Source organism: Bos mutus, chromosome 2 (genome assembly GCF_027580195.1).
Source record: "Bos mutus isolate GX-2022 chromosome 2, NWIPB_WYAK_1.1, whole genome shotgun sequence".
Taxonomy (NCBI): domain Eukaryota; kingdom Metazoa; phylum Chordata; class Mammalia; order Artiodactyla; family Bovidae; genus Bos; species Bos mutus.
In genome coordinates this window covers 9,462,461-9,533,147 of record NC_091618.1, presented here as the reverse complement: position 1 = coordinate 9,533,147, position 70,687 = coordinate 9,462,461, and the positions used below count along the sequence as shown (strand labels likewise).

Below are 70,687 nucleotides of genomic sequence, written 5' to 3'. Positions count from 1 at the left end.
ATGAACTGTTGAGCTGAGAGCCCAGTCTAGATCAACTGGCTTCAAATCTCAGTCTCTTCCCACTGTTCCCATCAGCAAATGTGGTTTGATTTTACACACAGGATTAGTAAAAGAAAAAATAACATAAAGGGAGATTTAGTGGTTTTAAGCAAACAGAACAGTTGGTTGGGTTTTAGTCCCTTATATTACGGATGAGAAACCTGAAGTCCAGAGAAGGAGGTGACTTACCCAAGGTCACACAGCTGGTAAATAACAGGATTGGGACAATAACTCGGCTTCAGTGTTTTTATGATTTCTCCCGGAGACACTTTTTCTCCAATTTCTTTCTATCATTTTACTCTGCCTTAAAGAGTTACTTAAGAAAAGAGTAAAGAAAGAGTAAGAAAAAAGATTGAAAAAACAATAGTCAAATGAGTGTTGCAAGCAACAAAAATAAAAAGAGGCAAGAGCAAGCTATGGGGCTCAAATGATTAAGAATGTTTTTCTGGAGGAGGCGGGCCTTGATGGAAACCTGGAAAGACAGCCATAGTGATACTTGTGAGCAAGAGAGTTTAATTACAGGGGAGAAGGTAGATTTCATGGGAATATGTTTACAAGGTACCCTGCTATCCCATTTAGAATGTTTTCCTCTGGAAACCTGCCAACCCCAAAATGTTATCTTTCACTGGAAACTTAATATTTTAGGTTGAGATCATATTCATGTTTCCAGGAGTCCTAGGTCAGGGAAACTCTCCAACACACTGAATGCAGAATTCAATCATGAGCTCTTCCATCACTTCATAACTGTGTCTACTGAGTGGGAGTGCAGAGTATGAAGAGGTGTGGTGTAAGGGGTATGACCCTGTGTGAGCTTCTCAGGTGCAAAAAGACAGATCCTGGGAGACTTGGAGGCTGTGGATGATGAGAATGGACCCTTTGTTGATCTCTTAGGGTAGTACTTGCTGGGGTAAGAAACAAACCCATGAACAATTTATTTTGGACTAATGTGAAGTCCAGAACAGGTGTCCCTGATTGACATGTGATCTTCTTCTAAACAGTGATTCATTAACCCAAGCTCTTTCCATCTCATAGCTCTGCCATCTCACCACATAAAGCCCAAAGTGACTATGTTTGTCAAACCACAGAATGGAGAAAGAGATGGGGAGGTCTTCTTGGGAGGATTTTGTGAACAGATAATATTGCCAATATCCACTGGATCATCGAAAAAGCAAGAGTTCCAGGAAAACATCTATTTCTGTTTTATTGACTATGCCAAAGCCTTTGACTGTGTGGATCACAATAAACTATGGAAAATTCTTCAGGAGATGAGAATACCAGACCACCTGACTTGCCTCTTGAGAAACCTATATGCAGGTCAAGAAGCAACAGTTAGAACGGGACATGGAACAACAGACTGGCTCCAAATAGGAAAAAGAGTACGTCAAGGCTGTATATTGTCACCCTGCTTATTTAACTTAAATGCAGAGTACATCATGAGAAACGCTGGGCTGGAAGAAGCACAAGCTAGAATCAAGATTGTCGGGAAAAATATCAATAACCTCAGATATGCAGATGACACCACCCTTATGGCAGAAAGTGAAGTGGAACTAAAAAGCCTCTTGATGAAAGTGAAAGAGGAGAGTGAAAAAGTTGGCTTAAAGCTCAACATTCAGAAAACGAAGATCATGGCATCTGGTCCCATCACTTCATGGCAAATAGATGGGGAAACAGTGTCAGACTTTGTTTTTTGGGCTCCAAAATCACTGCAGATGGTGACTGCAGCCATGAAATTAAAAGACGCTTACTCCTTGGAAGGAAAGCTATGACCAACCTAGATAGCATATTCAAAAGCAGAGACATTACTTTGCCAACAAAGGTCCGTCTAGTCAAGGCTATGGTTTTTCCAGTGGTCATGTATGGATGTGAGAGTTAGACTGTGAAGAAAGCTGAGCGCTGAAGAATTGATGCTTTTGAACTGTGGAGAAGACTCTTGAGAGTCCCTTGGACTGCAAGGAGATCCAACCAGTCCATTCTAAAGGAGATCAGCCCTGGGTGTTCTTTGGAAGGAATGATGCTGAAGCTGAAACTCCAATACTTTGGTTACCTCATGCGAAGAGTTGACTCATTGGAAAAACTCTGATGCTGGGAGGAATTGGGGGCAGGAGGAGAAGGGGACGACAGAGGATGAGATGGCTGGATGGTATCACCGACTCGATGGACGTGAGTTTGAGTGAACCCCAGGAGTTTGGTGATGGACAGGGAGGCCTGGCATGCTGTGATTCATGGTGTCACAAAGAGTCAGACACAACTGAGCGACTGAACTGAATGTGTGCTCACATCCCATTGGCTAGAACTCTGTCACATGGGCACATCTAATAGCAAGTGTAGTCTAGCTGTGTGCCCAGGAAGAAAAGGAAACAGAGTCAGAGGGGACACAGACAAAAGGGACCTTGCCCATGGTACGCAAATAAAATAACTACCACATTCAATGAATGTCTGCTTTAGTGCCAAACACGGTGCTGGGCACTTTACTTAACTCAGTCCTCTGAAACACTTGTGTAAAGTAGGTATATTATACAGACAATGATAGAGAAAAACACTGAGGTTCAGAAAGGTTAGATATTTTACCCAAAGTCATACAGATAGTTGGTGGTAGAGCCAAGTTTTCAAGCCTGGGTCTGTCTGATTCTAGAGCCCAGACTAGTTGTAAGAATGGGATCCCTTGGACTTGTGTTCCTTATTTTTATTGATATCTGATCATCTTTCTATAAACTACTAAAGAGCAAACAAATTATTCATGTATGCATCCTCCCAGTTCTTCCCAGTATTGGCTGTGATCGATAATTTTTTTTTTTTAATTCTTGGCTGCACTGAGTCTCTGTTGCCTTGTTCAGGCTTTCTCTAGTTGTGGCCCCCTGTTGCAGTGGCCCCTCTTGCTGCAGAGCATGGGCTCCAAAGTGTGCGGGCTTCAGCAATTGCAGCTCTTGGACACTAGAACATGGGCTCAGTAATCATGGTGCCCAGGCTCCGCAGCATGTGGATTTCATTTTGTTTTGTCCCTGAGCAGCATTCCATGGACTGAATGTGCCACAATTCCTTTAACCCATTCATCTGTTGATGGACATTTCCCCCCATTTTGGCTCATATGAATATTCATGTAGGAGCTTTGTGTGGACATATGTTTTTATTTCTCTTGGGTAAATAGAGTTGACCCACAGCATGTGGAATCTTCCCGGACCAGGGATTGAACCTGTGTCCCCTCCATTGGCAAGCAGGCTCTTAACCACTGGGCCAGCAGGGAAATCACAATAATGTTTTTTGATTAAATAATAATGCAAGTTTAAAGTCCCTTAAAAGTGTACAAAGCCCATTTGTGACTTAAAAAAAATCCTCATTAAAAAACTTAAGTAAGGACTTCCCTGGTGGCTCAGTAGTTAAGACTCCACATCCCCAGTGAAGAGGCACAGATTTGATCCCTTGTCTTGGGATGATCTGATGCTGCATGCCACTCCAAAAAAACCCCCAAACTCCAAAAACCTTAAGAAAAAACTAAACTGAGTTGTTCAGTGTCTTGCCTCAAATCACATGGTGAAAGCAAAATCGGAACAAAGTCTACCAATGCCAAGTCCAGTACTGATCCCAGGTTTACCACTTTCTAACAGGATGACCTTGGGTAGATAATTTAACATCAAAATAATTTAACCTCATACTCTTAAGTAAAATGAGTATAATCAAAGGTAAGTAAGTAAAGGCGGTAATTCTTATAAAGCACTTAGTACAGTGGGTAGCACCCATAAGCACTCAATATACATGAACTACTGATTAAAGGATTTAAGTTCTTTGATATTGCAGTTGTTTAAGTTCTCTGTCATTCCATTATCATGTGTGAAATAATAATCTCTCTTTAATGTGGTTTTTGATAATTAAATGAGCTAACCTGACTTGAAGAGCCAACTCATTGGAAAAGACCCTGATTCTGGGAAAGATTGAGGGAAGGAAGAGAAGGGGGCAACAGAGGATGAGATGGTTGGATGGTATCATTGATTCAATGGACATGAGTTTGAACAAACTACGGGAGATAGTCAAGGACAGGGAAGCCTGGCATGCTGCAGTCCATGGGGTCACAAAGAGTTGGACACGATTTAGCCACTGAACAGCAACAAAAAAAACAAGCATTTCAAGGCCCTGGTTAAGTGTTGAGCATGTGGTAAACGGGAGGAAAGAAGAGTGATTACCTTTTAACAAACACCAAACCAAAGTCATCATTTTTTCCTCCAAAAATTAGATGTTGGGTAGGTGCCCAGGAAATGTTTGTTGACTGACAAATGAGCTGATGCCAACATCACCGCGATGTATCGTGTAATAAATAAATTTCATCTGTCTAAACATGTTGCTTTTCAGGCAATCAAAACACTTGCCCATCCCTATTTAGGCTTTCTCAGTTTTAGCGCTGGGAATCAGTAAGTCATTCCTTTTTCCCATGGAGTCCCTGAGACCCTGGGGAGTAGTTAAGACTCTCCTTGATATCCAGAAGGCAGAAGGGTGGCTCCACAGGGCTCTGGTCAAGGGTGCAGCAGCTAATTCTGAATCTCTGCACTGGTTTCCTTCTTAGGACGTGTGCTTAGGGCTGGATTGGGTTCTGAAAACACACAGGCACGCATAAATTTTTTGTGTATGAGTTTGTGACTTTTCTTAAATCCATAGCTTCATCTTAAAAAGTTAGTCAAGTATTTTAAAAGCACAAAGAAGAATCATTGTTAACATTTTGTTGTCTGTCATTTTTGTTTTTTCTATACATATAACATTAAGAAGATAAATCTGTCTTGTACTTATACTTGCTTTTTTTTTTTTAATATTTATTTGGCTGTGCCAGGCCTGGAAACTCTTAGTTTCAGCACGTGTGATCTAGTTCCCTATCCAGGGATCCAATCCAGGCCCCTGCATTAGGAGCACAGAGTCTTAGCTACTGGACCACCAGGGTCAGGAAGTCTCCCCAGTTTTTTAAATGAAGCAAAAGTTTTGAACAGACCAAAGAATATGTAGGAATAACCGGTAAATACATGAAAAGATGTTCAGCATCAATAGTCATCAGATAAATGCAAATTAAAACCGCAGAGGGAAACCAATTCACACCCACTAGAATGACTAAAGTTAAAAAGACTAATAATACCAAAGATTGGCAAGGGTATGAAGCAAATGGAACTTTCATACATTGCTAGTCAGGGTGTAAAATGTCCTTTGGAAAACAGCTGAGTCATTTTTTAGTTAAACCTACACCTACCCTAGCATGGAGCAACGACACTTCTATATATTTACCCAAGAGAAATAAAAACGTATGTCCACACAAAGCTCCTATATGAATATTCATAGGAGCCAAAAAGGGAAAAAGTGTCCATAAGCAGATGAATGGGTTAAAGGAATTGTGGCACATTCAGTCCATGGAATGCTGTTCAGGGACAAAACGAAATGAGCTCCCGACACAGGCACCAACACGGACGAATCTTCGTAGATATTATGTTGAACAAAGGAAATCAGACATGAACGAGCACACTCTGTATGATTCCGTTTATACAAATTCTAGAAGACGCAACACTAATTTATGGGACAAAAATTAGAATGATGGCTGCCTCTGACCTTGGGGGAGATGGAGAAGGGACAGGAGGAAATTCTCTGGGTAATAAAAACGTTCTGTATCTTGTGAGCGGTATGGGATTCACAGGTGTACACATTTGTCAAAACTCATCTGATCGTATACATAAAATCCATGCACCTTGTTGACGGTGAATTAAACCTCACATAGTTGATCTAAATACACTTGTGGAATTGCTTCCTGGTCTGTCAGCTTGTGTTGGAGTTTAGGAGAGGAACCTGCCTCCCTGAGTCAGCTCAGAGTAGAATAGGGCCAGTCATAGTCAAGGATTTGCCCACCCCTGGCAGTTTGTCTGCACCCCCATAGGCTGTATCCACACCTCAGCTCCTGTGACCCCAAGGCGGGTTTTTTTTTTTTCCTTTTTTGGCTGTACTGTGTGACTTGTGGGATCTTAGTTCTCTGACCAGGAAAGGAACCTGGGCCCCAGCAGTGAAGGTATCTAACCACTGGGATGCCAGAGGATTCCCAACTTTTTATTACCATTAGTATTATTTATTTTTTTGGCTGCGTGTGGTGCTTTGGCTTTTCTTGTTGTAGAGCATGGGTTCTAGAGCCCACGGGCTTAGTTGTTGCGGCAAGGCATATGGGCTTAGCTGCCCCGAAGGGGATCGAACCTGCATCTCCTGCATTGGAAGGTGGATTCTTAACCACTAGACCACCAGGGAAGTCCCCCCAGCACCTTTCTTATGCAATGCTGATCCTGCTAGTCTTGGCTAACCAGAGGGAACTTAGGCAAGTCACAGGCCTGGGAGGGCAGGGGCCCTCTCCTGATACAAATGTGGCCAGCTTTGCAGTCAGAGATTTGGGGTTCCAATCCCAGCAGTAGGCTTCCTTCCATTCTCAGATGTCTGCACCTTGGCTAAATCACTTATCCGCCCTGAAGCCCAAAGCTCCAGACAGGCAAGGAGCATTGGTCTTAGCATCTTCAATGCATGTCTACTAAGTGCTGGGAGGAGAAGACTCTTCCGCATACTAGTCAAGTAAAAGTCTAATATCTGCTCCCCTGGACACAATTTTAGGGGATCCCAAACCCCTCTGAAAATCTGATGAAAACCCTGAACCTTCTCCCCCAGAAAACTACACAAGCATACACCCTTTTATATATCATTTCCTCGTTTCTGGGAAGCCCATGGAGCTCAAGTTAAGATCCCTGGTTCTGGAGGGTCTCTTTCAGCTCTGAATGTTCTATCAAGCATTCTTGCAACATAGCTACCATTTTTTCTGCACCTAATCTCTGCTAGAGCCTTCACTCTTATGATGCTCTGAGGATGGTTTACAAATGAGGAAAACGAAATTCAGAGAGGTCAAGTGACCTGCCCGAGGTCACACAGCTTGTGATGGCCGATGTTGAGATCTGACTTCACCCTCGTGCCTTCTGATTCTAACCCTCTACTCACTCCTCCAGGTGAGAATATTCAGTCCCCGTCAGTTGCTCCCTGATGCTCACACAAAGGGTCTAGGACCTGGAATCCTCTGTAATAACAGAAGGAATGACTGTGCCGACCCAGTCCTCTGGTAAGAAGATTCTGCAATGGGTGAGTGATGCCAGGCCCAGCCCAGGTGCAGACCTCAGACTTCACTCAAACATGTGTCATCTGCCCCTTGATTTCTCAATTTAGCCCACAGCCTGAGGAGTGGGTGTGGAGCGGAAGAAGGGAAGAGAAACAGAGGAAATTACTTATAAAAAGAAGTTTCAGATTGAGTCATACACATGAGTTATAACTCAGAGAGAGGCTCTGAGGTAGGAGAGGAAAAGACAGAGACAGCCGTTTTGAGAGGGTTCCTTCTCGTGGGACAAAGATGTTCAGATGAGTTGACTGGTAGTTCTGCTCTGGAGACGGAAAGACAGACAGGCAGAGACAGAGGAGTCTGTGCTCTGGGAGGAGAGAGTGGGTAGTAGTGTTATCAACACATGTTAAGCATTTCCTATGTGTCAGACCCTGTGCCACGTGCTTCTGAGGCGGTGCTTAGTTTTACCTTTTCCAGAGTGGCCACTACTATTAATTCCCATTTTAAAGAAGGGGAAATTGAGGCAGAGAGGCTAAATGACTTGCCCAAGGTCACACAGACAAGTGGTCAACATTGGATTCTAACCCAGAAATGCTCATACTTCAAGAAAAAAAGTAAACAATGTGCAGTCCTGCCCCAAGGCTACCGAGCAAGGCCTTGCAGCAAGGCTACAGAAGCAGCATCTAGGAACAAGGTCATCTTGGGAACTGACTGGGCTCCTTTGTAACCGCTGCCAGAAGCCCCCCTGATTATCACCAGCAGGCTTTCTGACCCCAGTTCAGTTCAGTTGCTCAGTCGTGTCTGGCTCTTTGCGACCCCATGGACAGCAGCACGGCAGGCTTCCCTGTCCTTCACCAGCTCCTGGAGCTTACTCAAACTCACGTCCATCCAACCATCTCATCCTCTGTTGCCCCCTTCTCCTCCTGCCTTCAATCTTTCTCAGCATCAGGGTCTTTTCCAATGAGTCAGTTCTTCGCGTCAGGTGGCCAAAGTATTGGAGTTTCAGCTGACCCCGTATTAGGCAAAAATGCCCACCTCAGTGCTCACCCTATAGTGCCCTAACTAGTCACCTAACTTCCCTGGTACCTCAGACGGTAAAGAATCTGCCTGCAACGCGGGAGACCTGGGTTTGATCCCTGGGTTCAGAAGATCCCCTGGAGAAGGGAACAGCTACCCACTCCCGGTATTCTTGCCTGGAGAATGCCCATGGACAGAGGATCCTGGTGGGCTACAGTCCATGGGGTCACAAAGAGTCGGACATGACTGAGCGATTTTCACTTCACAATGCCAACCTTCCAGCAGGAATTTTCTTTGTCTTGAGGCTATAAAAATTGGCTGTTAACCCACGAAAAGCATCAGTTCTCCCTTGAGTCAACCCCCTGTTCTAACAGCGTCTCAATCAACTCTCGCCGGCCTGTCAGGAAGTCAACCCCCTGTGCTCACCGCACCCTCATTATCTCTGCTCCCTGCTCTTAATAAACTCACTCCCTTCTAAAATGCTCTGTGTCTGGAAATTCTTCTCTAACCCGCGCTCAGACTGCCACGACAAACAAAAACCACGACAGCTCTGACTGGAGCCCGTGCTTAACCCCGGACTCCGGCTTTCTTCCTACATTCCTACGTTTGACATTTGCTTTTAACTGAGAGACTCTGTAGACACACCCTCTCCTTTAACACTCACATCAGCCCCGTTTGACGGTTGGGGAAACACCTCAGAGCAGTGAAATGACTCGCCCAAGGTCAAACAGCAGGTCAGCCTTGGGGCTGGGGTGTGACTGCAGATCCAGCTGTTCTCACCACCACCACCTGCCTTCAGGGATGAGTTGGGCTGGAGGGTCCACTGCACAGCCCTGGGAGGGCATGGCTCACAAGGCCCTCCTGCTCACCTCCACATCAGCACAAGCTTTGCCTGTGGCTGCAGCTGCTTCCCTGAGGATGGGGAGGGGGGGTGTCCTTTAGATTTCCCTCCTGTTACTGCTGAGTCATTTCTCCCTCGAGTCCTTGGAGTTAGTGGGAACCCCCTCAAGAAATGGAAGCTATGCAGAAGACCTCAGTTCAAAGCAGAGGAACCTTCCTGCCGTGAGGGGGACGGCCTTGTAATGTGGTGGGGGGGTCTCCGTAATAGCTGGCAGTATCTGAGTAGAAACGGGAGAACCATCTGTTGGAGATTCCTGTCGTGGGTGGAGACTGGGTTGAGGCCTTTAGAGCCCTTTTAACTGTGAAATTTTACAAGTCAGTGTGGGATGAAATGTAGGCTGTATAGCAAAGTGGCCTAGAATGAGCTCTGGGGCCAAATAGCATGCGTGCTTGCTTAGTCGCTTCCGTCGTGTACAACTCTTTGCAACCCCCTGGGCTATAGCCCGCTGGGTTCCTCTGTTCATGGGATTCTCCAGGCAAATACTGGAGTGGATTGCCATGCCTTCCTTCAGGGGATCTTCCCAACCCAGGATCGATCCCGTGTCTTCTGAGGCTCCTGCATTGCAGGCAGATTCGTTACTGCTGAGCCACCAGGGAAGCCCGGGGCCAAATAGACCTGGGCTCAAAACCTGGCTCAGTCAACCTCCTTGCTGGTGACCAGTGGGCAAGTATCCTCTCTTAGCTTCAGTTTCCTTGTTAAAAGATGGAAATGATCATACCCACCTCATGAGATTGCTTTGAGCATTAGGGGTGATGTATATATTGTGCTGAGTATAAAGCAGGAACTCAATCATGCCTACTATCATCGCCAATAAATGAATGGCCAGATCAAGGATTAAATCCATATGTTAATCAAAGTACCAAATGTTTGGATGCTTAACATTTAGGGGAAACCAGCCTTTTCTCTGAGGGTGCCTGTCCCAGAAATAACCATGAAAAACATAAAATGTAAGTGGGTGAAATACAAGAAACAATTAGGGACTTTGATGCCTGTGCCAACAGTTGAGAACTGGCATCTCTGACTCAGAGGGGATGTGTAAAATCATCTAAATAAGTCCCCACCTGGCAACAGGAATCTTCTCGAGGATCCTGACAGGTCTCATTAGTTCTCTGCTTGAGCCCAGGCTATGGGGAACTCACCACCTTCTGAGACTGTCCATAGGAAACTCCCCAAATTCCCTGAGATGTTTTCTGCCCTTTGCCCGCTGGGAAATACTACTTTCTAACGACATCTTCTAATTGAGACCAGACCCCAATACTATAGGTGCCTTTATGACCACATGGTTGCCTGAGGGGAAGACTGATAACAACCAGATAACTCTGTGGAGCATGGTAAGTAGATTTTGGGCTTCTTGGAAGCAGAGAGGTGGGGCAGTACCCTGTTAAGAGCAGTTTCAGAACCACACAGATCTCAGTTTGAGTTCTGCTCTTTCACTTAGCTGTATCCTTGGGCAAATCACTTAACCTCCGAGCCTCAACTTTCTCATGCTTGGAATGGAATTAATCATATCTCTGGGGACTTCCCCAGTGGTCCAGTGGTTAGACCTCTGTGCTTCCACTGCATGGGGCATGGGTTCGATACCTAGTTGGGGAACTAAGATCCTGCAAGCCATGTGGCACAGCCAGGAAAAAAAGAAAAAACAAAACTCCTTCACATGAGGATCAACTGAAATAAAGCCTGGGAAACACCTGGCATCCAGCGCCTCCACAGAGCAAGGATCTGTTTAATAGGCGCACGGGGATATTTCATGGAATGGGCATCCTGGCGGATGGGAGCTCAGGCACTGTTATTCGAGCCTTAATGGGAAGAGTGACTCTGGCACTTGGGAACATCTGAACTGACAATTCGATTCCTCAAGTCGGGTTATTTCTATAAGTGGCTTTTGCCCAGGGAGTCAGCACTCAGAGAGGAAAGTTCCTGGCTAAGATGCTGGTGATTGGGAAGTGTGCTTCTGAAATCCACTGAGTTCCTGAGGGCAGTGGCTGGGGTGGGGGTTCACCTTGTAAAAGTTAGAACAAGCTTAACTGTGTAAGCTACACTTTTTACCTTCCAAAACATGTGCAAACTCACTTGCTCATTTGATCTTTAGGTTAAGCTGTGAGATGAGCCCAGATTGTGATTCCCATTTAGCAAGTGAGGAACCTGAGGCTCAGAGAGGTGAAGTATATGAGTATCGGAGTTTAGCTGCTGAGAAAGCAGTTGCGGACTCTCACTCTACCCATCTTGGTTCTTGAATCCCCCCTCTGGTGCCTGGGGCAAGACACTAATTGCTTGGTGCGTCGGAGCATTGGCTTCTTTTCTTCCTCCTTAGATGCCTTTCCAGGCTCCTGCAACTCTGTGGGTGAAGTTTCTGTGCTTCCCCTTGCACCTCCAAGCCCACTGTTCCTGAGGTTCTCTCTCATTCACTCATTTAACAAACGCTAGCTGAGAACCAAAATATTGTGTGCCAGGCCTGGAGCTAGGTGCTTGGGATACAGAAATGAACAAAACACAGCCCATACCTTGGAGTTCACAGACTGGGTAGGGAGAAAATACATCATCAGCCAGTTCCAAATCTGTATAACATAGAGTGTCTGGGGATTCCAAAGGAGAACTGCCAAACTCTGTCTGGGATGTCCTAGCTGGCTTCCTGGAGGTGTCATTTGAATTTTCCTAAAGGATGAGTAGAAGTTAGTCAGGCAGAATCCAGTGCAGGCAGGAGCCTGGCAAGTTCAGGTCATGTGAGCAATCTGGGGACAAGTTATGAGAGCTGATGCTGGGGCTCAGGGGGGACCAGGTCCCACAGGACACTGACTGTCAGACTAGGACTGACTGTCTGGGCTCTCTCTGTGGACAGCAGGGAGCCACTCCAGGGCAGATGCTGGGTCAGAATTTGTGATTCTAAATGGAGGATGCTGGGGACACAAAAGACCGAAGGGAAGTAGTAGGCAGCGGCAAAGAACAACAACGACAACAACAACAAAAAACAAGATCAGGGACTTCCCCGGCAGTCCAGTGGTTGAGAATCTGCCTTCCAATGGGTGGGGTGGAGGTGCTGGTTCGGCCCCTGGTTAGCGAACTAAGATCCTACAGGCAGCAGGGCAGCTAAGCCCACGTGCCACAACTAGAGCGAAGCCTGTGAGCCACAACAAAGATTCCACGTGCTGCAGCTAAGACCCAATGCAGCCAATAAATAAATAATAAATATTAAAAACAAAAACAAGTAAGCAACAAAAAAGAGGCATACGGGGAGAAGGGAGAGAAGGGGGTGGATCCCCAAAGTATTTAGGGAACAATATTGATGGGACCAGAAGGCAGATTGGAGGTAGGAAGTGGGGGAAGGGGTCAGGGAGGAGCCTCAGGATTCCAGCAAGGATGATGGCATCCAGGGTGGACGACCTCGGGTGGTGGGTGGGACAGTAAATGTTGATTTCATTGCACAGAGATGGAACACACCCTGGTCAGGGGCTCAGGACTACGTGTGTGAGTGTGTGTTCACGAGAGCCCCTCGGCCTTTGGGGTTCCAGTGCAGCTTTTCCTGCTCCTGTAGGGAGACTGCTAGCTCAGAAACTGCAAGTCAAGGTCAGCTCAGAAGTTGAACTGCTAGTGTCAGAATCTGCTTCTATCATAATAAGACTTACTCATCTCTTGAGTCCTGGCTTTCTTATCTATAAAGTGAGAAGGTTGAGAAATAACAGAAGCAAAAGTGTCTGGTTCGTAAAGCTTTGGATTGAGCCAGACTGGAAGGTCCCCATTCACTGTTATCTCCTTTCCTTTGCTGGCTCTCCCTCATCCAGGTCATCTCCTCTAAATGCTAGTATGTGCTCACTCTCCATCAATCCCCTTCTCTGCTCTCAGTCCCTACAATTGTTATTATTGTTCAGTTGCTAAATTGTGTCTGATTCTTTGTGACCCTATGTACTGCAGCATGCCAGGCTTTCCTGTCCTTCACTATCTCCTCGAGTTTGCTCAAATTCATGTCCATTGAGCCAGTGATGCTAGCCAACCATCTCATGCTCTGTCATCCCCCACTCTTGCCCTCAGTCTTTCTCAGCATCAGGGTCTTTTCCAATGAGTCCCTCTTCCAATCAGGTGGTGAAAGTACTGGAGCTTCAGCTTCAGCATCAGTCCTTCCAATGAATGTTCAGAGTTGACTTCCTTTTAAGATAGACTGGTTTGATCTCCTTGCAGTCCAAGGGACTCTCAAGAGTCTTCTCCAACACCACAGTTCAAAAGCATCAATTCTTTGGTGCTCAGCCTTCCTTATGGTCCAACTCTCATATCTGTACATGATTACTAGAAAAACCATAGCTTTGACTATATGGACCTTTGTCAGAAAGAAATTTTTTAATATGCTGTCTAGGTTTGTCACAGCTTTCCTTCCAAGGAGCAAGTGTCTTTTAATTTCATGGCTGCATTCATTGTAGTGATTTTGGAGCCCAAGAAGAGAAAAATCTGTCACCGCTTCCACTTTTCCCCCATCTATTTGCCATGAAGTGATGGGACTGGATGCCATGATCTTAGTTTTTTGAACACTGAGTTTTAAGCCAGCCTTTTCACTCTTTTCCTTCACCCTCATCAAGAGGGTCTTTAGTTCCTCTTCACTTTCTGCCATTAGAGTGGTATCATCTGCATATCTGAGGTTGACATTTCTCCCAGAAATCTTGATTCCAGCTTGTGATTCATCCAGCCTGGCATTTCACATGGTATACTCTGCACATAAGTTAAATAAGCAGGGTGACAATAAATAGCCTTGACGTACTCCTTTCCCAATTTGGAACCAGTCCATTGTTCCATGTCTGGTTCTAACTGTTGCTTCTTGACCTGTATACAGGCTTCTCAGCAGACAGGTAAGATGATCTGGTATTCTCATTTCCAAGAATTTCCCACAGTTCGCTTTGATCCACACAGTCCAAAGCTTTAGAGCAGTCAGTGAAGCAGAAGTAGATGTGTTTCTGGTATTCCCTTACTTTCTCTATGATCCAACGAAAGTTGGCAATTTGATCTCTGATTCCTCTGCCTTTTCTAAACCCAGTTTGTACCTCTGGAAGTTCTTGGCTCACATACTGTTGAAGCCTAGCTTGAAGGATTTTGAGCATAACCTTACTGGTATGTGAAATGAATGCAATTGTATGGTAGTTTAAATATTCTTTGGCATTGCCCCTCTTTGGGATTGGAATGAAAACTGACCTTCTCCAGTCCTTTGGCCACCACTGAGTTTTCCAAGTTTGTTGACATATTGAGTGCAACACTTTAGCACCATCATCTTTTAGGATTTTGAATAGCTCTGCTGGAATTCCATTACCTCCACCAACCTTGTTTGTAGTAATGCTTTCTAAGGCTCACTTGACTTCACACTCCAGGATGTCTGGCTCTAAGTGAGTGACCACACCATCGTGGTTTTCTGGGTCATTAAGACCTTTTTTGTGTAGTTCTCCTGTGTATTCTTGCCACCTCTTCTTAATCTCTTCTGCTTCTGTTAGGTCCTTACCATTTCTGTCTTTATGGTGCCCATCTTGCACAAAATACTCCCTTGCTGTCTCCAATTTTCCCATTCTGTTGTTTTCCTTGATTTCTTTGCATTATTCATTTAAGAAGGCCTTCTTTTCTCTCCTTGCTATTCTCTGGAATTCTGCAATTCAATTTCTCCCTTGCCTTTCACTTCTCTTCTTTCCTCAGCTATTTGTGAAACCTCTTCAGACAACTACTTTGCCTCCTTGCATTTCTTTTTTTGGGGACGATTTTGGTCACTGCCTCCTGTACAGTGTTATGAACTTCCATCTATAGTTCTTCAAGCAATCTGTCTACTAGATCTAATCCCTTGGATCTATTCATTACCTCCACTGCGTAAATCATAAGGGATTTGATTTAGGTCACACTTGAACGGTCTAATGATTTTCTCTACTTTCTTCAATTTAAGCCTGAATTTTGCAATAAGGAGCTGATGATCTGAGCCACAGTCAGCTCCAAGCCTTGTTTTTGCTGAGTGTATAAAGTTTCTCTATCCTTGGCTGCAAAAAATACACTCAGTCTGATTTCAGTATTGACCATTAGGTGATGTCCATGTGTAGAGATGTCTCTTGTGTTGTTGGAAAAGGGTGTTTGGTATGAGCAGTCCCTATAATAGCATTTCTCAAACATTAATGTGCACACAAATCACATGTAGATCTCATTAGAATGTAGATTCTGATTGAGCAGTTCTGGGGATGGCCCTAAGTTTCTGCATTTCTAACAAGTTCCCAGGTGATGCTAATACTGCCGGTCCAGGGACCACGTTCTGAAAGTCCAACCTCCAGGCTCTACAAACTTTCTCTAAACTAATGGCTCCCAAATTTAGACTTCCAATCCAGACCTCTCTCCCGAACTGCCAATTCTAATTACAACTCTTAGCTGACACCTCTGTTTGGATATTTATAAGGCATCTCCTAAATTTCTCAAGGGCTTCCCTGGTGGCTCAGTGGTAAAGAATCTGCCTGCCACTGCAAGAGACACGGGTTCGATCCCTGATCTGGGAAGATCTCCTGGAGAAGGAAATGGCAACCCACTCCAGTATTCTTGCCTGGGAAATCCCATGGACAGAGGAGCCTGGCGGGCTACTATCCTTGGGGTCACAAAAGAGTTGGACATGACGTAGTGACTAAAGAACAACAGGGTTCTCACACCTACTCCTGCCAACGTCTCCCTCAGGACTCAAGGACTCAAGTCAAAACCTAGAAACTATCCACGAATAGCCTTTTTCTCAGTCTATATCCAAACTGATAGCAAGTGCTGTCTACTTTACCTCCACAGCTTATCAGGACCCTTTACTCCCTCTGCTCTCCATTCCCACCACCGTAGTCCAGGCGACCTCCTCGCTTGTGTGAGCTGCTACAGAAGCCACTGATCACTTTGCTTCCTGCCTGCCCTCTCCCCCTTCTCCCCCTATCCATTCTCTACACATTAGTTAGAGTGAGTTTTCTAAAATATAAATCAAATCACGTCACTTTCCTGCTTCATGAAATTCCTTTAGGAGCTTGCATCTCATCTAGAGTTGAATCCTAACTCCTTACCCTAGCCTATAAAACCCAGCATGTCTGGCCTCTGCCTTCCTTCTGAACCTCATCTCAGGTAAACCTCTGGCCCTGACACCACAGTCTTGCTGGCTTCTCTCCAGTCCCTGAGCACAGCCTATTTCCTCCTTGGCGCCTTTACTCTGACCCTGCCCTCTGTCTCCTGGTTCTGGCTGGGCCCTTCTCATCATTCAGATCTCAGCTTCTGGGTCACCTCCCCTGAGAGGCCTTCCCTGATCACCTTGTCTCTCACCCCGGTTTCACTCCGCATGTTTCACCAGTAGCTGACCTTTGTTTAATTGTCTGTTTCTCCACTAAGAAGTAAGTCCAGGAAAACAATGACCTTGTTTTCTACTTGGTTCACCGGCATCTGGAACAGGGCCAGAATAGGTACCCAGAGAAAATTTATTGTATGAAGAAATGTCAATTCCCTCCACCCCAAGCCTCAGTTTCCCCATCTACTAAACAGGGATAATAACATGATAATATCTTCCTCACAGAGTTAAGATTAAATGAGAAGGACTTGCCTAGAGGTCCAGTGGTTAAGAATCCGCCTGCCAATGCAAGGGACACAGGTTTGATCCCTCGTCTGGGAAGATTCTACACACCTCAGAGCAACTAAGCCTGTGCCCCACAACTACTCAGCCTGTGCTCTGGAGGTCAAAGGTCACCAAACTGGGCCACATAAAACAATTACTGAAGCCTGAATGGCTAGAGCCCATGCTCTGCAACAAGAGAAGCCCCTGCAGTGAGAAGCTTGTGCACTGCAAATTGAGAGTAGCCCCCACCCCCTATTGCTGCAACTAGAGAAAGCCCGAGCGCAGCAGTGAAGACCCAGCACAAACAAAAATAAAATAAATTAAAAAAAAGATCAAATGAGAAATACACGTAAGGCTCAGGCACAGTGCCTGGCACTTGCTCACAAGTGGCTAATAATCCCATTACAAAGCTCAGCAGTGGCCACAGGACTGGAAAAGGTCAGTTTTCATCCCAATCCCAAAGAAAGGCAATGCCAAAGAATGCTCAAACTACCGTACAATTGCACTCATCTCACACGCTAGTAAAGTAATGCTCAAAATTCTCCAAGCCAGGCTTCAGCAATATGTGAACTGTGAACTTCCACATGTTCAAGCTGGTTTTAGAAAAGGCAGAGGAACCAGAGATCAAATTGCCAACATCTGCTGGATCATCGAAAAAGCAAGAGAGTTCCAGAAAAACATCTATTTCTGCTTTATTGACTATGCCAAAGCCTTTGACTGTGTGGATCACAATCAACTGTGGAAAATTCTGAAAGAGATGGGAATACCAGACCACCTGACCTGCCTCTTGAGAAATTTGTATGCAGGTCAGGAAGCAACAGTTAGAACTGGACATGGAACAACAGACTGGTTCCAAATAGGAAAAAGAGTACGTCAAGGCTGTATATTTAACTTAAATGCAGAGTACATTTAACTTAAATGCAGAGTACATCATGAAAACGCTGGGCTGGAAGGAGCACAAGCTGGAATCAAGATTGCTGGGAGAAATATCAATAACCTCAGATATGCAGATGACACCACCCTTATGGCAGAAAGTGAAGAGGAACTAAAGAGCCTCTTGATGAAAGTGAAAGAGGAGAGTGAAAAAGTTGGCTTAAAGCTCAACATTCAGAACACGAAGATCATGGCATCTGGTCCCATCACTTCATGGCAAACAGATGGGGAAACAGTAGAAACAGTGTCAGACTTTATTTTTTGGGGCTCCAAAATCACTGCAGATGGTGACTGCAGCCATGAAATTAAAAGACGCTTACTCCTTGGAAGGAAAGCTATGACCAACCTAGATAGCATATTCAAAAGCAGAGATATTACTTTGCCAACAAAGGTCCGTCTAGTCAAGGCTATGGTTTTTCCAGTTGTCATGTATGGATGTGAGAGCTGGACTGTGAAGAAAGCTAAGCGCCCAAGAATTGATGCTTTTGAACTGTGGTGTTGGAGAAGACTCTTGAGAGTCCCTTGGACTGCAAGGAGATCCAACCAGTCCATCCTAAAGGAGATCAGTCCTGGGTGTTCATTGGAAGGACTGATGCTGAAGCTGAAATTCCAATACTTTGGCCACCTGATGTGAAGAGTTGACTCACTGGAAAAGATCCGATGCTGGGAGGGATTGGGGGCAGGAGGAGAAGGGGACGACAGAGGATGAGATGGCTGGATGGCATCACTGACTCGATGGACATGAGTTTGGGTGGACTCTGGGAGTTGGTGATGGACAGGAGGCCTGGCGTGCTGCGATTCATGGGGTCACAAAGAGTCGGACACGACTGAGCGACTGAACTGAACTGACTGATTATCAATACCATAATGGAATCCCTGGCAGAAATGGGGAGAGCCAGTGGGACTCCCACTGCTCCCCAATTGAGCTCCAAGCAGTGGGCTAACTGGCCCGGGCCCAGTACTGATCATGGCCGAAGTCCTCAACACCCAGCAGCAGAGGGCAGGCAAATCCAGGGATGACAAGCAGAGGCGAGCATGCTTCAATTCAACTGTAAGTTTATTAGAAAGGCCATGGACAGATGAACCCTGAGTTACCAGCTGAGGAAGAAATGAAAAAAGCTCCTGCCCCTCTTGGCCCGCCCCACAGGCCTCTCGTGAACTCTGTCCTGTGGCGGACTCCAACAGAAGTCAGCCAGAAAGTGCTTTCTCGATGCTCCTTCAGGGACTGCTCGACCTGTCTGCAGGGGACCCAGGGGTGGATGCTGGTGCCTGGAGCTGGGAGCCACAGGGCCTTTGTCCTCTCCTCTAGCAGAAAGTGGTTCCAGACCTCCCCACTGCAGCACAACAGAACAGAAAAGGAGCCAACCGGGATAGAGCAAGTTCTGCGAAACAGCCAAAGGCTCTGGGAGGGGACGCCGGACTGCCTCGGAGGGGTGCTGATGGCTATAGACAGCCAATTGTGGGGGTCCCTGGGGGAATCCTGAAGCTGCTCTAAGGGGTCTCAGCCACAGAGCGCCCTTGCGTGACTCAGCGCCCTCCTGGGGCTCCACTGGCTACTTCTGTTCCCAGAAAGGCAAATGGATCTTGTAGAAATCCATGGTGGTTGATGCCATTTTGTCCTTAAAAATAGATAAAGAGTTTGTACAGTGAATCGATTTCAACCAGCAGAGCCTGAGCCGAGAACAGTCCGTCCTGGGGAAGGAGAAGGCACTTCTCACACCCTCCCTGGGGTGATCTGGGCTGGCTGCTTCTTGGGCCCCTCGGGGCTCCACTCCCTCTGGCCCTGGGATTCAGGCCTGCTTCTTCTGGGAAGCACGCTGCCTCCATCCAGCTAGCACCGCCCTGCGGCCTGGATGCTCGGGCCCCTCACAGGGTGGTGGACGGCAGCTTCCTCACCCGCCGCTGGGCCAGGATAGACGACTCGATGGGCTTCAGCTGAGGGGTGGGCTTGGAGCTGTTGAGTGCTGAGTAGGTAGCTGCCATGGCTCCCTGGGAGACAAGGGGAACTCAGTTCACAAGGGTGGGAGGTACATGTGCTCCAAGGCCAAGCCAGCCCCTCCCAGGTTCTACAGCCCACCCGGTCCCCTGTTAATCCTGCCTTGGTCGTTCTTCATGGTCATCAGTCCTGCCTCCTCCCTCAGACTTCAGAGGGCAGGAGCTGTGCCCACCCCCAAAGACTGGGGGCCATGAGTGCAGTGTCAACACCCCGGCCTGTCAGACGGGGGCTCCCTGGGGAGAGACACACGTGGCATCTCCTGGCTCTACCACCCTGAGTCCTCGCCCACGGAACCCTGGCTTGGGCCCCTGCGGCCTGGCGGCCTAGGGTGGTGGTACCTTCACAAGCTGCAGGTCCTGATGTGACAGCTGGCTCTGCGGAAGCTTGTCTTTCTGGGTGATCCACGGGTGCTGCAGGACCTGCTTGGCTGTGAGGCGCTGGTGGGGGTCCACGTGCAGCATCTTGGACACCAGGTCCTGGGGGACAGCAGGCAAGGGGTTGGTGGGAGAGGCTAGCAGAGGAGCAGAGTGCTGGGCCTGGCTGATGGGGAATGGCTAAGGCAGCCGTTTCCTGCAATGTCCTGCCTGGACCCTTGCATTAGCCCCTGCAATCCATTCTCCACGCTGCTCCAGGGCCTGCTTGAGTGGCACATGCCCTTTTTGGGGATTTCTTCCTGGAAGGCCCTTTCTTTCCTCTTTCACCGTCTAGAAGCCACGTAGGAAGGTGGGAAGAACCGAAGGCTGGGCTGGGAAGGATCAAAACCTGACTCTGCTGCTCATCGACTGCATATCCAGGGCAAGTTACTTTGACTCTCTGAGCCTCAGCTTCCCCTCCGAGAAACAGGATAGCAAAAGTACCCAAATCATAAGGTCAATCGGAGAAGGCAATGGCACCCCACTCCAGTACTCTGACCTGAAAAATCCCATGGATGGAGGAGCCTGGTGGGCTGCAGTCCATGGGGTCGTGAAGAGTCGGACAAGACTGAGCGACTTCACTTTCACTTTTCACTTTCATGCATTGGAGAAGGAAATGGCAACCCACTCCAGTATTCTTGCCTGGAGAATCCCAGGGACGGGGGAGCCTGGTGAGCTGCTGTCTATGGGGTTGCACAGAGTCGGACACAACTGAAGCAACTTAGCAGCAGCAGCAGCAGCAGCATAAGGTCAATGCGAGGGGGTACTGTTCACTAAGGACTCAACCCAGCATCTGACACAGAGGTTCCCACGACTGGGACCTGTTGTTTAGTACTGAAAGCACAAATGTTCCCTCCTCTGAGAAGGCCTGTCTGCCTGTTGGCCCGTAGCTCTGCCTGGGTCTCCACTGCCTATACCTCTGACCAGGAGGACCTGCCTCTCTGTCCCCTTGTGTGCAAGCCTGTCTGACCCCTCACACTAAGTCCCCACGAGGTAGGGGCCGTGATGATGCAGCCCTCTGTCCTGCTTCAGGGCCCAGAACACAGGAAGGACCAGTGAACGATCACCAAGTTGTTCAAACAATACACAAGATAGAGGGCGGGGGAGGGGACAGCAGTCTGCCTGGGAATCTTCCACTTGGAGAAATACAGCAACAGAGGTTTGTGGGATGTTCCACTTGGAGAAATGAGGCTGCCAGTCACCTGTCCATGAAATGCCGAAAAGCCCTGGGATGGGACCCTGCCTCCCCAGCCTTGAGTGAGCAGGGTCCAGGCCTTACAGACTCACCTTGGCTGTGTCTGAAACTGTGTTCCAGTTTCCCCCACTGAGAGTAAACTTGCCACTGCCGATCCGGGTCAGGATTTCCTCTGGTGTGTCACTGGGTCCATTGGCAAATGGAGTGTATCTGGAGGAAAGTCCACCCGGTGTGGGTATAGCCTCTGGCCTCCATCCGGGCGGCTGGGGTGGCGAGGGGGCACTGTGTCTCCCCCTTTGGAGTGGGTGCCCCCAAAGGTGGCACTTTCTCCCCAAGGTGGAGCTCCCAAAGGCAGCACCACGCCCCTGTCTCCAGCCCTTCCTGAAGCAGGGATGAGTCTTTCCCATCAGACAAGCACCACCCCAGCCTGTACACTAGGGCTGGAGGAAGGGGCAGGGGGCAGACGGGGTGCAGGCCAGAGGGGCACTCACCCCGCCAGCATGGTGTACAGCAGAATGCCCAGGCTCCAAATGTCGCAGCCTTCATCATAGCCCTGGCGCTTCAGGACCTGGCAGGAAGGTGGGCAGGGGAGAGTGGTCGGGCTGAGGGGCATATGCCTGCCTGCTACTCCCCAAAACGCAGGACAAGGGTCCCAGGCGTGGGCTGATCCTGCCTTGGTCCCTGGACCAAGGCCACACAGACCGGAGTCCTGGACAGCGTGGGGCCTCTGGAAGGGACACAAGGCCCCCGTGCCAGCCCCCCTCACTCTCGTAGCTGAGGAGGCCGGGCCACTCACCTCGGGTGCCACGAAGTTGGCGGTGTAGCAAGGTGTCATGAGGAGCCCGTTCTCAGCCCGCAGCTGCTTGGCAAAGCCAAAGTCACAGATGCGCAGGCACTCGGGGTTCCCAGACTCGTCCACGTACAGGATGTTGCTGGGCTTGAGGTCCCTGTGCACGACCTGGGGGCAGAGGGTCCGGGTCAGTTCTCCATGTGGGCAGGCTGCCGGGGGCCCAGGTCCACTGCCAGGGCTGGGAGAGTCAGAAGATGGGCCCAGAGAGGGGGCAGAAGGACCCAGAATCTGAAAGGGGGGATGGGGCTGCCAAGGGGCCTTGCTGCTGGCATTATCAACCTGAACCCTCTCGGTCAATGTCTGTGTGCGTGGACGTGCTCAGTTGTGTCCGACTTTGCAACCCCATGGACTGTAGCCCGTCAGGTTCCTCTGTCCATGGAATTTTCCAGGCAAGAATCCTGGAGTGGGTTGCCATTTCCTACCCAAGGGGGTCTTTTTGACTCAGAGATCAAACCCAGGTCTCTTGTGCCTCCTGCGTTGGCAGGCGGGTTCTTTACCACTGAGCCACTTGGCAGCTCTAACTTCACCGTCCACAGTGAACTCCTCAAATCTGCGTGCCACACGTGTGTGTATATACACGCGTGCTAAGTCACTCCAGTCGTGTGACTCTTTGAGTCTCGTGACTCTTTGAGAACCCATGGACTGTAGCCCACCAGACTCCTCTGTCCACTGGATTCTCTAGGCATGAATACTGGAGTGGGTGCCATGCCGTCCTCCAAGGGATCTTCCCAACTCAGGGATCAAACAAACCCATGTCTCCTTATGTCTCCTGCATTGGCAGGCGGGGTCTTTACCACTAGCACCACCTGGGAAGGGGGGACCACACATGTGACCTAATGGCAACTCCACTCTTCCCACTGCATGGGTCAAAATCCTAAAGAGTCATTCTTAATTCCTCTTTTTTTTTCATATTCCTCAATCAATCCATCACCAAACACAGCTGGCTCTACCATTAAAATATATCCAGGGACTTCCCTGGATAGTGGTCCAGTGGTTAAGACTTTGTGCTCCCAATGCAGCAGGCCAGGTTTGATCCCTGGTCAGGGAACAAGATCCCACGCACCATAGCTAAAGATCTGGAGTGCCGCAACTAAGACCTGGTACAGTCAAATAAATAAATGTTTTTTAAAAAATGTCCAGAGCCCAGGCACTTCTCAGCCCCTCTACTGGCAGCATGCGGATCCCAGCCATTATCATTCCTCCCCTGGATTACGGCAACAACCTCCTAACCGGTCTCCCTGCTTCTGTCTCATTTCCTATGGCCTGTTCTAAACAGAGCAGCCAGAGTGATCCTGTTAAATGTAAGTCAGATCATGTCACCTCCAAGGGTTCCCCTCTTAGGAAGAAAAGTCTTTACGATGGCCTGGTGGCTCACCTCCTCTCTCCCCGACTGCCCACCATATCGCTGGCACTCTGGTCCTCTAGCACTCCTTTCCTTGCTCAGCTGGCTTTGGCCACGCCAGCCTCTTTGCTCTTCCCTCAGCGTGCTAAGCACACTCCTGCCCCAGGGCCTTTGCATGTGCTGTTCCCTTTTTCTGGAATACTCTCCTCTTAGGAATCTGCCTGGCTCATTCTCTTATTTCTTTCAAGTTTCGGCTGAAATGCCACCTTACCAATAAGGGCTTCCCTGGACTACTCCATATAAAATATAAAATGCCACCTGGTCCATTCCATACAAAATAGCAACCACAGAGCAGTACTCCTTAGTCTCCTCACCCTGCTTTAGCTTTACCCACAGCATTTACCACTGCTGGAGATTTACTTCATCGTCTTCAGAACCCACCCACTGGAATGTAAGCTCCATGAGTGTTTTGCTCACTGCTGCATCCCAGCATTAAGAACAGTTCCCAGCACACAGTAGGTACTCAATAAATACCTGCTGGAGAAATGGACAAACGACACTGCTGAGGCCTTAAGCACGTGACTCTCCCCTGGCCCCACGTGCTCCTGTGTAACCGGAGGAGGCTGACGCATTCCACTTGCTTTCCATCCACAGCCTCTCCCTCTGCATGGTTCCATTCAGAGTCACTAACTCTCACCTAATTATTGACAACTCTCAGATCTCCGACATTAACCCAGAACTTTCCTGAGTCCAGGATCACACAGCTGCTGACCAGATGGCAACCACTGAATGTCCCCTAGCCCCTCAAGCCCAATAATCCCAGACTAAACTCATTTTCACCTTCCTTCTCCCATGAGCTCACGTACCTCCCTGAGAGCTGTGAAAAACCTTCATTGGCTCCCTACTACTTCGGGATAAAGCCTGAAGTCCCCATCCTGGTGTGGAGAGCCAAGCTGTCCTTTCTAGCCTCACTGTCCACCACATCCCTCCAGTGCCTGGAGCCCAGGTCAGAGAGGGGTCCTTCAACCACGAACAGCCATCTCTCTCTGTGGAATGCCTGCTCACCCCCAGGACCCAGCACAGGGACTCGCACACAGCAAGCGCTACGTGAACTCTGTGCCATGAATGAATGAATCACACCTCTGAAACACAAGAGACCTTGCACGTTAGATCGGCTGAATCTCACCGGTTAGTTGGCTTTATGAGAGAATTCCTGCATGGTCCCTGTGGAGCCAGGCCAACAGGCTCCAGAGGCAGCTGCTGCTCACTCCAGCTGACAATCACTACGCACCACCTCGGGCCCAGGTTTCAAAAGCAGCCAAATTACCAAACCAAGAAAATACCTGCATTGCGCAGGCCAAACACAGCCACTGAGTCAGTCTGTGGCTCCAGTGGAGTTGTGATTTCAGTCAGGAGGCAGACGGGCTGCAGTGTGAATCCTGGCTCTACCAGCAGCAGCTGTGTGACCATGATGTGTCACTCAACCTCGCCAGCCTTTGGTTTTCTCACCTGTAAAACGGGGCTGATAAGAGTGCTCGGCCCCCAGCGTTACAGGAAGGTGCATACGAGTTATGTACCAGGAGTATGCAGCACAGGGCCTGGAAAATGACAGCTGCTGCCATAGTAACCCCAGCACTTCCTGGGTGAACCCACCATCATGCTGGATATCAAGATACAGCGAGTGCTTGTTAAGAAGCCCTTAAAAATTAGAGGACAAGAAGGGCAAGAAAATGAGGCCACAGATGTTGTCCAAAGCAGCAGCCAATCGTATGCAAGGAAGAAGCACAGACCTAAAGCCAGTTTAGCTATGAGACTTTTACTTAAGGTCCCAGAGCCTCAGTTTCCTCACCTATAAAATGGATGACCTAATACTCACACCTTCTTCATAGATTTGTTCAAACAGCTAAGTGAGTAGATGTGTAAAGTACTTAGAAGCTGTCCGGCCTGTGGAAAGTGCTCGGAGATGCCAGTGGCAGCAAAGTGCCCTGTCATCGCCAGCATCATCGGAAGATGCATTAGGGCACCTGTGACCAGCCACACACACAGATAAAGGCTGAAGTTCTTCTACATAAGTCGTCCGGTTAAACAGAGAAGTCAAAGTGCGAAGCACGACTGAGTTCTCAGACAGGCTGTTCTCGCCACCCTGGGGCCCTGAGGGAAGCTAGAGACTTGAAAGGGCTCCACATATTAAACAAAGAACTCTTGCAAAATAAGATGAAAAAAAGCAGACAACCCAATTTCATTTAATGGACGAAAGACTTCAACCGACTTTCCATAAAAGAGGCTGTCCAAATGGCAATAAACCACTGAAGAGGTGCTCAACTTCATCAGTCATCCGGAAAACCGAAGTTAAAAGCACTATGGGATACCACTCCTCATCTCTTAGAGTGGCTATAATTAAAAAGATGGAAAATGCCAAGTGTTGGCAAGTAACAGAACTCTCACACACTTCTGGAGAGGATAAATATGTAAAACAACTTCGGAAACCCGCCAACATCTACTAAAGATGAGCATATCCTGCACTATGACCCAGCAATCGCACTGCCGTGTTCACACCCAGGTTATAGTGGACGAGTGTTCAGGAGAGACAAGTGCAAGAAGGTCACGGCAGCGTTACTTGTCATAGTCAAAAACTGGTAACAGAGACTTTCCTGGTGGTCCGCTGGCTAAGACTCCAAGCTCCCAATGCAGGGGCTCTGAACACAGTTCAGTCTCTTGTCAGGGAACTAGATCACACGAGCCAAAACTAAAGAGCCCGCCTCCTGCAACCAAGACCCAGAGCAGACAAAAGAGAAGAATCCTGAATATCATCCAAACCTTACTTTACCAGCTTTGTGAAGCAATATGCTGAAGGGACCAGCATCACTACCAACCCCTTTGTTCTTGAATACCTTCTTTAAAAAATTAAATAAGTAAACTACTAACAATCCATGTCCATTAACAGTAGAAAGGATAGTTAAACTGTATTCGCACAGTAGACATCACAGAGCAATGAGACTGAGGGAACTGAAGCCACACAGCATCACCGGTGACTCTCAGAGAGAGTGCTGAGTGGCTGAAGTCAGATATGAAAGAGCACATGGATGTCAAATTAGAAGTCAGCTTAGAATGGTTATCCTTGAGGAGGGAGAGTGGAAGGGGCTCGAGGGGGTTGGGGGGAACTAGAAATCCTTCAGCTCCCACTCTAGAAAGCCCTTCCCTGAGGAGTTCCCTGGTGGTCCGGTGGTTAGGACTCCCAGTTTTCATTGCCGAGGGTGTGGGTTCAATTCCTGGTCGGGGAACTAAGCTGAGAGGCACAGCCCTGTCTGCTCTGGGTGCTGGTTACATGGGTGTATTCACTTTTTGAAGACTTATTGAATTGTGCATGATGACCTGTTTATGTGATATTTCAATATGAAGATAACATTAAAACAAATAGGAGGGTCCAGAACTGGTCACTCCCTTCTCATTCCTCAGCTGTTATGAGATTTCCGGCTTCTGGACCACAGATGCTGCCGAAGTGTAAACAGCTCGAGAATCTCCCTCCAAACACCTCTATGAGGGCTTCCAATTTCCTCCTCATCTTCCCCTAGTATTTGGAAAGGGCCAGAAACTTTAGAGGCAGCTGGTAAAGAATCTGCCTGCAACACGGGAGACCTGGGTTTGATTCCTAGGTTGGGAAGATCCCCTGGAGAAGGGAAAGGCTACCCACTCCAGTATTCTGGCCTGGAGAAACTTTAGGGCCCATAGGTTCCAAAATCCCAAAGATGTCCTTTGGGAAAGAAATAATATTCTCCCATGACACCTCTACAGAGTGAACGTCTGCACTTGGAGCTCATCTACCCCTCATAGAGAGGCTCACTACTTTTGGAAGCAGCTCCCACTCTAAAAAGCCCTTCCCTGGTTAATTTCCTGGTGGTCCAGTGGTTAGGACCCTGAGCTTTCACAGCTGAGGGTGCAGGTTCCCTTGTTGAGGGAACGAATGTACTATAAGCTCTGAGGCACAGCAGTCCCTGCTCTGAGCTTTAGGTGGCCTGCTGGAAACTCACCACTTCAGCTCTATCTTCTAAACCTTCTTCGGGTAATGCTAGCTAGTACTCACGTGAGACCAAAACAGGAAAAGGAAGCCTGTGTACTGTCTGACCTGACATATTTCCATATCAGTCTGTTTGTACTGGTCATTTCAAAACACAAAACCACTTCAAACACGACCACGCAGTAACCAAACTAGACCTCTGGTGATAAGGTAAAGTTCTTTTTCACAAAAGAATCCCCCTAATAAGTTAGACAGAATTACACATTGTTATTTTTGCAAATTCTAATGAAATGATTGATTCAGGGAAATGTCACGAAAGGCTGAAACCATTGCATGAAAGGTTGGTGACGATCTCCATGATACACCTCACACCCACCCACCGCCTGACACCCGTTCACCCGTCCCCAGACCCGTTCAGTCATCCCCTGATGACTAACAGGGGCAATGAGACACTGGCTCCTGGACACGACGCTGTGCAAAGGTCACTGCACCTCCCATGGAGTGACTTTTGACTCCTTGCTCCCCAAAAGAAGTTGAAGTGAAATCTAGTTAAGACTTTGGAGCACCTTGCAGTTTACAGGAAACATAGGCAATAGAGAAACAATGAAAATGATGCCACAAGGAGGCAAACACATCCAGAATGCGGGACCGGGACTCCCCTGGTGGTCCAGCGGTTAAGACTGTGTGCTACCAATATAGGGTTACAGATTCAGTCCCTGGTTGGGGAACTAAAATCCCATATGTTCTGCAGTGAGGCCAAATAAATAAGTAAATAATGTGGGACATTCCACAGAACTGCTCTCTTCAACAAATCAGTGGCATCTGAAAGGGAGGTTTTACTACGGAGGTGATGGATGTACACATTTAATGAAACTCATCAACTTGTACGCTTAAAATCTACTGTAGGCAAATTTTATCTCAGTTTTATAAGAGACTTAAGGGGTATGATAAGTGAATGAAAGGTATGAACCTTGCAGAGCTTGTGAATCCAATAAACAAATTGCAGACATTTTTGACATTCGAGTCAGTTCTAATGAGGTGGATGAATCTGAAGTAAGTCAGAAAAAGAAAAATACAGTATATTAATGCATACATATGGAATTTAGAAAGATGGTAACAGCAATCCTATATGAAAGGCAGCAAAAGAGACTCAGATGTAAAGAACAGACTTTTGGACTCTGGGAGAAGGCAAGGGTGGGATGATTTGAGAGAATAGCACTGAAACATGTATATTACCACATGTAAAATAGATGAGCAGTACAAGTTCAATGCATGAAGCAGGGCACTCAAAGCCAGGGCTCTGAGAACCCAGAGGGATGGGGTGGGGAGGGAGGTGGGAGGGGGATTCAGGATGGGGAGACACATGTGTACCTGTGGCTGATCTTGTCAATGGACAGCAAAAACCACAATATTGTAAAGAAATTAGCCAGTGTTTCCAGCAGCATTTCCTCTTACATCCACTTCCTCTTGTCCTGACAGCTGAACCCGCAGCCAGATTCCTCCCTGAAGCCTTGAAGCTCCCAGTGATCTTGCTGTTTCCTAACTCAAAACCACTCTGCATCTGTAGCGCCCCACCCAAATTTCTCAAACACTCTGGCTCCCTTCTTCCCAGGCTGTGTGACCTCAGGCAAGTGAGCTCACATCTCTGAGCCTCGGCTTCCATAACCATAAAGTGAGGCTAAGACCAGCATCTACCTAATAGAGTTGCTGTGAAAATCAGTTGAGATAACCAAGAAGGAACGCAGCATGATGCCTGCCTAGGTCCTGAATAAACGTTCCTTTTCACAATGTGGCCTCATCCTCCTTTCCTTCCTTACTTCCATCCACCTGCCCACTCACCCAGCTTGGGTCTCCCCTCTGTCTGGCTGGTGGAAGACTGCCACTGTCTGGGCCAGTCATGGTCTATGCACTCTGCTGATGGTAAGACCCTAGGCCGCCCCCTGCCCCAGGCCCACTCGGTGCTCCCTACTCAAGACTTACCCCCTGGGAGTGCAGGTACTCCACGGTCTTGCTGATGGTGTGCAGGACGAAGCTGGCCTCGCGTTCCGAGAAGAACTTCTGCCGCAGGATCTTATCCAGCAGCTCCCCTCCCCGCATCAGCTCTGTCACCAGGTACACGTGCTTGCCGTCATCGTACACCTGCCAGAGACTGCACTGTCAGGCCCCTCCCCTCGACGCCAGGCCTAGGCTCCTCGGTCACCCGCTCACAGGGCCAGGGAGGCACGACCTGAGCCTTGGGCCTGGGTTCTGCTCTGTGTCTCATCACCCTGGCAGGGCTTTCACCTGGGCCCCTGAGCAGGATGCTGGCTCTGTCCTGAGGGCAAGAATGCTCTCAGAGAATGCCAGAGTCACCCAGGGAGGGCACCTGGTGCAGCCAGACTAGAGGCGCCTCAGTGGACCTCCCATCCGTGAGCAGAGGAGGATCAGAAATCAAAGGAATGGCCACCCCGAGACCCGACCGAGAATCGAGGGCCCGTGTCCCCACCCCACCCTCAAGGACCCCCACTCACATCTTTCAGAGTGATGATGTTGGGGTGCTGCCCGTACCGCAGAAGAATTTCAATCTCTTCCGAGGGGTCTCGCTTGCTCTTGTCGATGACCTGAGGAAAGGGGGTGCACGTGGCGGTGTTGGGGGATCAACTCCAGAGTCCCGACCTGCCACAGAGCCCCACGCTGCAGGGCGTGGAGTCTCAGCCGCACGCATTTCACCCGACCTGCCACAGAGCCCCACGCTGCAGGGCGTGGAGTCTCAGCTGCACACCTTTCACCCGACCTGCCACAGAGCCCCACGCTGCAGGGCGTGGAGTCTCAGCCACATACCTTTCACCCGACCTGCCACAGAGCCCCACGCTGCAGGGCGTGGAGTCTCAGCCGCACGCCTTTCACCTGACCTGCCACAGAGTCCCACGCTGCAGGGCGTGGAGTCTCAGCCGCACACCTTTCACCCGACCTGCCACAGAGCCCCACGCTGCAGGGCGTGGAGTCTCAGCCGCACGCCTTTCACCCATCCACAGAGCTTCCAGCACTATCCCTCCCCGACCAGAGGGCCAGGGCTACATCACCCACCATCTCCACCCCAGCCGAGCATCCTTGGCCTGGACAAGGTCATGAGGCTCACCTTGACAGCATACTCCATGTTGGTGGCTTTGTGGACACAGCGCTTGCACTCAGAGTAGGAGCCCACACCAATCGTCTCTTTTACCACGTAGCCATCGCTAAAAACCAGGTTTTTCCCATGTAATTGCTGCAGAAGACCAAGAGGTGGGACTGATTATGTGCTCTAGAATGTAAAGTCATCTCCCAGAGCCCCAGGCCTTGGGCCCCTGGAGGTGGCACTGGGCAAGAAGGAAGCCTGGTGCACTGCAGTCATTGGGGTCACAAAGAATCGGACACCACTTAGTGACTGAACAACAATAGGAAGCCTGGGGTAGAAGGCCTCGGGCAAGAACCTGCCCCTCTCCGGGCCTGTTTTCTACACTATATGATGGGCACACTTGCTGGCTCCTGGGCGCCTGGCTGCAGTTTGTGGTCAGTGGGTGCTGAAGCAGGCAGGTAAGGAGCCATAACACACACGTGGAACAGCTGGAGGCTCTGAGAACCCAGGCAGGCCTGCGAGGGGCATGGGAGCCCTGAGCCAGGTCCCAGCTCTCCACTTCCTGTGGCTGTTGGCAGGTTGTTTCCCTTTTCTGGGAGACACAGCCCACCTTGTGGGATGTCTCGAGGCTCTAAGACATTAACTGTATCAAATGCTTTGTGATGCTGAGTGTGTAGCAGGAGCCCTTTTCACCAGGTGACCACACAGCCCACACGGCCCTGCTTCACATCTGCTGTCCTCACATCCAGTCTGGTTTAACACTTGTCTGGGACCAAGATATCCCAGTTGGATAATAAATCACATAAGTCACCCTAACTTTACGCATAACTTTGTGTTATGTAACTCACATAATCCTTGAAACAACCCTCGGGGAAAGGTTCTATCCTCACCCCCATTTACAGATGAGGAAACTGAGGCACGAGGAAGTGTCCCCTCCACAATCCCTGACCTTGGAAGCTCTGACCCAGGCAGTGAGCTCCAAAGTCTCCATTCTTGCCTCTCAACTCTAAATTTCCCACGGAGTTCGGAGAGTAGGCAAGTGGGAGACAGTGGGAAGAGATCCAAGTGCCCGCCCAACCTGTCAGGGCCAGCCACCACCCAGCGCCACCAACCTGGGTGTGTCCGGCCCTCCAACATTCTGGCTCTGTGTCAAGAAACTCATAACCTGGAGAAGGGAAGGGCTACCTACTCCAGTATTCTTGCCTGGAAGTGTCCATGGACAGAGCAGCCTGGCAGGCTACAGTCCATGGGGTCTCAGAGAGTCAGACAAGACTAAGCAACTGAACACACACGCACACGAGACTTATTAGGACCAAGCGTGTGTGAAAGGAAAGCAGATGGTGATTCTTGAAAAATTCAAATTTCAGAATATTTTTAAAATAAAGTTTCAAGGTACTAAAAAAAAAAAAAAGAAACTCATAAGCACGCTGCCTTCCCTGTTTTACAAGTGGGGAAACTGAGGCTCAAGGAGGTTGCGGCGCAGTGGGCTCCCCGGTGGCAGCAGGGTCTGAACCCAAGTCTGTCCGCGTTCAGTGCCTGTGTTCTCAGCTCTTCCACCTCGCGGCTTCCAAGAAGAAAGGGACAGCTGAGAAGTTTCTCCCGCCCCTCACCTGTACCACCGCGTGCAGGGGCGCCTGTGTGGCCCGAGGCTTGCCGTCGTCCTCCATTAGGCCGGTGGCCACGAAACTGAAGCCGCGGAACAGCTGATGGGCACCGGCACTGGGGGGGATTCCTGGGGAGTCTGCAGAGGCAGGAGGGGGGTGTGAACCAGAGGAGGCACCCTTGACCCGAGGTAGCCCAGAAAGCTGGCCGGGACGGGAGCCTGGGCAGGACCTCTCATCTCTGGTTTTAGCCCGCCTGCCCATGTGTGTTCAGACCAGTCCAGCCCTGTCATGCAAGAAACAGCAAAAACCCTCACATCCACCACCCGCCCAGGCCAGGTCACTTTATCCCTTCCTGGAGGCCTCCTTGTGTCTGGTCTGCCCCTTTAGGTCCATCTTCTCTGCAGCAGCCAGATGGAGGGTTCCGATCACAAGTCTGTGCCCTGTTTGTACCCTTTCTCTGCCCTTGGGATAGCCCAGGCAATGAGATGCTTGTGATCTTAGCCTCCTTTCGCCCCACTCCACAGCTCAGCCACGCCCAGCTTCTCAGATCCTTAGAGGAGACTCTAAGCCATTGTACATGCTGTTCCTGCTAACTAGACAACCATTCCTTGTCCATCCTTTGAGGCTCAGTTCACACACTGTCCTCTGAGAAACCTGGCCTCACACTGCTCCTCCAGCCCGTTGCCCCTGCTAAGCTGCACTTGCCGAGCTGCCCAGAGCTGACTTTGTGTCTCTCCCACTGCAGCCTGAGCCATATGAAGGCAGGGCCTGGGTCTGTCCTGTGCACCGTCAGTCCCCGCATGGCTGGCACACTAACGGACCTGGTACATACTTGTCAGATAAATAAAGATGCGACGGGCTGCTCGGGGAAGTGACAAGTTCCCCGACATCAGAGACGTACAAGCACCCCTCTGCTAAAACCTGTCCCTCTAGGAGGCCTTTCAGAACACTCCTCCCCAGTATGCGGCCAAAACATTAGGATTTACCAAGTTCCCTCTCAGAAGCCCCCTCCTTGGCTTCTATCTGTAATCCCATGGACTGAGTGGGTCTGTGGCTAAGTCCGTGTTCCAGATGCGTCACCGAAGCCCAGTTGTCAGAGCAGCCAAAGCCGATTCCCACGCTAGCCCCTGACCTCTGGGCACCGTCACCCCTGCTCTGCCAGACCGTGCACCTCGCGCATTTGCCAGGTCAGATTCTTCACCCCTGACGTGAGTGGGAGCCTGATGTGTCTGGTCTTTCCAGTGGGCTGAAGGTGCCCGGGGCCAAGGGTCCTGACTTTTCTATTGTGGCCCACTCACCCACTCACTCCCACCCCCTTGCCCAGGCACAAAGAAGCCCATAGAGCCCCAGAGTGGGACAGCCAGGCTGAATGAGACGGGGACAAAGAGTCAGAGACTCCCCGCCTGTCTGCCCACACACCTGGGCCTGCCTCAGCCCTCAGGGCCCCTGTGCCCCAAAGAGGCCCCGACTCCCCACTTCCCTCCTGGGGAAGGGAAAGCCCAGGACAAAGTCAGACGAGGGACGCACCCTTGGGTGTGCGGGACGTGAACTCAGTGTCAAAGTAGAAGGTGTCATCGGGTTGCGCCACGGCCGGCTTGAAGGGTGGCTTGATCTCACGCCGGTACAGCTTCTGCAAGGTGGAGTGGGCGCCCTGGTTACCTTGGCACCCCCACAGCCCATCAGCAGCCCCATGCAGGAGGAGGAGTTAATGGCCTGGACGGAGCACAGGCTATGCAGACAGGGCATAACTGCTCGCCCTCGGGAGGCCGGCCCGTGCCCCCAAGGCCACGCTGTCACCTCTGCTTCACATCGGAGGCTCGAGTCAGCAGAGGCCCCCTCCCACCACAGCCGAAGCCCTGCCTGGGGCCCCAGGGTGGATAGACTCACTCACATTCCAGTCAATGGTGGAGTAGAAGACATGCCGCTTGATTTCCTCTGCCCCATCAGGGCCGGAGCCTGCAAGAGCCCAGATGAGGGGCCTGCCCCAGGGCCTTCCGACCCCAGACAGCCGCCCTGTCCTCCGAGTGGCCGCGCCTCACTGGGGTCTGGGACCAGAGGCTGGGCTCACACCACCCCAAGTCCAGCTATCACCCCGAGGCCTACAGACCACTCAGCATTTTCCACTTTCTGGAGCCTCTTGATGATTGGGCTCCCATGTACTGATGGGAGAAGGAGGGTCCAGAGAAGAGAAGCTAGACAACTTGTCAAAGGCCAAAGTCAGGACAGGTCAAACCTGTCCTGAGATTTGCAGGGGGTCCCCACCTCCCCCAGCTCCGCACCAACTTAGGCCTCATCTCTGCTGCTCTTAGCCCATCGCCCTTGTCAGCCACCAGACAGGCTCTCCCTCCTTTCAAGCCCAGACACCTGGATGGGACCTTACGAAGCTGGTCAAGGTCCAGGTGAACCCGGGAGCCAAGGAGCCAACACATACTGATCAGCTACTACAGGCACGTTCATGTGACTTCATTTAATCCACGAAGCTCGAGATCATTGTCCCTGGTGGAGACAAGGACCTCGGGCTCTCGGGGAAGACGTCAACTGCTTTGGGTCACTCTGCTCACAAACAGCACTCATCCGACCACAGTATCTGTGGAGGGACCACCGCGTGCCAGCAGTGGGGTCCCGAGCCCCTGGCGCCCGAACTCGTGCCCCTTCTCCTGAGCCAGCAGCCTTGGCGGAGGAGCCGTGCCGGCCTCTGTCCTCATCCCCAGGGGGAGTGGAGATGACTCAGTTCCTGCTTTCCCCCAGACACAGGTCACCCCCCCGCCCCACACTCCACACATGGGGCCAGAAGGCAGGGTGGCCGCCGGCATTGTCTGCCCACACAAAGGACAACGGCCCCTTTCAGCCCCAGATGTGGCCCCGTGGCCTAGGTCACAGCTGTACCCGCTCCCCTCCCCTGGGCTGGGGCCACTTACCGAGCCGGTTGGCAGGATTCCGCTTGAACAGGGCCCGCAGGAGGCTCTGGGCTTCCGTGCTTAGAAACTGGGGCATGCCCAGCTTTGCCCTGCAATGGCCCCCGGGTCTCGTCAGGGTTGAGCCCCGCCCCGGAGGCCCCATCTCACCTCCCGCCTCTGTCCACATCTCATTTCCAGCTCAGTCCAGACAAGCCGTCCACTAACTTCCCTCCCAGAGACTCAGGATTCTCCACCCACAGGCCCCGTGGGTGAAAAGGGAGCCCTAGCAAAAGCATAGCACTCGAACCAGCGGAGTGTCTTGTTCTTGGAGAATCTGAGGATAGGTGTGGGGTGATACTCTGGCCCCCAAACGAGGCCAAGAAAGGAGACACCTGGAGGTGTCAGAGAGAGGCTGGGGCTTACTTCAGAATCAGGGTCATAGTCTCCTTCCGGTCCTTCCCCTGGAAGGGCAGGGAGCCCGTCAACATCTCAAACTGCAGGGAACAAGGGTCCGTTCAGGCTCTGCTCCCGCCCCTCAGGCCCCCCACCTCCTCCCACCCGGGCCAGCCACTCAGCCCCCTGCCCAGGAGGTCCACCTGGATCAAGAACTGTGTGTGTCCCTCCCCTCTCCATCAATCAGACCACCAGGAGCAGAACTAGGGGCCTGAGGTTGGGGAGAGGCCCAGTATGGGGCGGGGGGCACCCCAGGTGGGGCCAAGCCCGGAATCCTTCCAAGGAAGGAAACTGCAGCTCGGAGGAGTGTGAGGCCAGCTTAGCTATGAGAGGACAAGAGAAGAGCCTTAGAGACCAGAAACCACCCTCCCTTGCCCCCATGCCCCACAGATGGGGAAACTGAGGCCCAATGCCTGGGCTGGTTGCTGGATGCTTTACCCCTGCCTGGGCACTCACCATCAGCACCCCATAGGACCACCAGTCTGCACTGTGGGTATGGCCCTGGCGGTTGACAACCTCAGGGGCCATGTACTCCACTGTCCCGCAGAAGGAATAGGCCTTCTTCTCATGGTCGATGGCCTCCTTGCTCAAACCGAAGTCTGTGACAAGGAGCGCAAGTGGACACACCTTCAGGACCCCCTACCTTCCTCGCTGCCACCCCTGCACACCCATGCCCTCCTGCCCAGAGGCCTGAGGGCATCACCGCCATGGTACTCAGGAGGAAGCTGAGGCCCAGGGGGTGAGATGGTCTGCTCAGCATTACACAGTGGGGACCTGGGATGCAAACCCACGTCATGCCAGGCCTGGACTTTTGACCACTTCTAAGTGCCTGGCACAGCCTCTCAGGACAAGCGGATACCCTAGCACTCAGCCCAGGTCCCTCTAGAGCCCACCCCGCCCTCCCCTGAAACCGGAGGGGCAGGCGCCCTCCACTCACCAGTGAGTTTGATGTGGCCTTCCTCATCCAGAAGGATGCTGCAATGGAGAGAAGGGTTCAGGGCCCCTCAGTCGTGGGCCTTTGGTGGGGTCAGGTGACGCCATGGGTCTGTAGGGGCTGGGCTCAGCCCAGGGAAGCTGGTCCACCAGGTCCGGCTGATGAATGGGTGGGTGGCGCAGGGACTGGGGGTGCTGCACAGGTGTGTTGCCTACCTTTCTGCTAATTCTTGAAACGACTGTGTGAGGTAGGTACTCACATGGCCCCGTTTTAATGATGGGGAAGTTAAGGCCCAGGGAGGTTAAATAACTCCCCCAGTCAGAGAGTTAGGAGGTGGCAGAGATTAGATTTGAATTTAGGTCTGCCTGACTCTGGGCTTCCCTGGTGGCTCAGATGGTAAAGAATCTGCCTGCAATGCAGGAGACCCAGGTTTGATCCCTGGGTCAGGAACATCCCCTGGAAAAAGGAATGGCTACCTACTCCAGTGATCTTGCCTGGAGAATTCCACGGACAGAAGAATCTGGTGGGCTACAGTCCAAGTGGTTGCCAAGAGTTGGACATGACTGAGTGACTTAACACTTTCACTTTTCACTTTCTGCCTTACTCGAAAGCTACATCCCACTCCACGTAAGCACCTGCCCCGGGCTCCCAAGTAACCACTTGAGGATATTTAGATGTTAAGGAAGATTCTACAGAGGGTCATATCAAGGAAGGACCTTTAATAGTGGCATCTCAGATGTCACACTGGATTAGCAAAAAAGGTAGGCAACGCCCAGGCACAGAGGTACCTGGTGCTTGGTGATGGCAGCCCTAGTGATGAGGCAGCCCCCAGGCGAGCCTACTGCTGCCACCACTCTGCTCCACCCGCCAGTTCTTGGGGCAACCCAAGAGAGGGGGACTTTCTCAGGGGGAGTCACCCCACCCCCTCAGACTGGCTCTGCTCTAGAAGAGGCCCCTGGGGCCTGCCTCTGCACACCCTAGGGAGCTGGGCAGAGCTGGGCCTTCACTCACTTCTCAGGCTTCAGGTCTCTGTAAATGATGCCTAGACTGTGCAGGTGATCCAGGCCCAAAGCCAGCTCGGCCAGGTAAAACTTCACATCCTCCTCCGTGAACATAACCTGCAACGGGCGGGAGGGACTTCAGCCGGGATCGCCCCTTTCTCAGGAGCTGGGGCACTGGGCACTCAGCAGCTTCCCCGTCCCCCTCAGAGATTCCATACCCCCTTCTCTTTATGAAGGGGTTTAAAGAATAAAGTGACTAATATCCAAGTCACTCATGGTAGCGTTGAAAGGCAAGTAGGGAAAGGCTGGAGACAGCCCAAGGGTCAAGCAGTAAACTAAACTGTCTCCTTCCCACATCACGGAGTGCTCTGCCAGCCATGAGGGGTTCCTAGGTGGTTCAGTGATGAAGAGTCTGCCTGCCAAGCAGGAGACACGGGTTCAAGATCTGGGTCGGGAAGATCCCCTGGAGGAGGGCATGGCAACCCATTCCAGTATTCTTGCCTGGAAACTCCCATGGACAGAGGATGCTGGCAGGCTACAGTCCATGGGGTTGCAAAAGAGTCAGCCACGACTTGGCAACTGAACAACAATGCAGCCATAAACTAGAACAAGGATCCCTCCATATGACGGATGGCTACAGATCCATCTCCAAGGTATAAGTGCCAAGTTACCCCAAAACACACTGTCATGAAGAAAGCAAAGTACAGTATATGTAGAATGGTGTTTTGTATGTAAGAAAGTAGGGGTCAGGATTCAGATCATACGTTGAATTGGTTTGTATTTTTTTCCCAAAGAAACATGGGAAATTTAGATAAGAAAAATGTTTACCTAGAGGAGGGAGTCGAGAGGGCTGGGGTGGAAGGAAGACTTCTCAATGGATATTTTTCTTCTCAGTCATGTATTATCTATTTGATCATTCAAACAGCATTTTAAACATTTAAAAACTTTGGTTCTCTTCTAAAATTTAATTTGTATTACTGGTCCCATTTTTATATCTGGCTCAAATTCTTATATGTGAGTTCAAAAGCCTTTTGGTTAACAGCACATAATCCTAAAGAATCCAGCTTTCCAGGTGGATTTGAGCTTCTCCGAATCCTCATAACCCTGCCCAGGGAAGCCCTGAAAAAAATGGAAGTGAAGGGGTTTCCCTGGTGGCCCAGTGGTTAAGAATCCACCTTGTGATGTTAGGGGCACGGATTTGATCCCTGGTCTGGGAAGATCCCACATGTCTTGGAGCAACTAAATCTGTGCACCGCAACTGCTAAGGCCAAGCTCTAGAGGCCACAAGCTACAACTCCTGAGGCCAATTCACCCCAGAGCCCATGCTCCACCATGAGAGAAGCCACTGCAATGAGAAACCCAAGCACTGCAATGAGTCACAGCCCCCACATGCTGCAACTAGGGAAAGCCTGCATGCAGTAATAAAGACCCACCACAGCCAAAAAATAAATAAAAACTCTCAAATAAATAAATCTTAAAAAAAAAAAAAAAGAAGAAGCAAGGAGGTGAAGAGGTGAGAGCCACTCTTGGGTTCCTGGAATCAGGGCAGGATCACATCCTGGGCCTGATTCTCCTCACCCATCTCAGGGAACTCTCAGAATTTCAGCGAGGGAACGGGCTCTGTCCCAGGGTGGGTCAGGGAATGCTGGGCAGGCCTGGCGAGTCCCAGGTGGAGGCCTCACTTTCGCACCAGCTCCATCCGGGGCCCTGGCAGTGGGGTGTCTGGGTGTCCCAGGCGTCAGCTCACCTCTTTAGAGAGCCGGGTGAAGAGGTCCCCGCCGCGCAGGAAGTCCAGGATAAGGTAGAGCTTGCCCTCAGTCTGGAAGGCTGGGGAGACGGGAAAAGGCCATGGGGGAGCCAGCTGCGCCCTGGGCCTTGTCCCTCTGCCCCTCAGCTCCCTTGGTCTGCCAGGCGGCAAATGGGGCAGTATATAGGGGAGGCAACAGCCCCCCGACAAGGGCAAAGGCCGGCAGGTGGGGTGGGAGGTCAGGGAGGGTCTGTGGTCTTACCGTAGTGCAGCTTCACCACAAACGGGTGGTTTACGTCAGCCAGGATGTCTCTCTCCATTTTGGTCCGAACGCGGTCACGCACTGGTCAAAGGAAGAAGAGGCTTACCAAAGGTCTGGCCGCCCAGCACAGCACCGCCCCCAGCCTTGGCTAAGAAGGACTCTCTTTTCTACTTGTTCCTCATGTCTCTCGGCAGTGCCCAAGACTGGCCCTTGGTGCCCTGCCCATCTCTCTAGCCCTGTCGCTAGCTGTGTCCCGAGGGGCCATTCAATCCAGCCAGCCTAAGCAACCTGTTCCTTGTGTGCCCCCAGCCTCTGCCCCTGTGGCTCCCCCTGGGATGCCTTCATCAGCCCCTTCTCCGTCTGGCATAAAAATCTCCAATTCCCAGACTTCCCTGGTGGTCCGGTGGTTAAGACTCTGCACTTCCACTAGAGCGGGCGTGGGTTCGATCCCTGGTTGGGGAAGTTCCACATGCCATGCGGTGTGGCCAAAAAAAGCAAGAAAAAAGTCCCTGATTATAGCTGAGGGTAGACTCCCTGGGCATGAATTTCAGACTCATAGGTCTGAGCAGGCACCTCACCCTTTTTTTTTTAAGAATAAAAGTCCCTAGGCCGTTCTGATCGTCAGCCAGTTCTCCTCTGACTCAGTTCAGGCATTCTCTCCTCCAGGAAACTTTCCTTAACCTGCCAGGCTGAGCTGGAGCCCTCTGGACTCTTGTAGTGCTCTATGTCCCCCTTCAGAGCACCTTTCACCCTCTAATTTTCTTGCTTCACTCACCCGACAAGGCTGGGACCATGCTGAATTAACTACCCTCATCACTGCTTCCCAAATACATCTAGCATTTTCAAACTATCAAATGACTCTACATTTCTGTTCAGGCATAGTTCCTCCCTCCTGGGGTGTCTTTCCTCTATGTTTTCAGTCTGGAGAGAAGGCCTAACTCACCCTCTAAAGGCACAGCTTACCTGGCTACTCCCATGGGAGCCTCTCCCCTGTGAGGCTGAAACCCAGATTCTCCTGGGTCCCAGCACCAACTGCACCAGTCTGTGGGGTCCCGCACCCCCTCCCCTGTCCCAGCCTGGGAGCCCTTCACAGCATCTTTCTCCTTCCATCATCCTTCCTGGGGAAGGATTCCCATTCCTACCAGGCTGGTCTTAGAGCACCACAGCTGTCACCCCACAGCCAGCCCACTGTGGCCACAGGAAACCAAGGCCAGTACCTCCTATTCTGCCCCCACCATCCTAGCCAGGGCCCACTCCTCCTGGTCAGCAGGACCAGCCTGGTCCCCAGGCTGACCAAGGAGTCACTGTCCAGTCCAAAGCCCACTCGCAACCACCCTCACACCCTCTGTAAGTCTGGGAATTCTAGACGTGGGCTCAGCTCCTTTCTGAACCTCTCCATCCATCTCTGGGGCCCTGCCTTGACTCACCCTCTCCAACCCGCCCAACTGCCTCGTTCCCTGGGTTCCCTCCTCTCCTCTCATGCTCTCCCCAACTCTGAGAGGTCTCCCTCAGACTCTTCAAGCATCATGAAGCAATTCTGCTAACAGAATGCCTCGGCCTAACCAAGCTGATGCCTGATATCTGAAGCCCTTGCCCCGCCCGCCCCCGCAACACACTGCACTCACCCCTGCCTCCTGCCAGACGCCCTTCAGCTACAGACACTGGCACTTGGCTTAGGGGGGTGGGAAGGGGTTAGTTCCCGAAGTCTTTTCTTCTGAATGGATCCTGTCTTTGCCATTGGGGCAGTGGGAGAGAAGGAGGGGCTGAGAATAGGCCTGTTTCTGTATCTTCAGACCGGGTATTCCTGGTGAGATTGCTGTCTTTCCCATCAGACCCTAGGCCCCTAAGAGCTGGGTGTCATCTGCCCTCTATCTCTGCCCAGCCTGAGGCTCTGCGGGGAGGCACCCCCCACTCACCTTTCAGCGTTGCCTTCTTTAGTACCTTCATGGCGTACAAGTGTCCACTGTCAGGTCGGGTGACCTTTCGTACCAGGAAGACCTTAGACGGCATCGGGGTGGGGGTGGTGAGGGGGAAGCAGAAGAGAAGATAGGCAGGGGGCTGACCCTGCCAGCTCTCATGCCCCAGGCTGACCTCCAGCTTCCCTAAGCACCAGCTTGCCCTTGTGTTGCCCCTGGGTACCACAGTGACCTCTCTCCTCCTCCCCTCAGACCCATCAACCCTTGCGCTCTGATCCTTTGAGCTCCAAGGCGGTCCTCCCACCCCCACTGTGACATGACCAGTGCTGCCCTCCCAGCTGTGGGCTCGGGACTCACTTTGCCAAAGGATCCTTGGCCCAGGACCTTGAGGAGCTCAAAATGGGATGGGTCGGCCTTCTCCGAGCCAGCCTTGACATGGTGTGTAATGGAGATCTCCTTGAGAACGCCCTCATCCTGATGGAAGAACAGAGCTGGTGAGCATGGTGGGTCCCATCCAGGTCAGCACAGGGCACGGCCCCCCATCCTGAGATCCTACTCCCGCCAGATCTCAGCAGACAGGGTCCTGCAGGCCCAACCAGCCAGCTATCCTGGAAGACAAGGCCTCCCAATTCATGCATATCAAAACCCAGGGAGGGCCAAACCACCAAGGAGCCGGGTCAGGCGAGCTCGTATCGTTCCTGCTGCTCCAGCCTGGTCAGGCCCAGAGGGGTGCCCAGGCATGGCCGGGCTGAGCCAATGCCAGGCTCTGGCTGAGGCCTACAGACCTGCCCCAAGTCCTCCCTGGAGGCTCCCCTCCCGCAGCTACAAAGGTTTTGGTTTTGCCACAATAGGAAGTCGAGTTTGCTCATGTACTGGGAAGGCACAGCTGGGTTTTGTTTCTGGCCAAGATGGAAGATGGGCTCTCTCTGGTAGAAGGACAAGGCTAAGATACACAAGAACACAAAGTTGCCACTTCAGACTCCCCCTAGCATCCCAGTAAGTGTCAGCCTGAGGTTGAGGGAGTAAGACTGGGACTCTCTGCACCACCCTCTGACACTTCCTTCACACAAGTCTCCTAGAAACTCCTGCCAGGTCCCAGATGTTCTAGAACCCCTCTGCTCTCCCTCCAATCTGTTGATGCCACCCTGGAGCCCGGAAGTGCCTCCTCACTCTCCCAGGAAGCAAGGCTGGACAGGGTCTAGTCACCCAGGAGGGTCAGACATGGGCAAGGAGAACCCAGAGCCAGCTGTTTCCAAACTGGTTACCAGGGCACCTGTTCCAGGGGCCACCGTCAGGCCAGGCCCAGACAGCTGGGCACACTCACCGAGTCCTGCCTGGGGCCAGGGCCAGGGGCAGGCAGGGAGGTCTGGCTGATCCTGGGCCGCTGCTTCCTGGGCAGCCAGGGGAGCAGGGCCCAGAGCCGCAGACGGGGCGGCTTGGGATCCTGCTCCATGCGCCCGGCTGGGCCGAGGCACCATGGCAGGAGCAGGCAGCGTCCGGGGCTGCTGCGGAGGTGGCCAGGCCCAAGGCGGATGTGCAGGGTGAAGGCGGGGGCTGGGCCAGCCCAGGGCCGCCAATCACTCAGGGCCTGTGGTTTCCCAGCTCCCTTACCACCTCCCTTCCTCTCTCTCCCCCACCCTCCCCATCGCCGGAGGGCTGCCCTCTGGCCCTCCTCCCCATCCTCCCTGTGGGCCTGCAGAGGGAAAGCCCCATATGCCAAGCCAGCTGCTGAGGAGGAGACAGGTGCCCAACAGGCAGACACAGGGACCAGACATGTTCAGGCAGATGAGGAGGGACACCCAACAGGCAGAGGCAGGCTCCCTACAGGTGAAGACAGATGAAGGCGCACATCCAACAGATGGGTAGGAGAGTCCCCGTGCCCAGCAGGCTGGGATGCACAGGGCCATGCACCCAACAGGAAGGAGGTGGGAAGAATACACATCCGATGGGCAGAGACAGATGGGAACATGTACCCAACATACGGAGGAGGCAGGAAGGGACTCATACCCAACAGGCAGAAGTGGACAAGGACTCATATCTACCATGGAGAGGCAGATGGGAGGCACACATTCCAACAGGCAAAGATAGATGGTAACATGTACCCAACAGGCAGAGACAGATGGGGATCCAACAGGCAGAGGCAGATGGGGGCTTGCATCCAACAGGTGGAGACAGATGGGGAATGTACTCAACAGGCAGAGACAGAAGGGACACGACCCAACAGGCACCCAGCTATGTGACATGGACCCAACAGGTAAAGACAGGCATTCATGGAGTGGAGACAGACAGGAACCCAACAGCAGAAGCAAGTGGGCAGCAGTCAGAGGCAGCCAGCGTCAGTGAGGCCCAAGGAGGCTGACAGATACCCAGGGCACATAGACACACAGGCACCCACAGAGTCAGACCCTGGACTTAAGGGCAAGAGCTCTGGGTTCCTGCTGGTCCACCTGGGGGAACATCATCTGCAAAACCCCAGCACTTGAGAGAGAGCAGTCTGGTACTTGTGGCCGACTCATCTCTGAGGAATTCCATTTCTTTGGGCTTTCCGTCCTATGCCAGGGCCTGAGAGGGGCCCAGGATCAAGTCACTAGACGGAGACGGATGTCTGCTGAGTGTAATCTGATGACTCTGACCCTGACCCAGACAGATATCCCAAAGCTGTCATGCCCCACTTCAGGAACCAGAAACTGAGCTTCACCGGACAGCGACTCACCCAGGCTCAAAGTGAACTGGTGGCAGAGCCTGCTCAAACCCAAGTCCTCTCCCTGGGCCCTGCCTGGCCGGGGGTCAGCAGGCCTCAGGGGCCAGGAAAGGGAGGGCGGGCAAGTCAGCCAGAGCGATGCCCTGCCGAGCCAAGCCCGGCCCCTCCCTTAGTACCAGGGAGAGTCTGGGGACTTCTGCCTCTAGATGTCGACCCTCAGAGACGCCTCCCTTGAGGGAGCCTGAACAGCCACAGAAGCTGCAGTCACGAAAAACTGCAGGTCAATCAGGCCCCTGAGAGGAACCCAGTACGTGGGACAGGCAGAAAACCTGGCTGAGAGAGGGGCTGGGGAGGGCAAAGACCACACAGCAACATCGACCTGCCCCATCCTGAGGTCTGAGTCTCCACCGCTCGGTCTGCCTCTGACTGAGAACCGTCCCTGGGGACAGAGGTAGTCACCCGGAAACCCCAGGGCACAGAGCCACCCCCAAACCCATTCCTGGCGCAGAGTCTTGGTGACAGACACCGCTGGAGGCTGGCCAAGCCTCTGCTCACCTTTCTGGGGCAGGGGCGTGAGTCTCTCTCAGCCCTGGGGAAATCTGCTGGGGTCTGCATGGTGGGTCCCACGTCTATGGCCAGAGAGCCTGGCTACTCCCCTCACTTCTGCTTTTGCAACTTTCCTGGCCCAGAAGGCAGGGTCCCTGACCCGCTCCTTCTCACTTCCCCCTCTGCCGGGAGGAGGGACAGAACATGGGTAAGGCTCCCCTGCGGAGGAGGGGACACCGTAGACCCCAAGCCCACAACTCCAGGGTGGATGCAGAGAGACCTTTCTCCTCGTCTTCTCTGATCCTAAGGAAAGAAGAGCTGGACACAGACAGAAGTCACAAGTAGAGGCGGCAGCCACACAGGGGACACCCTTTACTTGCAAACACCTCCAGGAGAGAATGGGGGGCAAAAGGCAGCAGGGCCACCACCTCTGACAGTCTGACCCAGAGCACGGGCGTTCCTCCCCCTGTGGTGACCTTCCCATGGCTGGGCCCACCCAAAATGGCAGCCCACAGAGCAGGCACGACCGCACTCAGCGCTGCCCTGAAGAAGCCTATCCGCCCAGGGCCCTGAGGTGGGGGCGGTGGGGGGGGACGGTGCAGAAGGCATGGACCTCACAGGTAGCCGTGGGGCAGGGGGGACCAGGCCCGGCCCTTTGCCACATGGCCTCACCACATCACTCACCCAGTACCCTCACAGGAACTGACACACACAGATGCACAGAGTCCGCTGATCGGAAACCATTTCCACAGACATGCCCTATGTGGAAACGCCCCCACGGACACAGAACTTCCCCTTCCAGTCCCCACAGAGCCCCTGACAGCAGTCTGAGGAGGGCCTGCTGGCTGTTGGGCAAGATACTTCCTTAGACTGAGGCCTCTCGTTGTACTCCAGCTTCTCCTGGAGGACCTGGGGTCTGGGGTTGCCCTGAGAGCCCCAAAGCTCTCTAGTCCAGTACCAGCTACGCCCCCGCCCCGACTCCTCACTACCCGTGTACCCTTCAGAAGCAAAGAAGGCTCTCCGTGGCTGGCAGGGTATAAGAAGGGGCAATAGGGGGGACGCTGTCTCCAAACTGTCTGCTCTGGAGGGGTGCGTGCAGGGCCTGGGAGCCTCTGGTGGCAGCAGTGGGGAGGACAGCGCCAGACCCCACCCCCTGGTCGTGGCCCCGTTCCCCCCATAGATACTTCCTCTTATTTACTTCCTCCCACAAGGCAGCTGGAGAGAAGCCCAGAGCGCCACCCGCCTCTGCCCCCCGTTACCACACTCCCTGCCTGATCCCTGGCCTGTAGGGTCCCCAACCTGGGCCTCCCTCCAGCAGCTGCAGCCCAAGCCCACCTGCTGATCTCTGGCCCTAACGGACATCAACAGCCCCTCCCCCAGATGGCAGCATCTGCAGGGCCTCCCAGGGGTGCCCCCTCTCATGGGGCAAACATCCCCAGACGCCTCTCCCAACATGCCTCTGGGCAGTGGGTCCACAGTTTCCAGGCCTCCTTGATAGGCGAGCTGGCCTTGGGCCCGAGGCCAGGACTGGCATGCAGTGACAATGAGAACTGTGCCTCTTAACTGAGCATTTATTGCAGGAAGCCATTCTTTCCTTCAGCTTTTATTGGTGTGGATTCTGCCAGGCTCAGATGTCCTACTCCAAGGGAAGTGCTGTCATCCCATTCCAGAGAAGAGGAAACCAGACTCAGACAGAAAGTGACTTTCCCAAGGCCACATGGCTAGAAAGGCGGAGAGCTTGGGGCAAAATCGAAGCCTACAGGCTGAAAAATTTCATCATCACCCTCCTTGCGAGGCCCACCAGCCTGCCTCCCCTCTGGACGTTACTCACCGCTACGGGCCCCCGGCTATGTGTTCCCAGGCCAGGAGCCAGACACTAGGAGGCGCACGTGTTAAGGAAGCCTCCAGCCTTGTCCTCAGGCAGCTCCCCCAAATACACAATAACGAAACGGAAGTGTGGCGTGCAACAGTGCAGGCCAAGTGCTGGAGGTGCCCATAGCGTCTCACTCTCTGCCCGGGGTAAGATCTGGGAAGATGCGACAGTCTAGCTGGACCCTGAAGATCAATAGGAGCTGGCCAAGCAGAGAGGTGGAAAAAAGACACTCCGTGTAAAGAGACCAGCACGGAAAAGAGGCCTGAGGCCAGGAGGGCAGGGTGGGAAACTAAGACCCGTCTACTCATTTGTTCCCGTGCAACCCTTTCTCCCTATCTAAGCCTCAGCTTCTTCTGTAAAATGTTCGCACCCTCAAGAGGTTGTTTCAAGAAGCAAAAATGGGCCACAGAGATAAAGGGATGTGGTAAACAGAACTCCCTGAACGTCAAGGGCTTTCTTACTGCTGCAGGGTCTCCTCTGGGCAGGCTGAAGGGACAAGAGTCCACGGGTCTCAGGTGTTGAGAGGGTGGAGGGTTGGGGAGCCTTCCCCGGCCAGTCCCAGGGAAATTCCCCCCCGAACACCTGAGACTCCCAAGGCTCCCCGAAGTCCACAATCACATCCTGCCTGAGCTCCAGCCAGGGGAGCATGAGGGATCCGGGAGGGATCAGGGTTTCATAAACAGGAAGAGAGGAGGGGAGGGGGGGAGACGCTCAGCTCTCAAAATAGACCTGCAGGCGCTTCCAAGGGGTCCAGCTCCGGAGATAGCCAGGGAGGGGGCCTGGGGTGCCCAATCCACCCCCAGGAAGGGAGGGAGGGTGAATGGAGCCCCAGCATGCCTAAAGGACCAGGTGCACACGGGGAGCTCTCATCCTAGACTGCAGTCCTCTCTACAGCTGCTAAAACCCCAATCCCTTCTTCTGCCTGAAACGGATCAAATAAACAAGCATTAAACACCAATATGATGTCTCAAACACTGCTGGATGCTCCAATTTATGCACATCACGTTCCTTCCTTCTGGGTGGCCCTGATGGGTGGACTCTAGTCTCCTTTTACAGAAGAGGCATCGGAGCCTCCGAGGGGTAAAACAACTCGCCCAAGGTCAGCTGGCAAATAAGAAAGAGGCGCAGGATTTTGAACTCAAGAGAGCCTGCCTCTCCTCCAAGTCAGGCCTCTCCTCCCCCTGGAAGGGCCACTTCTCTCTCCAGCTGCCCAAATCCCGGCTTTCGAGGCCCAGGCAAATGCCAGCTCTGTGGGGAAGGTGACCTGGTGCCCCACAGCCCACGTTTCCTCTTCTGCCACACACAGCAGTGCCCGTCCATCTGGTCCACCATCAACCTTGAGAGTGGATGCTACTGGGTTCCCTGGGACGTGCTCATCTCATCATGCCCCAGAGAGGCAGGTAGGCAGGTGGTATATTTCACTGCCCACTGTCAGGCCTGGCACTGAATGGAGGTTCTATGTGCCCACAGCCTGTTCCTCCCCATCACTGCATCCACCACACAGCTTTCTCATCACCACCCTTCCCCAATGCTGAGAACTCCCTAAAGGTGGGGTGTTGACTTCATTTTGGGGTTCCCAGTGCCATGAACATGTGATGATGCAAAAGATAAAACCAGCTCCTTCCACTGCACAAAGTGATGAGGTTCTGACCACAGGCTGAGCGCCCCCTGGTGTGTTGAGCCCAAAAGTGGGCACTGGGAATGCTACAAGATTCTGCAGCAACAGAGGTGAATGAGCAGGTGCCAAGTAATGATGGAAACTGAGCTCACAGGGACGCAGTGCTCCTCCTCTTCAGCACTCAGTGTGTTTCCTGGGCTGGGAGGAATGTGGGTTCTGTGGTCAAGCAAGACCTGACTTCATTGCCCACTAGCGATCTGGCCTTGGGCCTCAACTTTCTCATCTGTAAAATGGGGAGAGTAACAGTTTCTACCTCTGAGGATGTTATGAGAACCAAATGCAAAGCTCCTGGTATGGCACTTTCTCTCTCTTAACATGGCATTCAAGGCTCTCTCTGCCCCATCCATGTCCAGCCTCGTCTCCCTTCCCACCCCAGGATCTGCTGTTCCAGAAGCAGGAAGGAGTCACAGACTTGGGATCAAATGTAGGTTGTCCACCTAGGTAAGTGCTTGTCTTCTCTTAACCAGCCCCTCTAGCTCTGAGGTGAGAAGCTGCACTCACCACCAGTTCCCTCAAAGCTGCAGGCACCTCTGCAACCCCTAGAACTACAGCCCCAAGATCTGAACATCTGGATCTTCACTGGAGACCTACAGTCCCTTCATTACAAGGCAACCAGGGGCAGCTACTTGGTGGGAAGAGATTCTCCCACATGAGGCTGAGACATGGGGCTGAGACAAGTCAAGGGGCCCAGTCCACATGACTCGGCCTGGCCTTTGATGACCCAAGGTTGCCATAGTAACAAAAGAGGAGGGGGTGGGAGCCTACTTCTGTTGGCCTGCCCTGCCCCAGGAAACTCGGCTCCCTTATCTTAGGAGGCTGAGTCAAGACAAACATCAGGACCAGCCCTCGGTCCATCTCAAAGGTCGGGCTTATGGTCTGACACCTAGGCAGACCCAGGCCAGAAGGGCGCGGCCACTAACAGGCAGCGGAGCTGAGCAACACGGCCAGGCACTCGGCTGCCAGGGCTAAAGCTACTGTGTGCTCTTCCATTTGCCCTTCAAGTCACTTCTGAGAGGCAGGAGGCAGGTACCATTATTCCCATTTTACTGCTGAGGAAACCAGACTCAGAAGGGAGAAGCTTCAGGTCAAATGGCAATGGTGGAGGCAGGACTAGAACTCAGGTCAGCTCTACCGCCAGAACTCACGCCCTGTCCTGCCTGGCGGCTTCCACAGCCCCTCCCCAGCCAGCAGCTCTGCGACCTCACAGCACCTTGAGAACTGGGTGAGGTCATTCCCAGCATGGTGATGAGAAAGCCCAGGCCAGACTGTCCCCCAGCCTCGCAGTGCTGTTGACACTCAAAACCAGCAACAGGCCCTGGGGGGCTGAAGGGAGAGCCCAAGGGACCAGAGAGCTCAGAGCCCAGGGAGCCGGCCTGGGGCTGGGAGCAGGGAGCCCTGAGAAACAGCCTGTGTGCCACGTGCCAGGCACTGGGCCTTGGTTTGATTGGAGGCCACCAGGTTCCCTCCCTCCAGCGCCAGGTGCCATGCCCTCATCAGAACCAGTGGACTTGAGCCTCTCCCATCAGCCCTTCACCCTCTTAATACAGTCAGCCAAGCCACCATGAGCAAATAAACAGAGGAAGCGTCCTGGTCTCGGTGACAGGTAAACCTGAGTTCTAGCCTGGCTTCTGACCCTGTCTGGGCCATAGTCCACTCACCTGAAGAACTGGAAGGCTGAAGTGAGTAATCCTGACATATGGGGTTGCCTCGAGCATTTGGTGGCACCAGAGAAGGACTTGGGCTTCCCTGGTGGCTCAGTAGGTAAAGAATCCACCTTCAATGCAGCGTTCGATCCCTGGGTTGGGAAGATCCCTTGGAGAAGGGAACGGCTACCCACTCTAGTATTCTGGCCTGGAGAATCCCATGGACTGAATAGTCCACGGGGTTGCAAAGAGTGGGACATGACTGAGTGACTTTCACTTTCACTTTCAGAGAAGGCAGGCTGAGCTGTCTGCCTGCCCCAGGGGGCCTCACACCTGGGCGGGACAAGGTCAGTGCCTCCCTCCTCGTCCACTCCAGGCAAAGTCACTCCACCCCTGACGATCCCTAGCTCCGGTGCTAGGGCCTTGCCCTTACCTTGGATGGCTGAAGCCCAGCTTCCTCCCCTGAGGCTTGACCATTCTGGAAAAGAGAGGAGAGAGTGGGGAACACTGTCAGAACTTACCAGAGTGGCACAAAGCAAAGACAGACCCTATGGGGCGCCCCAGCCCCTGGCTGCTCCCAGTGGCTAGAGGGGCCCTGGAGGCGGGGGCGGGAGTTCTGGGAGGGCACAGGCCTCAAGCCTCCTGCAATCGCCCCAACTCAGGCAGCCTGCTTTGGGCACCCCTCCCATGTTCTCTGCCTAGAAAACATCTCATCTTTGAAGGTCTGGCTCAAATGCCACCTCCCCCAGTGAGAAGGAAAGGACTGTGGGTGTGTGCCAACTAACCAACTCAAGAGGCCTCAGTTTCCCAATCTGTAACATGGGTATTTACATCCACCTCCCAGAGTTGATGCAAGGGCTGAAGGACACAAAGTCTGGGAGAGTGCCCAGCCCAGAAATGCCCTGGCCCTGCCTGCTCTGGGACCCCTCTCCATTCTTGCAGAATCACTGCTACTCCCTATGAACCTTCATTTTACCACTTATCACAAAGCAGGGACTACTGACTCATGGGCCGTGCGTGCTAAGTCACTTCAATTGTCTCCGACTCTTCGCGACCCCATGGACTGTAGCCTGCCAGGCTCCTCTGTCCATGGGATTCTCCAGACAAGAGTATTGGAGTGGGTTGCTGTTCCCTTCTCCAGGGAATCTTCCCCACCCAGGGATCGAACCCACGTCTCTTAGGTCTCCTGCGTTGACAGGCAGGTTCTTTACCACTAGTGCCACCTGGGAGCCCCTCCTAATAAATGGGGAATCCTGGGAGGCAGAGATGAGGCTTTGGTGCTAACAGCTGCTCTCTTCCGAGCCCCTGCTGCACGCCAGCACTGAGTTTGGTGCCTCACACCTGGGGCACCATTAAACCCTCCTGACCTGGGAGGTAGGCCTGGGTCCCATTTGGCAGAGAAAGAAACTGAGGTGCAGAGGGGCCTAGTGATGGCACCTAAGGCCATACCACTGCTCAGTGGGGATTCAAAATCCGGTCTCTGACACCAGGAGGTGCTCAAGAGGACTGAGGAAGAGGAGCCGGCTCCAGTGCCCAGCCAGGGCAACAGAGAGGCAGGCATGGCAGCTGGCCCCTGTGCAGTCCTCCAGACCCCAGACTTTGCCCTCCGCTGGGTGCTGTCCACCCTGGGTATACCACCCCTTTCCTGTGTGATATGAGGTGAGTAACCTACCCCATCCGGGCGCTGGGAAGCTAAAAGGAGCAGTCCCCAGCCCTCATGCACAGCAAGAGTGTGGAGAGACCAGGAAGACCCAGGACTTTGGAGCCAGAGGCCAAGTCCACAGGGCAGCTGCAGTCTTGTTGGCAGCAGCGGGCACAGCTGTGCTTTCCCCATTATATAATCTTCCTGCTCCTGGAGCAGCACTCCCTCCCCGCCAGTCCCTGGACATCCTGCCCCTTGAACCCCCTTAATGCCCCTAATCCTCCCCAGGGGCCAGTGTTCTGAGGCCCCATCATACGTGTTCTCTCTCAGGAGCTTGGGAAGCAGGACTGGGCGGAACCAGGCCTGAGGGGAGGAGGAGGCGTGAGGCCTTCGTAGACAGAGTTCTACTTCACCCAGCATTGCAGACTCCTGACATAACCCCGGATGGTAACAAGGGCCTACATGCCAGCCTCCCCCATTCTAAGCCCTCACCCTTCCTAAAACTCAACTGCAATCATCACACTTGAGTAAGACTCCCCTGGTCACTCACTCCTTACTGAGAACTTTCTAGGTACCAGGCCTCAAACTCTTCCATGGCTTCCCACTGCCTGTGGGATAAAGTCCCAGCTCCTTGGTATGGCATTCAAAGCCATCATCTCCAGCTCCCACAGGTGATTAATGTGGGTTCTGGAATCTGACCTTGTGGGTTATCACCTGCATAACTCTGAGGTTACTGCATTTCTCAAAGCTTCAGTTTCCCCATCTGTGAAATGGGGATAAAAGTAAAGTACCTCACTGGGTAGCTTTAAGAAGCAGGCAAAATAGTGCCTATAAAATACATACATCCAGGGACTTCCCTGGTGGTCCAGTGGGCCAAGACTCTACACTCCCAAAGCAGGGGGCCCAGGTTTGATCCCTGGTCAGATCCCACATGCCACAACTAAAGATCCCAAGTGCTACAACTAAGATCCGGCACAGCTAAATAAATATTAAAAAAAAAAAGTACAGCTGGCATATAACTGGTCCACAAACAATCACCATTATTACTATCCCTATTTTGGAGCTAAACTGAACAAGCTGAGACCCTGAACAGATCAGCTTGTCCCCAAGCATTTGCATGGTGGCTCCTTCTACCAAGAAAATCTTTCCTGCCCAGTCACTTCAGTACACTCCTGATCTTCTTGGAGGACTCAGTTAAATGTCTTCTCCTCTGTCCATACAGCCTCAAGTCCCTTCCTCCCTCCTCTGGGCCTCACAGCACCGAGCAAACCTCAGATTAACTCAGGGAGGAGCCACGGCTTGTCCAGTACTGTCTCCTTGGCACCCAGCTCAGGGTCTGGCACATAGCCTGTCAAATGAAACCTCAAACCAGCAAAGCGAGCAAGGAGGCCAGAGTAGGTTCTATTCCTCCCATTTTTCAGATGAGGCTCAGAAGAGCTGAGTGACTTAACTGCAGCCTGTTAGCAGGTGACACATGGGGCTATGACCCAGAGTCACATGAATCCCCAGTGAGAGAGAGGAGGAGGTGGTGGGTGAATCCAGAGGTGGGCGCTTACAGAGCAGTATCTTGGAGGATTCAGGGAGCCTGTTTGGCTGCCTCCAGTCCCGGGGTCTGGCTTGGGTACCATCTTCACGCAACGCCCAGGCCTGTAAGAGCTGATGCACAAGGTCTCTAGCGGGGAATGGGCGGCCCCGGAGAAAGCACTAGGAGTGCAAAGAGGACCACAGGTGGCCTTCCCCTTGAAAGCCGGGGTCCTGGGAAGACAGGGCGCATCTGCCCTTCCGGACTGACTGTTGCACAGAGGGTGGAAAGAACACAGGTCTGCAGCCACAAAGACAGAGCCCCTAATGCTGGCTCTGCCAGCCACTCACTCTGAATGTGTCTGTCTCATTACTTCTCTGAGCCTCGGCTTCCTCACCTGTACTAGGAGGGCAGGTCTGTCTTGTTCACAGGGGCACCCTGCTGGTTGGAGAAGTACTTGTCACATTGTAAGTGCTCAATAAATACTTGCTGAATGAATGAATAAGGACAATGATACTGACCTTGCAGAAAACTGAATGAAAGACCTTGTCTACGAGTCTGGTACAGGAAAGGCCTCTGGCCCCTTAGAGGATGGAGACTCACTCTCCTCCCGCTTCCTCAGAGAGCAATACTCATGGGCACAGCAACCGAGGGCCTCCAGGCCATTGTGCCCCCTCCCCAAAGGTCAAGATGGGTTCCAATAAGCATCCTTCCTTCCCACCCAAGCCGCTCTGTCTTGGGAAGAGAAGCATCCAGGGCAGTGTCTGGAGAAGCCGGGCAGCAGATGGACAAAGACAGCACGTGCCCCATAGGCAGGAAGCAGCCCCAGGAGTTGGGTTCAGAGCCCAGCACTGGCAACCCTGCCCACTGCTGGAAGCTGGGGGCCAGGTGCCAGGGCTGGCTGGCACTACTAGCCCTCAGCCAAGGCTGGACAGGAGAGTCTGCCAACATCCGGAGCCTCTCCTGGAGTACCTTCCACCTGGCCGGCTTGACCCCAGCTCTTGCCTGTCTTTAAGCCTCCGCCTACTGGGTAGAAGACAGTGAGAGATCTGGATTCTAATTCTGACTCTGACATTAATTCACAGGCCAGGTCCCACTGAGTTCAGTTATTCCATATGACAGGGGTAATACTCTCTGCCCTGAGAAGCTGTTTGGAGAATTATTTGACTTTAATAAGGCCACACTGGCGGAGTGGGGTGGACGGCACAGAGCAAAGCTCTGCACAGCGAGGCCGGGCCTGCGGCCACGGTTACTGAGCCCAGCAGGGCCAGGGGGAGGCCCCGGCAGAATCCTCACCCACACTTCCAGTGGGGTGGCTCCACCTGGGCCACACCCCAGACAAGGCCCTGCCTCCGAGCAGCCCATTCTCGGCAGCGTCACAGGGAGAGCAGATCCCAGGCCTCTGCCAAATGCCCTGCCAGCCCCTCGGCCTGCCTCCCTCCCGGCCAGGAGCCTGTACCTGCAGGTCAGGGTGCTGTATCACTTACATGTCACCTGGGCTGAGAACAGCGAGGCCCTGTTCTCCAGTAAGAACCTGCGCCCAACCCGTGCCCTGGCTGCCCCATGCCTCCTGTTACCCAAACAATAACACCGAGTCGCCTGGCACTTCCATGGAGTGGGGAGGAGGAAAATGGGCAGCACTCCTTAGGGCTCTGCACCCTCTCAGGCCCAGAAAGCAGAGGCCAGAACCCAACCCTGGCCAGTGGAGAAACAGAGGTCCAGAGAGGCTATGGACTGACTGAGGGTCACACAGCGAATCCGAGGTGAAGCTCCTGTAGAAATCACAGCCCCCCTAAACCAGGGAAATAAGCCGTCTTTTTTCCTCTCAAAGTTCAGGTGCAGTAGGACTAAAACTGAGTTGAGTTTCCTGTTTAAACCTGGTCCCTGCCTCAGGATTTCCCAAAGAGAAGCAGGAAGCAGTGCCCTGGACTGGGAATCAAGTTTCTGGGTGTCTGCCTTCCCAACTAATATAACCCACGGTAAGTCCCTCCCTGGCCTCTCCCAGTCCACCTTCCTCTAGGGAGGCCTAGGTCTCAAGGGTGTGCCAGGACAAAGGAATTTACCTCTGAGCACCACCCCTAACCCCTTGTGCCCTAGTTCTAGAGGGTGGGCAGCCCGTGGATAGGGGCTGCAGAGGGCCGTGTTCCTCAGTTCAGAGGGTGAGTCAGCGGGAGAACTTTTGAGCTGTGCAGGGCCCGTAAAAACCCCATGGCAGGGATCCCAGAGCAATTTACTCCAAATTGCGCCTTCAGGTTGGTTACCTAATCTTGCCGCGCCCACCCTCCAATAGCCAGTGTCAGCGGTGACCATCCCTTTAAAGGGGCAGCACACTCCGGGTGCTGGGGACCCAGGATCCTCACTCAGCTCCCAACCAGCGGCCCTGAGGGGCAGGGCGCTTGGTGGTTGCCCCAGGTAAGAGAGGGCAGAGGAGGGGATCTAAGTGGGGAGGGATCCGAGCCCCAGCCAGAAGAAAATCACTTTGTGTCTCAGGCTCTCTGAGGTTTCCATCGTCTCCCTCATATCCTCACATCCCCCTGGAAAGGCAGTATCACCTACTGTCCTTCCCATAATGAGGCTGAGGGGAAAGTTTTGTCCATTTGCCCGTTCAAGGGCTTGACGTTGACCCTGGTGGGCACAGGAAGAGCGAGCCTTCTGCAAGGTTAGGGCCTAAACCACAGTATCCTCAGAAGGCAAGAGCTGCTTCTGGGAGAAGCTAGGCAGGCAAAGGCCAAATTCCCTAGAGGCCCAACCCATCCCATGGGAGGCGGCAGGAACCAAGGACCTCCTCATCTCCAGGAATAATTTTCTCAAAGGTCTAAGGTTCCCCATTCTCTTCTCCCGAGCCTGGGAGAGGTGACACAGGCGTCCTCTGACCCTAGCCTGGAGCAAAGAAAACCAAGGGTTTCAGCCCCAGACGGGCAGAGTCACCCCAAATTCCACAACTGCGACGATCAAGAAGGAAATCCTTCTAAGGTCAGCAGCGGAGATGCTGGGAGCTCTTGGGGTAGGGCCGCTGTGAGACATCAAGAAGTTGGCAGGGGGTGGGGTGGGGGGGTCCCATGACCCTCGTCTCTTGTGGAATCCAAGACATCTGGCATCCCAGCCCTGGTCCGTCTGCCCTAATGAAGGAACCTCCGACGGCTCCGGGTACAGGTCCCAGGTATGTGTGGGGTGAGGCGGGGGTCAGATCTAAGCGCAGCACGGGATTCGCTCTCCGGGGTAAGGGGCTTCCTCGGGGCTTGGCAGAGCGGTCCCTCGCGCACACACACCCGGAGCATTAGGGGGTGGAGCCGGAGACGAGGCTGGAGACCGGAGGGCACTCGCGTCCTCGCGGGCGCCCGCCAGGCTACAGCGGCGCCGCGGGCCGCCCCGCCCCTGTGGGGACTCGGGCTTGCCGGCCGCCGGCGCCCGTCCCCCGCCCAGCTCACTCACCTCCGGGTCCAGCGGCACCAGCTCCATGAGCGGCCAGGGCTCCTTGAGCTGGGCGAGCGGCATCGCGCCGCAGCCGGGCCGCCCGTGCTCCACCGGCGGCCCGAGCCGCGCCGCCTCCTGGGTTCTGAGGTCCCACGCTCAGCGTCCCCAGCGTCCCCTTCCTCCCCGCCGAGACCCTCTTGCTCTGGCTGGGCCGTCCGCCGCCGCCGCCGCCGCCGCCGCGGCACTAGCACTTCGGCTCCCTCCGTCACCCGGCGCCGCCGCGCCCATTGGCTACCTGCGCGAGGGGGCGGGGCCAGTGTAGCCCCGCCCCGGCCCCCGCGGCGCGGCATTCCCAGGGAGGACCCCCGCCTCCGCCACGCGGGGAGTGAGGGCCCCGCCTCCACCGTGAGCCCCCGGCCCACGCTCCGCTCCGCCCAGGAGAGGCCCTCCTGGCTCCTCCCTCCCAAGCCCGGTCCCCGGGGCCCAAACCTCGTCAGGGCCACCGGTCTCCCCACACTCAGCTCATTTGGAATAGCTTCCCAGATGCCCCCTCTCTCTCCAGAGGGCCTGTACCCCCTTATTCCCTTTACCTCCCCTATCTCCCCTCAACCGCTCCCCCCCCCCCGTCGCCCCACTCCCAGTCACACCGAATGTCCTAGGCCTGACCCAGGGAGAAGCTGGAAAAGGAAAGGAGCCTGAGCCCTACTCCCCTCGTTGCGAGGCCCTAGGACACTCCCCGCATCCCACCCACCCCCCACCCCAAACCGACACTGGGATCCCCTGCGCCCCAGCTCCGGGCAGGGTACGGATCTTCTTTCGCCACCATCAGGGCTCACAGTACCTCCAGACTGATGTCTTAATATGCGTGCTTTGCTCTTTTCAAGCCAAGTCTCTCCAGAATCTCTCCAGCTGGAGACCTGGCTCTGGGCTGATTGGGTTTTGTGCCCCCTCTGGGGAGGCTCCCAGGATCCACCGACACGTGGGCTGCACTTGTAGTAAGAGGCCAGGGAGAGGGATCCCCCCTGGAGAGACTCAGCCTCCATCTAAAGCAGTGTTAAGAGTCCAGGTGTGGTGAGATTCACACCTGGAAGAGTGTAGAGATGGGCTTGTGGGTTTCATGGAGGGGGAAGAATGGCCATTTGCAAAGCTATTCTAAGGCAGGATTGTTTATCAGAAGCTTTCTTCTGATCAGGCTTCACCAACTTATGACCTCCTGGTTTACACATCATAAAACAGCTTCAGAAAGATGGGGTGACTTACCCAAGGTCACACAGCAGGTCGGGAACAGATTATAGGACCTTAAAAAAAGTCAATGAAGGTTTCTCCTGAATCCACATGCTCCCGTTATTTCTTTATTTTCCAAGGGTAGCACCTCAACTGTTGAAGTGAATTGAGTTTTGAGTGGAAAAGACTTTGGAACCTAACAAATCTGGGTTGGAATCCCGTCCTTGCTACCTACTTAATGTTGGGAAACTCCTTTCGGGTCCCTAAACCTGTTTCCTTATCTGTAAAAAGGGAATCATGATTCCAATCTTTCCGGTATATCCTGAGGACTAGATTTAATTCAATAAACATTTATGGGTATATATTACATGCCAGGCCCTCTTCTTGAGCATGTACTGTAAACCAGCCCCACTCCTAGCAATGAACAAAAGAAAATCCATGTTCTTATGGAGTTTACATTTGGTCTGGTGTGATCAGATAAATAATCACAGCTAACATTAGTACAGCACTTACTGTGGACCAGGTACTGTTCTAAACACTTTACCTGTAAATGCATTTAATCCTCACGACATCTTTATAAAGTAGGTGCTGTTATTACTGCAATATACAGATGATGAAATTGAGAACAGAGAAGTTAAGCATTTCATTTGTTGGGTCCCTCCAAGGTTACACAGCTAGAAAATGGCAGAGCTGAAAGACAACCCTGCTAGTCTGGGCCCAGAGTTCATTCTCTTGTTCACTCACTTGGTTACTTCCCTGATGAGGGCCAAACCGGAGGTAACCTGGGCCAGTGTTGGCACCTGTTATTATCACCAGCGTTAGTTATCAGTTGACCGGAACCAGTTTCTGACACCCCAGTCCCTGCTGCTCAGGGATAGCGTTGTAATATTTGGACCTACTTAGACTAAAAATCGTTGTTTATCTGAATTCAGATTTAATTGGGTATTCCATTGATTTGCTAAATCTAGCCATCCTATTCAGGGCTCAGAACAGATTGCACACAGGTGCCGAATATCTGGCTGCAAGCCAGTTTAAATAAGTTAAACTTGGGAAGAGACATTGTGACCCAGAGAATAAGCACAAAGGACTGGGGGAGGAAAATGAGGTGGATGAGTGGGAGGTGTGTAGGTGAAGGGAAAACTGGAATGATTTGGCCTTCAGTCTGCCCCCTTCCTGGAGCTGCTGGTCTCGTCCTTTCCCTTCTTACACGAAAGGATTCCCTATCAAGTGCATCATCTCAATTTAAGGATCCAGTAGTGATTGTGCTTTCCTGTGAATATTTTATTTCCTGTGTCCTCTGAAAAGTATTGGAGAGGCAGCAGGTCATGATGGAAAAGGGAGCGGAGGGTGGGGGAGGGGACAGAGGCCACCTGGGCCCTGCCTGGGAGCTTGGGCAGGTCAGCTTGCCATCACTGTAGTAGGGATGTTGCGGTCACTCAGCAGAGAGCTGTGGACACCAAGACACCGATCTGTAGCCTACAATGTGCTGATCCTGCTGTAGCCTCAGCTCACAGTTTTCTCCATTTCTCTCCAGGCTCCAGCCACACTGACTTTCCTGCAGTTCCCCTGCCACAGCACCTTGTTCTTTGTTCTTAAAACTGTCTTCCATCTTCCTCAAGCCAGTTTATCTCCACAGTCACTTCCTCCAGGACATCTTTCTTTACCTCCCTGTTATGGACAATGGACACTGCTCCTGAGTGCTCCTCAAGGTATGAAAGTGAAAGTGTTAGTCGCTCAGTCGTGTCCACCTCTCTGAGACCCCATGAACTGTAGCCTACTAGGCTCCACTGTCAGTGACGTTCTCCAGGACAGAATACTGGAGTGGTTTGCCATTTCCTCCTCCAGGGAATCTTCCCAACCCAGGGATCGAACCCAGGTCTCCGGCATTGCAAGCAGATTCTCTACTGTCTGAGCCACCAGGGAAGTATGCTGCTGCTGCTGCTAAGTCGCTTCAGTCGTGTCCAATTCTGTGCGACCCCATAGACGGCAGCCCACCAGGCTCCCCCGTCCCTGGGATTCTCCAGGCAAGAACACTGGAGTGGGTTGCCATTTCCTTCTCCAATGCATGAAAGTGAAAAGTGAAAGTGAAGTCGCTCAGTCGTGTCCAACTCTTTGGGACCCCACGGACTGCAGCCCACCAGGCTCCTCCGTCCATGGGATTTTCCAGGCAAGAGTACTGGAGTGGGGTGCCATTGCCTTCTCCTCCAGGGAAGTATACCTCAAGGTACACTTTTGCATTTGTTTTTGTGATTACTTGATTAACATCTGGCTCTCCAATTAGACAGTAAGCTGTGAGAGGGCAGCAATGGGCTCTTCTTGGCTCTTTCTTGTTTTCCTGGCACCTGACACACTGCCGGGCACATAGGAGACGCTCAGCGAGGATAAATGATATGTGCAACATCATCTGGCTGCAACACAGTAAACCTGGGATCGGATCCAGGCAGCCAATCTATTCTCAGGCTCTGAAATGCTACACTCTGAGGTGTGGATAAATGCTAGCTATGATTACTATTCATAATAGGATGAAAACAGGCTGTTCTGGGCAGTCACTTGAGGTGTTTGTTAAATGAATGACTCATAAGTGTGTGCTGGACACAAGTGAGGTTCTTAGTCTGTTCCCTGTGGAAGAGGTTATTCTGGCCTGGAGCAGTGGTCTGAGCTGATAGGGGCTGAGCACCTGGTTTTAGGTCCTTCTCCTGCAGCCTGGCCATGAGCTTGCTGTAATGTTCAAGAGTGCAGGTTCTGGATGCTCCCTGCCTCAGGAAGGGAGTCTGTCATTATTTTTTTCTTGGCCTTTCAGTAGGGGAAGGTCTTGGCACATGTGTCTCCTGGCAGCAGGTGGAACAGCATGCAGGGAACGATCATAATGGTAGTTACCTTTAACCAGAACTTGGCTCAGCATTTAAATAATCATCATTATCAGCTATGACAGCTTATTTTTTAAATCTGGATAATTAAACGTTTTAAAAATATTTTATTTATTTATTTGGCTGCACCAGGTCTTAGCTGTGGCACACGGGGTTTTCAGTCTTCACTGTGGCATGTGGCATCCAGTTCCCTGACTAGGGATCGAACCCCTGTCCCCTGCATCAGCAGGTGGATTCTTAACCACTGGACCACCAGGGACGTCCCAATGGTATTACTCACCTTTCTTTCATGGCATGCCTCTCTACCAACAATCATATTGTATATTTACCGGTTTATTGTTTGTTTCTCCCACTAGGAACAAAGCTCCATGAGGTAGGACTTTTCTGTTTTGTTTACTGATACTCGCTGGACATGGCAGACATGGCAAGCCCTCAAAATAGGCTTGTGAATAGAGCCACACCAACCTGGCCTCTAACCCCTGCTTGCCCGCTTCCTAGTTGCCTGACTGAGAATTTCAGTTAACACATCTGAGTTTGTTTCCACATCTGTAAAATAGGAGTGGTTATGAGTTATTAGGTGAAGTCAGGGAACAAAATGCCTGTGCAGTGTCTGCTACACGATCAGTGCTCACTGGAAAGGGTATGTAACAATCCTAGACTCTCTCTCTTCTCTCCAAATTCTTGCCCCTGAAAAGTAGGAGGAGGGCAATAGACTGGGGCTTCGGCAGCTCACTGGGTGAGTTCTCCATTGGTGTGAGATGAATATGTAAGAAGAGGCTTCAGCTTGAAGGAATTCCCATAACTGTGATCAAGAGGCTGGTAAAGAATGAGGCGAAAAGCCAGGACATCTACCTAAGGCTGTTGGTCAAGCTGTACAGGTTTCTGGCCAAATGAACCAACTCCTTTGATCAAGTTGTGCTAAAGACCTTGATCGTAAGTTACACCGATCAGCTACCTCTGGCCCTTTCCCGGATGATCTGGAAGATGGAATTTCCTGGCCAGGAAGGCAAAACAGCTGTGGTTGTAGGGATCTAATTGATGTTGTGCCTGCCCAGGAGGTACCAAACAGGGTGTGTGGGCTGCCCCAGGAGCAGCCACACCCAGGGCATCATCTCCAAGGCCTGGAGCAAGATCCCCAACCTTCAACCAGCTGGCCCTGGACTCTCCCAAGGGCTGTGGCACTGGCCTGCTCTCTGGTCCTGGTGAAGGCTGAGAGGTGGTACAGGCAAATCCTGCATTCCCAGGGCTAGAAGTTTAAGTGCGCCGGAAACCAGTGGGCCAGCTGCTGCTACAAAAACTAACCCTACCCTGGAGAAGGAAATGGCAACCTACTCCAGTATTCTTGCCTAGAAAATTCCATAGACAGAGGAATCCACATGGACACAAATAGGATACAACTGAGCTACTGACCATAGGGGTAAGAATGGGACTCATCACTGTTAATTAGTAAGAGGAATCTTATTGGGGAGATAAAAATGTTACAGAACTTGACTGTGGTGATGGTTGCACAGCTAGGTAAGTTTAATGAAGGTCATTGAAGTGATCCTCAATTCCATTCCTGTTTAAGCATCTGGGTTCCTTGCCATAACATCTATTGCCACCCATATCTAGAATGAAGTTGTCTTGGAGCCTGTTGTACATTTAAAAATAAGCTTTTTTTAAAAGGTCATTGAACTGTACAATTTAAATATGGAACTTAAATTATACCTCAATAAAGTTGTTTCTTTTTCAGAAAAAAAAACAAAAACAAAACTAACCCTAGATCCTGCCTTGTTAGTAAAAAGATTTTGGATGCTGGAGAAATAAATATGAGGCCAAAGGCAGTCAGAGAAGAGGAGACATGGGAGCACCCAGATGAGACAGTCCCAGGGCTACTGGAGAATTAGCTAGTGGGATCCTCCACTGACCTGGAGATGGGGCCAGGGGTGGGAAGGCAGAGAGACGCAGAAGCTTCTCACTGCTGGTTACAGCGGATGGGAGCTGGCAGGAGAGGGAGATTCAGTAGTAGCTAGAGATGGGGATGGAATTGGAGACAACAGGCAGAGAGTAAGCAGAGGGTCATCAACAGATACTAATGGGCAGCTATATGCCAGGCACTGTTCTGGGCACTGAGGACACCGTGGAGGAAAACACAGAGAGGGTCTCTGCCCAGTAGGGGTGGGTAAACTACCAGTGGCCTGTGGACCAAATCTGGCCTCTTTTTATGTGCCTATGAGCTAAGAGCAGTTTTTGCATCTTTAAAAGACTGAAAAAAAAATCAAAAGGATATTTTATAATGTGTGAAAATTATGTGAAATTCAGATTCCAGGATCCATAAATAAAGTTTTATTGGAGCACAGCCACGCTCCGTTTACGTATGGTCTAGGGCTGCTTCCACACTGCAACAGCAGCGTTGAGCAGTCTCAACAGAGACCATATGGCCAAGAAAGCCTAAAATGTTTACTAGCTGGCTCTTCAGGAAATAAAAGAAATTTTTTTTTTTTTGTCAACCCCTGCTCTAGGAACTTGCATTCTCTTTGGAGAAATGGTTAAACAAGCAGGTAAGCTAATTTCAGAGCCAGCCGGCATCAGCATTTCCTCACACCCTGCTTCTGCCTTGGCCACCTTCCCCTGGAAGGGAAGTTGCTCCCTCCAGCTGGGATGTAATACAGCAAGAGAGGAACTGGGGTCATTGTAACCAGCCCCCTGCTTCCGGGCCAAGAGGATCAAGCCTTTTCCTGGAAGGAAAAAGTCACTGTCAGTGATTTGTGAAGTCCAGCACCCACTAGATAACCTTCCCCAATCTCAGATCCTCAATCTAAGAACAATTCCTTTATGACTTTGGAGGAACATGGTCACCTTTGTCATCAAGGTCTGCCACCTGGGTACCTGCCACCTGTGTGCAGCGTCTCCTTCTTTACAGAGTCTTCTCTCACACTATCTCCTTGAGCTCTTACGGGATAAGACATGGCTTGGGGTTACTGTTCCCCTACAGATGAAGAAACTGAGACTTGGAGGGAGGACCTGACTTACCCAGGGTCACATAGCTTGAAATAGCTTGCAGAGCCAGAATTAGAAAGTAGTGCAACGTCAGCTTTGGAAGGGACTTTGAGACTGTCTCAGCCAGAGATAGGAAACTGATGGCCTGAGGCAAGAGGTGAATCAGGTAAGGGTGGTGGCCAGTCCTCCGTGTGCAAGACACAAGGCATGCTTTGTCTGTAGAGAGGTTTAAAACATTAGTGAAACTGGGTGCGTCCGCTTTTATTATCACCATGCCCTGGCAATTCTAAACAATGTCCTTGGTGATAAAACCCTCCATCCTGAAGAGATCTTTATTGGTCTAACTTAAATTATAATTTGGACATTTTATCACCTAACCTTTCATAAATAATGCATTCTACATGGACGCTAACTTGAAGAATCCCCAGTTACATAACTGGCCCCAACATACACCTTCAGGTGAGAGTTCATAGCAGGTCAGCATCACTGGAGCTCACACCAGGAGTGTTCATGTCCCTGTGTCCCTCCATTTATCTACATTTTTAAAGTCTTTATTGAAGTTCAGTATTTCTGTTTTATGTTTCGGGTTTTTGCCTGTGAGGCATGTGGGAACTTAGCTCCCCGACCAGGGATCAAACTTGCACCCTCTGCATTGGAAAGCGAAGACCCAACCACCGGATGCCCAGGGAGGTTCCCATGTCCCTGCATTTGAACAGCAGATTTGAAGTCAACAGTGATAGCACAGTGATGGTAAAACAGTAATTGTTACTGCAGTTCTGTCATTCTCTGTGCAAACCATTCTCTGAACTTCATGAGTTGCCTCTTTTGGAGGCATTTTGTCGTGTGTGTGTGTATGTCCCTTTTTGTTAAAAAAATAATGTAACCAAAAATTATTAGTCCATTACTTTGTTCCCCTTTGTACTACAATTTTTAATTTATTAAAAATTTTATTGGTCTGAGTGTATATATGAGGTTCAATAAAAGCCAGTTTTTACTATTTTTGTTGCTTTTCTGCCATTATTATGTTTTATTTCATGATTATTATTGAAGATAATCTTGTCATGTTGGCCTTAAAAAAATGATCTATTCTACCCACACTACTGTATACAAGATGGATAACCAACAAGGACCTGCTGTATAGCACAGGGAACTCTACTCAATATTCTGTGATAACCTATATGAGAAAAGAATCTAAAAGAAGAATAAGTATACGTACAACTGGATCACTTTGTGGTACACCTGAAACTAACACAACATTGTAAATCAACTATATTACAATAAAAATGAAAATATTTTTTGAAAAATTACTGGAAAATATAAGTTAAAGAAGTTAATGAAAAATAAAATCTGATATCTTGGGGGGAAAAAAGATACATTCTGGGTGTCAAACATACCAAGTTCACCATTGGTCTGAAGACAGAATAGGACCCACAGACAATGACATTGTTATCTTCTCAAACATAATTATTATTTTATTGAGGCACCTCCTTGGTGCCAGGCACTGTTCTAAAGTTTGACATGTGTCATCCCGTTATTTCCCCCACTCAACAAATGTTTATTAAGATCTTACCCATGTGTGAGGCACCATGGTAGGCGCTGGGGATATGACAGTGAACAAAGCCGAATGCTTTCTCTCTCTTACCCTTGAACCACTGGACCTGGAGGTGGAATGGGTGTTCTCTTTGTGTATCATCATGTTTTAAGAATAAAGCCACGGTGGGAATATAAACTGATATAGCCATGGAGAACAGTATGGAAATTCTTTAAAAAAAAAACTAGGGAAAAAACTACCATAAGACCCAGCAATCCCATTACTGGGCATATGCCCTAAGGAAATCACAACTCAGAAAGACACATGTGGGGCTTCCCTGGTGGCTCAGCGGTAAAGAATCCACCTGCCAATGCAGGGCGGGAGACATGGGTTTAATCCCTGGTCCAGGAAGATCCCACATGCTGTGGGACAACTAGGCCCATGAGCCACAACCACTGAGCCTGCACACTAAGGCCCAGAAGGCTTAAACAAATGCTGAAGCCCAAACGCTCTAGAGCCTGTGCTCTGCAACAAGAAGCCACCACAATGAGAAGCCCACTCGCTGCTGAGTTTTTTCGGTGGTGCTCCCCTTAAATTCTGCATCCATGATGGTTCCTCATTAACTTCATTCTAGTAAGCTCAGCCTAGTCCTGTCCTTGCTCATGTGACCCTTTCAACAATCATGTGAAGTAGGTGCAATAATTAGCCCCATTCTACAGATAAGAAAAGTGAGGCACAGAGAAGCTAAATGATTTGCTCAAAGTCATACAGTTAAGTGGTAAAGCTGGTGCATGAAGTTCTCTTAGAGTCCATGCTCTTAACCCTATTTTACATTTTGTTTATATTTACATTTTGTGTAGTCTATACGGGTGGCTAAATATCTCAAATAACTTGAATTTAAATTTTGAATTTAAAATTAAAAATACAGGGAGGCACATTCCACTGCCCCTCTGGTCAGGGAAAGTCCTTGGGACATGAGGCACAGCTGGAAAGGCAGCCACCCTCTCACCTGTCACACAACGCACATTGGTGGGGAAACTGGGGTTAAACCATTCATAGATGACCTGCTTCTGGGTCGGAGTTTCCTACGTAACACAGCAGCTCCCTTGCTGAGATCTATTGAAAGTCAGAGAGAAGGGTTTGTAAAAAGAAAATGTATATATATATATTAAAAAAAGACAGGAAGAATAAAATTTAAAATAGAACTTTCCTGCCTCTTTAAAAGTCAGGCCACCTGGGCTCACAGTCCGTTTTGCGACCATCAGCAGGCAGCCCCTCTTAGGTAAAACAAGTCCAGCAGATTACCACAGTCTCCACCACCTGCTATTGTCCCAATGCCTCGTCCGTTTCATTCACTTGCTACCTGACTGCTCCCGGGGGCTTGGATTTGGACCCCTAATGTAGCCATTTCGCAAATGGAAGAACCCAAGCCCCAGAGGGGAAGACGTTTACCCAGTTCACACAGTACTTTGAGCTGGACTCCAAGCCAGGCCTTACACAGCCCTTCAGTGACAAGAGTCACTTGCGACTTTACACTTGATGGGGGCTCAGAAAGGAAACCTCCTTTCTGAGCCCCCATCAGACAGATCAAGCTAACCCCTATTTCCTGAGCACCTCCCACTTGTCTCCAAGGTGGGCGTTTCCACATCAACATTTCATGGGAATCTCCCAATGACTCTGGCAGGTCAGCCTTGACAACCTCTAGCTTCCAGGTGAGAAAAGGGCTCAGGGGTTTGTGACTCTCCCAGGATCTCACTGCAAGTTTGTGGCAGGTCTGTCTAACTTCACTAGCTCTTGAAATAAGAACAGAGGAGTCCACCTCCTGCTCTCTCCCAAAGGCTCCCCTCTCTCTCTCTTGCTAGGATTTTCTTAGGCTGAGGCTGGAGTCACGGCTGCTTAAATTTACTCTCTTCCAGAAGGATGCCGACACAGGGCAGCCTGAGAGTCAAGCTGGAGTTGTCAAAAATACTGATATAGGGACTTTCCTGGTGGTCCAGTGGTTAAGAATCTGCCTTGCAATGCAGAGGACACGGGTTCGCTCTCTGATCGGGAAACTAAGATCCCACATGTCTCAGAGCAACTAAGCCTGCCTGTCGAAACTACTGAGCCTCCACACTTCAGAGTCCTCTCCACCGCGTCCCAAAGAAGATTGTGTGTGCCACAATGAAGACAGCCAAATAGATAAAGATGAAAAAAAAGCCTATATGCCAATCATGTGCTAAATGCTTTTCAGAGTTTTTAGTATTCTCTTCTTTATATTTATCTGCATCCTCTAAAATTTCCACAATGAATAAAATATTTTATTTTCCTGTGCAAGGAATTGCTTGATCTAGGCTGAGAAATGATTCTACTGAAGGTGTGGGGAAACGGGGAGCAATATCTCCAATCTGCAGTTAAGGAAATTGAGGCTCGGAAGGCTGGCCCAAGGTCACACAGCTAGGAAGTGATGAAGTCAGGATGCTGTCCAAATCCAAGGCCTGTGCTCTTTCCATTCCACTACTCTGCCTACCCTTCTCCTTTGTTTTGTAACACCTTGTTCCACAAAGGAGTTCAGGCAATTTATAAAAATACAAAAAAGAGGGAATTCCTTGGCAGTCCAGTAGTTAAGACTCAGCACTTTCACTGGAGTGGCCTGGTCCCTAGTCAGGGAACTATAGCCAAAAAAATTAAAAATACATAAAAGGGATCAAGCATTTATCTTAACTTTCCTGTACAAACTATTTCAGGAAAATCAAATAATGGATGAGGAAAAGTTATTCTTTATGGAAGAATTCCAGCTAATGAATGCAAAAAGAATGACAGAATTATGAATAGAAAGTCACCATTTTGTAAACCTAATGAGATAATGGATCATCAGTGGATGCTAAAACTAACAGATAAAACTTTGGGGGGAATTCCATAATGAAGAGACTAGGCCAAGGGCCCTGAAACCATGGATGAGTCAATAAAAATATTTCAAGTCAATATTATGTACCACTAGACTTAGCAGGAGCAGCAGATATGACATGGACATGATATGATATGACATGGACATGATATGATATGACATGGATATGATATGACACATGGATATCACCAGATGGTTGACACCAAAATCAGATGACTATATTCTTTGTAGCCAAAGATGGAGAAGCTCTATACAGTCAGCAAAAACAAGACCAGGAGCTGACTGTGGCTCAGATCATGAACTCCTTATTGCCAAATTCAGACTCCAATTGAAGAAAGTGGAGAAAACCACTAGAACATTCAGGTATGACCTAAATCAAATCTCTTATGACTAAACAATGGAAGTGAGAAATAGATTTAAGGGACTAGATCTGATAGATAGAGTGCCTGATGAACTATGGACAGAGGTTCATGACATTGTACAGGAGACAGGGATCAAGACCATCCCCAAGAAAAAGAAATGCAAAAAAGCAAAATGGCTGTCTGAGGAGGCCTTACAAATAGCCGTGAAAAGAAGGGAAGTGAAAAGCAAAGGGGAAAAGGGAAGATATACCCATTTGAATGCAGAGTTCCAAAGAATAGCAAGGAGAGATAAGAAAGCCTTCCTCAGCAATCAGTGCAAAGAAATAGAGGAAAACAATTGAATGGTAAAGACTAGAGATCTCTTCAAGAAAATTAGAGATACCAAGGGAACATTTCATGCAAAGATGGGCTTGATAAAGGACAGAAATGGTAGGGACCTAACAGAAGCAGAAGATATGAAGAAGAAGTGGCAAGAATACACAGAAGAACTGTACAAAAAAGAGCTTCACGACCCAAATAATCACGATGGTGTGATAACTCACCTAGAGCCAGACATCCTGGAATGTGAAGTCAAGCAGGCCTTAGGAAGCATCACTATGAACAAAGCTAGTGGAGGTAATGGAATTCCAGTTGAGCCATTTCAAATCCTGAAAGATGATGCTGTGAAAGTGCTGCACTCAATATGCCAGCAAATTTGGAAAACTCAGCAGTGGCCACAGGACTGGAAAAGGTCAGTTTTCATTCCAATCCCAAAGAAAGGCAAGGCCAAAGAATGCTCAAACTACCACACAATTGCACTCATTTCACACGCTGCTGCTGCTAAGTTGCTTCAGTAGTGTCCAACTCTGTGTGACCCCATAGATGGCAGCCCACCAGGCTCCCCCATCCCTGGGATTCTCCAGGCAAGAACACTGGAGTGGGTTGCCATTTCCTTCTCCAATGCATGAAAGTGAAAAGTGAAAGTGAAGTCGCTCAGTCGTGTCCGACTCCTAGTGACCCCACGGACTGCAGCCCACCAGGCTCCTCCGTCCATGGGATTTTCCAGGCAAGAGTACTGGCATGGGTTGCCATTGCCTTCTCCGTCACACACTAGTAAAGTAATGCTTAAAATTCTCCAAGCCAGGCTTCAGCAATACGTGAACCGTGAACTTCCAGATGTTCAAGCTGGTTTTAGAAAAGGCAGAGGAACCAGAGATCAAATTGCCAGCATCCGCTGGATCACTGAAAAAGCAAGAGTTCCAGAAAAACATCTATTTCTGCTTTATTGACTATGCCAAAGCCTTTGACTATGTGGATCACAATAAACTGTGGAAAATTCTTCAAGAGAAGGGAATACCAGACCACCTGACCTGCCTCTTGAGAAATCTGTACGCAGGTCAGGAAGCCACAGTTAGAACTGGACATGGAACAGCAGACTGGTTCCACATAGGAAAAGGAGTACGTCAAGGCTGTATATTGTCACCCTACTTATTTAACTTATACTCAGAGTACATTATGAGAAACGCTGGGCTGGAGGAAGCACAGGCTAGAATCAAGATTGTCAGGAGAAATATGAGTAACCTCAGATATGCAGATGACACCACCTTTATGGCAGAAAGTAAAGAACTAAAGAGCCTCTTGATGAAGGTGAAAGTGGAGAGTGAAAAAGTTGGCTTAAAGCTCAACATTCAGAAAACTAAGATTATGGCATCTGGTCCCATCACTTCATGGCAGATAGATGTGGAAACAGTGGGGGACTTTATTTTTCTGGGCTCCAAAATCACTGCAGATGGTGACTGCAGCCATGAAATGAAAACACGCTTACTCCTTGGAAGGAAAGTTATGACCAACCTAGATAGCATATTCAAAAGCAGACACATTACTTTGTCAAGAAAGGTCCGTCTAGTCAAGGCTATGGTTTTTCCAGTGGTCATGTATGGATGTGAGAGTTGGACTATAAAGAAAGCTGAGCGCTGAAGAATTGATGCTTCTGAACTGTGGTGTTGGAGAAGACTCTTGAGAGTCCCTTGGACTGCAAGGAGATCCAACCAGTTCATCCTAAAGGAGATCAGTCCTGGGTGTTCATTGGAAGGACTGATGTTGAAGCTGAAACTCCAATACTTTGGCCACCTGATACAAAGAGCTGACTCATTTGAAAAGACCCTGATGCTGGGAAAGATTGAAGGCAGGAGAAGAAGGGGACGACAGAGGATGAGATGGTTGGGTGGCATCACCGACTCAATGGACACGGGTTTGGGTCGACTCCAGGAGTTGGTGATGGACAGGGAGGCCTGGCGTGCTGCGGTTCATGGGGTCGCAGAGAGTCGGACACGACTGAGTGGCTGAACTGAACTGATTAATGACATAAAAACAAGTAGACAACACCATCGCCAATAAGGTATGCTTGCCAAAGACATTAAACCTAATCAAGCTCTAGGGCTTCCCTAGTACCTCAGACAGTAAAGCATCTGCCTGCAATGCAGGAGACCCGGGTTCAATCCCTGGGTCGGGAAGATCCCCTGGAGAAAGAAATGGCAACCAACTCCAGTATCCTTGCCTGAAAA

At 51.1% G+C, this 70,687-nt stretch overlaps 1 protein-coding gene across 4 annotated transcripts; it reads right to left on the bottom strand.

Annotated features, from left to right (window-relative positions):
* Positions 1-18,595: 18,595 nt before the first annotated feature.
* On the bottom strand, positions 18,596-56,536 carry RPS6KA1 (ribosomal protein S6 kinase A1). 4 transcript variants are annotated; one of them, XM_070383297.1, is made up of 22 exons: positions 56,313-56,536; positions 50,150-50,194; positions 41,633-41,749; positions 41,276-41,357; positions 39,360-39,440; positions 39,098-39,177; positions 37,361-37,467; positions 36,353-36,390; positions 35,872-36,014; positions 35,386-35,456; positions 34,984-35,072; positions 33,957-34,021; positions 33,593-33,695; positions 32,072-32,202; positions 30,486-30,611; positions 29,878-29,967; positions 29,348-29,506; positions 21,957-22,118; positions 21,652-21,728; positions 21,253-21,370; positions 19,891-20,028; positions 18,596-19,545 (listed from the first exon to the last, which is right to left on the bottom strand). In XM_070383297.1, the coding sequence occupies exons 1-22, from the start codon at positions 56,373-56,375 to the stop codon at positions 19,423-19,425; spliced, it is 2,208 nt and encodes a 735-aa protein (XP_070239398.1). In that variant the 5' UTR covers positions 56,376-56,536; the 3' UTR covers positions 18,596-19,422. The 4 variants fall into 4 exon arrangements, with proteins under 4 accessions (XP_070239398.1, XP_070239404.1, XP_014333731.1 ...); XM_070383303.1 differs by lacking the exon at positions 50,150-50,194; XM_014478245.2 differs by lacking the exons at positions 50,150-50,194; positions 56,313-56,536 and adding an exon at positions 44,532-44,674.
* Between the last annotated feature and the right edge of the window lie 14,151 nt (positions 56,537-70,687).

What these genes read in the sequence shown, in the direction of transcription:
- RPS6KA1 (XM_005895881.3), bottom strand. Translation starts at nt 42,728, where the DNA reads ATGGAGCAGGATCCCAAGCCGCCCCGTCTGCGGCTCTGGGCCCTGCTC. An exon ending in AGAGACCTGAAGCCTGAGAA is followed by an intron (nt 36,391 to 37,360) that starts GTGAGTGAAGGC and finishes TCTCCATTGCAG; the next exon opens with CATCCTTCTGGATGAGGAAG. An exon ending in ACATCATCACTCTGAAAGAT is followed by an intron (nt 29,507 to 29,877) that starts GTGAGTGGGGGT and finishes AGTCTCTGGCAG; the next exon opens with GTGTACGATGACGGCAAGCA.